The sequence below is a fragment of the Rana temporaria genome, chromosome 8 (assembly GCF_905171775.1).
Source record: "Rana temporaria chromosome 8, aRanTem1.1, whole genome shotgun sequence".
Classification (NCBI taxonomy): domain Eukaryota; kingdom Metazoa; phylum Chordata; class Amphibia; order Anura; family Ranidae; genus Rana; species Rana temporaria.
In genome coordinates this window covers 60585414-60657502 of record NC_053496.1, presented here as the reverse complement: position 1 = coordinate 60657502, position 72089 = coordinate 60585414, and the positions used below count along the sequence as shown (strand labels likewise).

General features: G+C 44.4%; 1 protein-coding gene across 1 annotated transcript; it reads left to right on the top strand.

The window, feature by feature from the left end:
- The first annotated feature begins 37427 nt into the window (after window positions 1-37427).
- On the top strand, window positions 37428-71269 carry PCGF6 (polycomb group ring finger 6). Its single transcript, XM_040361878.1, has 10 exons — window positions 37428-37699; window positions 41449-41548; window positions 43658-43754; window positions 48443-48498; window positions 50308-50367; window positions 54970-55078; window positions 57720-57747; window positions 63891-63989; window positions 66020-66106; window positions 70634-71269. Exons 1-10 carry the CDS (start codon window positions 37577-37579, stop codon window positions 70688-70690), a joined length of 816 nt encoding a protein of 271 aa, XP_040217812.1. The 5' UTR covers window positions 37428-37576; the 3' UTR covers window positions 70691-71269.
- The last annotated feature ends 820 nt before the right edge of the window (window positions 71270-72089 follow it).

Below are 72089 nucleotides of genomic sequence, written 5' to 3'. Positions count from 1 at the left end.
CAGTGTCTACCCAGCAGGAGGCTGTGCTAGACTCCATAGATAGGTTCCTGTGTGGAAGGTAGACGCCCAAAGTGGCCAGGGTTTATTTTATGTTTGATTTTGTTTATGCTGTTTGGATGCTTGCACTTGTTTCCAGCAAGATGGACGAATAAACCAAAATCTTTGTTTTCAACCGTCTTCGACTGCCTGTCTGTATAAATTCAGTGTGTAGTGAACCCATCCAGGGGGCCACACACCCCGCTACCGAGCGAACCCCTTACAATATATATGTGTGTGTGATGAAAGGGGCTTTAATATTCGAACCCATGGTGTGCAGCCCACACAACTGGGGTTGATTCCCCATAAATACTGGTTTATTATTGTGTCTTCCCTTTCCTTTTCTTTATTTTTAAATGCTTCTAGTGGAAGATTTATTATATTTTAGTATATTTTGTATATTAGCCTCCTGTAATCTCCTTTACAATAGCCTTAAAGAAGATATATCACTTTTAAAGTGGCTTTAAAGGCTTAAAGTAAAAAAAAAAAAAAAAAAAAATCATTCTTTGTCCAGCAGCCTCCCTAATACTTACTCTTAGGTAAATTAAAAGTGTCACACCCCTATATATTGGATAAATCGATGCTACAGTGTAAAGGATGGATTTTTGAAGCACAGTTGTCTTATATAACAAGCATATAAAACGCAGTGCAATCCGCGGTTTGCATTCTAAAATCCAGGAAATGACATCACCGGAAGTCTCCGTACCTTAGGATTAATTTCCTGGATTTTAAAACGCAAACTGCGGATTGCACAGTGTTTTATGTGCTTGTCATGAAAGACCAAAATGTGAGTGGATAATATTTTATAATAAAACCTTTTTAAACGATATCACGCCATGTATGCTCTATTTCTTATCCTATGAGTACGTCTAACTATTGGGGACGTGTGGAAGAGAATAAAGATATATTTCACCAGTACAGGCAATCTTTACATGGATAACTGGTGAGTAAGGGACACGAGGAAGGGAAGCAAAGCACTTACATCACTTTTGCCATACATTTCTGCATTTATGGTTTCTCTTACTTACAATTACGGTATCCCAGGACAGGTAAGTGTCCTTATATTAAAAGTCAGCAGCTACAGTATTGTTTATTTTTATTTTTAAACTGGAGCTCCTTTTTTAAAGTATCAAAATGATCTAGGTAAAACAAATTGCCAGCTTTCCAACAAGAAAGTTTTATTCACCGCATCCTATGGCATCCTCCAGTATGTACTAGAACAGAGACTTCAGTCTTCCAACGATTAGGTCTTCTCCCAGCTGGATGTAAACTTTTTTGTGTTAACTGCAACAAGTCCATAAAAATTACAATGCAGTGTTGGGTAGTGGTAAATCCCTACATTTTTTTCCTCAGATTAGGCCAATACGTATTCTCCTACGTTTATCGATTGGTTTGCGCAAAATCTATAGCGTTTACAAAATAGGGGATAGTTTTATTGCATTTTTATTAATATTTTTTTTTTTACTACTAATGGCGGCGATCAGCGATTTTTTTTTTTTTCCCGTGACGGCGACATTATGGCGGACACATCGGACAATTTTGACACATTTTTGGGACCATTGTCATTTTCACAGCAAGAAGTGCTATAAAAATGCATTGTTTACTGTGAAAATGACAATTGCAGTTTAGGAGTTAACCACTAGGGGGCACTGTATGGGTTAAGTGTGACCTTATATGTGTTTCTAACTGTAGGGGGGCGGGGCTGGACGTGTGACGTCATTGATCGTCTTTCCCTATATCGGGGAACAGACAATCAAAACCAGGGCTGGGCTTAAAGAGACGCGTACGTGATTGTGCCCAGCCGTGCCATTCTGCCGACGTATATCGGCGTGAAGGGGTCCTTAAGTGGTTAAAGTTAAGCTTTGCACACACGCTTATATTTTCGGACAACCAAACGTCCGTTTTTTTGTGGCATGCTAGTCTCATGTCGAAAGCGGAGAGGTTACTCACAATGCGAAAATTTTCGTATGACAAATGATAAAAATGGAGAGCGCAAAATCTGGTGCAGCTGTGCATGGTAGCCAATCGGCTTCTAACATCAGCTTGTTTATTTAAGGTTGGGACAAAAAAATCTGGAAGCTGATTGGTTTCTATGCAGAGCTGCACCAGATTTTGCACTCTCCAGTTTTAGTAAATCAACCCCAATGTGTTGAATAGTTTTGGATGTATTCTTTTGTTTCTGAGCATGTGTAGTCTTGCTCTTACGATTTTTTTTTCGTACGAAAACCATACTAATGAAACAAAAATGTAACTAAGTTCACATCTGACAAAAATGTTATAGTCTGAACATCCAGCTGATGAAAAAGCTAAATCGGCTGTCAAAAGCACCGTACTAACGATCTGAAAATCAGCTCATTGTACAAATTTTTAAATCCGATTTTCGTATCATGTACACAGGCCTTTTCAACAGGGTTGTAGTGATGAAATGGAAACAAAATCTTGATGAATGTTGAAGCCTTTCTTCATCAAGAGAACTAAGGAGGATATATTATATCACAATGCTCACCCCCAAGATAACAGCATTTTCCTGCATATGTAAAGAGAGTCCACCTGGGATACCAAAAGGTCGATATGTCCACTTTTGCAGGTTGCCTGTTGAGCTTCTGCTTTGAAGTGTTTATTTTTGGGGTAAGCACTGTCATATCAATTCTCATTTGTTGTCCTCGGGAAGCAAGGCTGTGCAACCTGCCGAGATTGTGTTCTCCGTTAACCACTACAATGCGATACGACTATAAACATGGAATTCTGAAATTAATTGGTATCTATATCCAAAAAAAAAAAAAAAGCCTACAATGGGCATGTGAGCATCAGACCCAGACCAATGAAGAAATAGAAGTTGACTCAATCTGATTAATTTAAATATGATTTGTGGAACACAACACCACAAACTAGGTGTATAACTGCCCTCCAAGTTCTCCAGATTTCAATCCAGTCGAGCATCTGTGGGATGTGCTGGAAAAACAAATCTGATCTATGGAGGCCACACCTTGCAATTTAATAACTTAAAGAGGAAGTAAAATGACGGGTTTACTTCCTCTTTGTTTCCCTGCAAAGGTAAAGCATAATGGGCTACTATGCATCGCATAGTAGCCCATTATGTGTCACCTGAAACCAAAGCCTGCAATGTCCCGGATTTCCTTGCCTCTATGAAGAATCCATCTTTCACCCTCCTCCTTCCGGGTATCGCTGCTCCGGCGCTGTGACTGGCCGGAGCAGTGATGACGTCGCTCCCGTGCGGGAGCCGACACTTACGGCATGATGCTATTCAGCAACGGCACGCTCAGTGTGCCTGCGCCATAGACATCGTGCATTATTTATTGCAAATGTCTCCTAAACCGTGTAGGTCTAGGAGATATTGCAAGCACCTACAGATAAGCCTTAATCTAAGCTTACTTGTAGGTGAAAGTTCTCAGAGAGGGTTTACAACCACTTTAAAGGATCTGCTACTGATTGCTTGGTGCCAGGATACCACAGCATACCTTCAGATGTCTAGTGGAATCTATGTCTTGATGGGTGATCATAAAATTATGGCTGATGGGTGTATATATTTATTCATGGACGTTCCAGTCTCCGCTTTACAAGTACAGAAAACCTTGAAGATTTTGAATGTTTTGTTCTTGCTCGTTGATTTGTCTAGCTCGCCAACACCCAGCTGCAGTTTTCAAGGTCTTCAGACACACGATGTCAAGGTACTGCCACCATGATACAAGGTACAGATACATACTGCATTCAGCATCTGGCTATACACATTTAATACTGGGATGTTTTTCAAAGCCAAATGGCAATAGACAAAATTATGTGATTCTTGGCAGCCATTTAAAAGTCATCTGTCATTGTTTTGACTAATCTAAGCTGTTGAAGGATGAAATGTAATTTTCAGAGAGGCTCATATATTTCACCACTACTCCCAGTCTTGAGATCTACAGTACTTATGAACTACATGATGACATTCGTATACACTAGTATTCAGTACATTTATATATTGCATGTCATATTACTGTGCTGACTTGTATCTTTCATAAAGGTGACTTTCAGTGTTGCCAAATAACCATAAATGAATGGACAGTTTGTAAAAACAGAACATTTTTCTCCTGTCCATACATTTCCCTTAACAGTAGAAAAGCTTCTGGAAATGTGCTGGCTTCCAGCAGCTCTGTACTGCGCATGTGCAGTTTCAGGCTGGGTTCACACTACTACACTACTTTCATCCTACTTTGCTCTGTGTTCAATGTTTCCCTATGAGAGCGTCTTGTAGCGTCCTACACAAGTCAGTCCGACTTTGAAAATGCTCCCTGTACTACTTTTGGTCCTACATTGATCCTACTTCAGGCCCATTGAATATCATTGAAGTCGGACCAAAGTAGTATCCTGTTCATGAAAGTAGGATGGATGTAGGACCAATGTAGGATAAATGTAGGACCAATGTAGCAGAGCAAAGTAGGATGAAAGTAGTGTAGTAGTGTGAACCCAGCCTCAGAGCTGGCCAATTATTAGCCAGCTGTGGTGGCAGAGTGGATCTGGAAGGGTGGACAGTGACATCATGGTGCTTGCTTATTTCTTTAGGAAATAGTGGATAGGGTCTAGTTGGCCTAGATTACAATTTTTACACAGTAACGCACCTCATCCCGAAAATACCGTTTGTAATATAGACAGCAGACTATGGAAGAGGATCACAACTCAGATGGTAATACCCAATATATTTCGCCTTTTTCGGCTTCCTCAGGGGTATAGTTGAGATCAAAAATCAGCCAACTCTATTGGTAATAAAGAGATACATATTACACATAATCATACAAAAAATGACATAATCATTAAATAAATACAGTTCATGTTGCCAATGTGTGTGAGAGGTATGCTGACCTGCTATCCCAGGACGGGGGGAGGGAAGGAGATGAGAGGAGAAGCGAGAGGACAAATCCCCGATCCTGCCATAGTTGGCTAAACCGCATGAAACCACAGCCACACGATGGAGAGTGGTGCAGGGCTCTAAACCAATCCGCGCTGCGTGTAGAGGCCAAAAGCCCATCCACAGGTTTTCATGCGGTTTAGCCAACATTGGCAGGATCAGGGATTTCTCCTCTTGCTTCTCCTCTCATCTCCTCCCCTCCCCCCCCCGTCCTCGTCAGCATACCTCTCACACACATTGGCAAAATGAACTGTATTTATTTAATGATTATGTCATTTTTTGTATGATTATGTTTAATATGTATCTCTATTACCAATAGAGTTGGCTGATTTTTGATCTCAACTATACCCCTGAGGAAGCCGAAAAAGGCGAAATATATTGGGTATTACCATCTGAGTTGTGATCCTCTTCCATAGTCTGCTTTCTATATTACAAACGGGATTTTTTAACAACAAACCATTTGGTTCTACAGTGTATTATGTATTTTGATATACTTTTAATAAATTATTAAAAATATCTTTGTTATATTGTTCTATATATTGCACCGTTACCGTCCCACTGTTGTCCATATCTTTTCATCCATTGCTTATTTCTTTAGTTTGAAGAAGACCATAAGTAGGATGAAAGACAACCAATGGCCTGCCTGAGCCTAAACCCTACAGCCCACCTGAGCCTGAACCCTACAGCCCACCCGAGGCTGCCCATAGTACCTTACAGCCTGCATTGAATGGACACAGATGTAAGAGGGGAGTGCGACTGGGGACCCTAAGGTAAGGGGGGTGTGAGGAGGACACTGATATAAAGGGGGAGCTCTGCAGATTCTGTTGTGAACGGGAAATCTGATGTAAGGGGGGAGTCTCTGGTCATCAGTGTAAGGGGGGACTCTGCGGATTCACATGTAAGGGCTCATTCAAACAAGTGCCGAGTCCCATCCTCTGTGCAGAGCCACTGTTGTGTGTACATCTATCTCACTACTACGTACACGTGGATGCAGATGCTGGAGTGAAAGCAATAGTTTTAGGCTCATTATTTGAAGTTAAAGTGGTATTAAACCCAAAAGCAAACATTTTATTTATATTGCAGCTTACCAATTCTTAGATGTGATGGTTGCATTAGTTACATTTTGTGTTCATCATTTTATTAAAGTGTCCCAAACCAGACAAGCTGAAGCAGAGGGGGTATTAATTTCCAGGAAGTTTGTGAGGCAGCCCACTAAGGTATCAGAATTTTTTTTTAAGTAACATCCCTTTGATAGCATGGGTCATGACAGGTCCTCTTTATGGAGAGATTTGGGATCTATTAGACCCCAAAGCTCTCCTTTTGGCCTCCAAAAGCATTTAATCAAAGCAAGATCGGTTTGAACCGATGCTTTCACAAGCCAGTAATGGTTTACATGAGATGGGAGGGAGATTTGGGACTTTCCCTTCTCCCCTTGCTGAGACCAGAGGGGAGAAGGGAAAGTCCCAAATCTCCCTCCAGTCGTCCTCATCCGACCCCGGTATATCCCCCACCCATTTCCTGCGGAGGGAGGACAGCCCGGGGCTGGCAGCAACCAACAGGGATTCATAGAGCTGAGAGATGTGGGCTTCTCCAAGTCTCTCACCCTGAGGGTGGATTCGAGTTCAGAGTATACCAATTCAACTGGTTGGCCCAAAAATTGACTAGGCATGAGCAATTTGAAGATACCTATAATGGGCCTGTGCAGGTACATTAAATTTGGTGCGTAAAATGTGGAAGGGAGTGAGCTCTCTGTTTGTGATAACATGTTCAAGGGTTAGTATTTTGTATTTGGGATGGTATAGAACTGCGATAGGTTAGGATTTAGCCACAGGGGGGTGTGAGGAGACCAAGAGTTCGGCTGGGGTGTCCTCAGTGCCTCACCCACCTTCCATGCCTGCAGAGTGGTACGCATCGAAGGGGTGAGCTGGTGAGGCGTTTTAGGCCCCCTGAATAGCAATCCCCTCAATGCCTCCAGAGAACCCACTATGGCCGCCTCCAACACCGTCGCCGAGTTGGTCAGGTCCGGCTGCAGCCACCAATGGGCGGTCACAAGCTGATTGGCCAAGTAATACTTGTGGCAATCGGGAAGAGCCAAGCCCCCTCTGTCCACAGGCCTGGTCAAAGTGGTATATTTGAATCTGGGTGGCCTGGACCCCCAAATAAAGGAGAGGAAGAGTTGCCTGAGAGAATTAAAGAAAACTTTAGGATTAAAACGGAAAAAAGGAACGCCAATTGCTAAACTGGAGTGGATCTGAATAGGATCTTGTCCCTTGGAGCTCTTTATGCTGGTGATTAGTAGCAGTGTCCGGAATAGTCTTTTCAAGGAAGACTTTAAACATCCTTATACCATATGAGACCGTTGAAAGCCCGGTCTTTTTCTCTGGTAAGGAGATTTCATTTCCCACACATTGGGTGTCTTTCCACTTCATCTCTGGTGGAGGATCTTTTCACGAGTAGTTATTGTTGATCACTTTAATTGGACTCAATTTCACTGATTTTTTTATGGACTATTTTTTTCACTTTATTCATTCATTTGGATGGATCTGTTAAATTGATTATTATATTGTCAATTCACCTATTGTGTTTACTCATAATATTCTTTGGCCATATATTTCACATATATTTCTCACAGGTCAAGTTATTAGCGCTGTATTATCTTGTTTTTTGTTTCTTTGTTTACTATGGTATTTAGTAATTAATACTGGCAGCTTTTTTTATATTTATTTTTAATTTAATTTTACACGGTTATTTAACTGATTTCACACGTTAGCGCAGTGTTTTTTTCTGTTTACACAGAGAAATCCCCTTCCATAAATAAAACTTTAGTCAGCCATTGTGGGGAGTTCCGAAAAATGTATGTAAATTTTGGGAGTACTTTCATCTTGAGAAGATTAATGCGCCCAATGAGGGAAAGCGGGAGATTACTCCATGCTTTCAATTTGTTTTTAATAACTACCAAGACAGGGTCAAGATTGAGCTCCAACCTCCCTTTTTAGTTGATCTAACACATGCCTAGAAAATAATGGCCTCCAACCTCCCCTATAGCCAGTCCAACACACGCCTGAACAAATACCAGCCTCCAACCTCCCTTTTTTTTTTTTACTTGGAAACACCAACTTTATTAATTTAAAGCACAGATTACAAGACAGTCAAGCACATTCATCAATAAAAGTACAGTTTCATATGTTGAAATGCGTGATAATTTTGTTTACCTAGATACCGCTGTTCATACATTCACATGTCTACAAGGACAAAGGAGCAGTGTAATGTAGAACAACCTCCAGGTAAGAATCAGACACCTGTTTCTCCATCCTCTAGCCATCTGTCCCATAGGAATACTTTTGTGCTGAACCCCTGTGTGTGTAAATCAGCTTTTTAAATGTCAAAGTGTCATTGACAGCCTTTTTCCACATCTGTAGAGTTGGGGGCAAATCCTACATCCATCTCTGGGCGATCACTTTACGTGCTAAAAATAAAGTTTCAAATTAGGAAAATTGTGTGATATTTATCTACCTCTACGTTAGGCAATAGCCTCAGAATACTCAACTTGGGGTCAAGTACCACAGGGGGATTCCATATTATCATGCAGAAAGCGGACAACCTGCGTCCAGTAAATCTGAATATTTGGACAGCTCCAAATGAGATGATAAAATGTGCCAAGCGTAGACTGACACAGACGACAGGTCGGATTGGATGTGTGCTAAAATTTGGCCATTGTCAGTGGTGCTGGGTAGGCTCTGTGAACAATGTAAAGTTGCGTCAGTCTATCTAACAGTTTAGGGTACGCGGTCTTGGTTCCCTCAAGTATTTTACCCCAGTCTGTGTCTGCTATTGGGCCTACGTCCTGTTCCCAAGCCGTTGTAGCCTTCTGAGTAATGGCTACTGTACCCTGATGTCTGATGGCGCAGGTCCAAAATAAGCTTGGAGGGGTCACTTCCCAAAACAATATCTAGCACCGGTGGGGGTTTCGTCTCTACCTCCAGAGATGGCAGCTGGGTTCGGAGTGCATGCCGGAGCTGCAGGTATTTGAAAGCCAAGTGCTGTGGGAGAGAAAATTCCTCTCTAAGTGCCTGAAACTGTTTAAGCCCAGGGTTTGCTAGGACTTGGTGTAAGTATATTATTCTGTGTCTGGCCCAAATCGTTGCGTCGGGAATCCCCGCTAGTTCTGGCATATGGCTGTTAATCCACAATGGAGTATAAGAATAAAATTTCCCAACATTCAGTTTTTTTTAACTGCTTAACGACCGCCGCATGTATATGTAGGTCCACAGAATGGCACGTACAGGCATATGGGCGTACATGTACATCCCCGCCCAGGGCCGGCCTTTGGGGTGTGCGAGCTGTGCGGCCGCACAGGGCGCCATGGGCAACAGGGGCGCCGTGCAGCCATCACAGCTTGCAGAATGTGAGTCGCAGTCAGTTACTCACATGATCATCACAGGAGTCTGACTCCTATGAGTCACAGCAGCAGGCGCTGCCAGGTCTCCCTGCGCGCTGCCAGGTCCCCCTGCCTTGGGACTGGGTAAAGAGCAATGCATCAGTTGTGGCACCTGAAAAAAATGGCTGCTGCCGGCATGCGTTGCCGCTGCACGGGAAAGCCAGAAAAGGCTCGGCTATTTTCGGGCAGACGGCGCATGCGCAGTGGCGTCTAAGCGCCGGGCGGCGCCATTTTTAAATGCAAATCCGCACCGTCCACCGAAAGGTAAGACAGTTTAGGTGACCAGGGGGCGAGGGGTGAAGATGGGGGGCGCCACAGGATTAGCTCGCACAGGGCGCCTGAACACCTAAGGCCGGCCCTGTCCCCGCCTTTCCGCGGGTCGAGGGTCCGATCGGGACCCCCCCCCCCCGCGCTACATGCGGCGGTCGGAAACCTGCGGGGAGCGATCCGGGACGAGGGCGCGGCTATTCGTTTCTAGCCGCCCCCTCGCGATCGCTCCCCAGAGCTGAAGAACGGGGAGAGCCGTATGTAAACACGGCTTCCCCGTGCTTCACTGTGGCGGCTGCATCGATCGAGTAATCCCTTTTTATAGGGAGACTCGATCGATGACGTCAGACCTACAGCCACACCCCCCTACAGTTGTAAACACACACTAGGTGAACCCTAACTTCTTCAGCGCCCCCTGTGGTTAACTCCCAAACTGCAACTGTAATTTTCACAATAAACAATAAACAATGCAATTTAAATGCATTTTTTGCTGTGAAAAGGACAAAAAATTGTTGATCGCCGCCATTATTAGTCAAAAAAAAACTATCCCCTATTTTGTAAACGCTATAAATTTTGCGCAAACCAATCGATTTTTTTACCAAAAATAGGTAGAAGAATATGTATCGGCCTAAACTGAGGAAAATTTTTTTTTCTTTTCCGTACATCACGGGACACAGAGCGGCATATTCATTACTATGTGGGTTATATGGAGTACCTTCAGGTGATGGACACTGGCAATCTCAAACAGGAAGTCCCCTCCCTATATAACCCCCTCCCATAGGAGGAGTCCCTCAGTTTTTTTTCGCCAGTGTCTTAGGTGTTGGTCACAAGAAGTTTGCCTCCAGGTCCTTGAGACTAGGCAGACTATACCGGATCTGTCCAAAGTGCCTCAGAGCCAAAGTGGACAGTACCCGGGCCCCAAGTCGTGGGGTTTCGCCTATAATGCCTCCTTTTAAGGGGCTGGATCCTGGGCCCAGAACTTTGAACTTTCTAAAGTCCAAAAGGTACTGTTGCCAGGATGCTGTATAGGTCCAGGGCAGTGGTGTTCCAGCAGGACCCGGGTCCCTGAAGGTCTAGTACAGAACCCACGGAGATGGGGGAAGATTGGGCCTCTTGCTTTCTGCAATACCCTGCAGCGTGGAGCAGGTAAGAGGGGGGCCTGCGGAACTTGGTTCGTCGACAGGTCTCTCAGGGGGAAGTCTAGTTGGGTTAGCCTGGGATGCTCTGCATTGGCAAACTTTACCACTATGTCTGCTAGACAGGATGGTCACCTCCCATTACTAGCATACTCCCCCTCCCCCACGGACTGTGTTGCTGGTGGCTGCCCCGCATGGTTGTTGGGGGGTAGAGGCTTTTGCCTGGTTCTAGGACAAGTAGGGCAAGCCCACCCCCCGTTATCTCTCGGCTTAAGGCCAGGGACTTACCTGTATTTAGGTGCGTTTTTCCCCTACAGCTCTGGTCCCCGGACGCCGCCGGCGTGCTGCTCCTCTCCTTCATGCTTCCCTCTGGGACGCGCGTGCGCGCGCATGATGTAGATGCGCACGGAGGGGGCGGGGAGCGTCGTGACGTCGGCAGGGAGAGAGGGGCGTTCCCCCCTCGCTGTTATCTTGAGCAGCTCTGTCCTCCGGTCAGTGTAGGATTCGTCTGCTGACTGGAGGAACTCAGAGCGGGACACAGAGCGGAGCAGGGTGACACCTAGTGGCGGTAAAAGAGACCTGTTTAGGTCTGGAGCTAAGCTCCTCACTGACTGAAGGGAGAAGATAGGAGATGTTCCCCTGATTTTCTCTATTAAGCCTAAGGTTTTTTTGACAGCAGTCTGGCATTCACACAGTACCTTTAAAGTGCAAAAAATTTAAATATTTAAAAAAAAAAAAAAAAAAAAAAGGGGAAGAAAACACACAAAAAAAAAACCAAAAAAACAAAGACAAAACGAAAAAAAAAAAAAAAAGTTTTTCTTTCAGGGAAAGGTCTGCACTACCTTCCCATTGGCTTATAAGGTTTTCTACCTTAAGCTACCCATATATTTTTTTGTTCTCCTTGCTACAACAGTCAGTTGTTAGTAGCGGAGTCCCTCAGTGTTGTGTCATGGGCCCTAAAGGTTCGGGGACTAAAGGTGCTAAAAATGCAAAAAAACAGAAGGGTTCCCCCTCTAGCTCGGAGGATCTTAATCAAGTTCTGTCCTCTCCTAAAAAGCTAGAAGATGCCGCCTTTGAGGAGCCATTAGGTGTGGTGGGTGCTGTGGCTGGCCCCATTCTGCCCGACCCAGTGTTTGTCACGCAGGATATGTTATCTGTCTCCCTGCAGGGGTTAGAACAGAGGCTGACTACTTTTCTTACTAATTCTCTGGCAGCCAAAAAGCGGACTAGATCTCCGTCCCCTAAGTTGGTGTCCTCTGATGCTGAGATTCTCTCCCCAGAGGATTTAGAATCCCAGGAGGACCAAACGGAGCAGGGCCTAGAAGGTTCAGACATTGAGGAGTCCACTATTGAGGAACCCTTTTCGGTCTCTCAAGCTGAGAATCTGTGGGTACAGTCTTTAACAGACATGGTCCGCTCGGCTTTTAAGCTGCCCTCGCCAGGGCCTCAGATTCCTGCCGTATCTTCTTTGGGCTCCTTAAAGGCTCCATTAAGTAACGCAGTATTTCCGGTTCACCCATTGTTGGAAGACCTGATCTTTCAAGATTGGGCCCGGCCCGATAAAATTTTTGTTCCTCCTAAAAGGTTTTCTGTTTTGTACCCTATGGAGGAAAAATTTTCAAAGAAATGGGTGCTTCCCGCTGTGGATGCAGCGGTTTCCTGCGTAAACAAATCTTTAACTTGCCCAGTAGAAAACATACAGATGTTCAAGGATCCGGTTGATAAGCGGTTAGAAACCCTTTTGAAGGCATCCTTTTCTACTGCAGGGGCAGTGGTGCAACCGGCCGTGGCTGCAATTGGCGTTTGTCAGGCGTTAAAAGACCAGACTAAGCAGATGCTAAAAGAGCTCCCGGCTCAGCAGGCACAGGATCTGGCCGACCTTCCCAGGGCTCTATGTTTCGCGGTGGATGCCATAAAGGACTCCATCCAACAAGCTTCCCGTCTGTCGCTATTCTTGGTGCATATGCGAAGGCTCCTGTGGCTAAAGAATTGGTCGGCAGAGACTCCGTGTAAAAAACTGTTGGCGGGTTTTCCCTTCCACGGAGGGAGGCTCTTTGGGGAAGATCTGGATAAGTACATACAGACGATATCTAGTGGCAAGAGTACTCTTTTACCGGTCAAAAGGAGATTTAGGGGTCCAGCATTTAAGCGGCAGCAATCCCCAGGGCCCTCGGCCCCCAGGCAGTATCGACGGCCTCCCGCACGGTCAAACTTTGGTAATAAATCGCAAGGGCAGGCCGCGGGTGGCAAGCGACCATGGGTCCGCAAGCCAGTTAAACCTGCTCCAAAGTCAGCGTTATGAAGGGGCGCCCCCACTCAATCAGGTGGGTGGCAGGCTTCGATTCTTTGCAAGAGTTTGGGAAGCCAAGATCCCCGACAAATGGGTTCTTTCCCTGGTGGCGACTGGTTACAAAATAGAATTTCGGGAGTTTCCCCCTCCGCATTTTCAGGAATCAAGAATTCCAAGCGATCCGGAAAAGAGGGCTGCCTTGCTAACAGCCTTGGATCGTCTTCTAAACCAAGGGGTAATCGTAGAGGTACCAGTTCAGGAGCACAAGCTAGGCTTTTACTCCAATCTGTTCATCGTGCCAAAGCCCAGCGGCGATGTAAGGCCCATCCTGGATCTAAAGATTCTAAACTCTTACCTGAGGATTCGGTCCTTTCGGATGGAATCCATACGGTCTGCCGCCGCAGCCTTGCAGCGAAACGATTTCTTGGCCTCAATAGACATAAGAGACGCGTATCTTCATGTTCCAATTTTTCAGGGTCATCAAAAATTCCTACGCTTTGCTATCGCAGGGCGCCACTATCAATTTGTGGCTCTTCCTTTTGGGTTGGCTACTGCCCCCCGTGTGTTTACGAAGGTCCTGGCCCCCATCTTGGCCAATCTAAGGACCCAGGGAATCTTGATCCTGGCCTATTTGGACGACCTCCTGATCATAGATCACTCTGCTCCGGGCCTGTGTCGAGCGGTAGCCCTTTCAGTTCAGTACCTCGAGATATTCGGTTGGGTTTTAAACCAAGAAAAGTCGGCTTTACAACCCACAAAACGATTGGAATACCTCGGCATGCTGCTAGACACGGAGCAGCAAAGAGTGTTTCTTCCTTTAGAGAAGTTCAAAGGGATCAAAAAATTGATCCAGTTGGTGTTAAGCAAAAGGCAGCCAACTATACGATTGTGCATGAAATTACTGGGAAAATGGTGGCCACCTTCGAGGCAGTACCATACGCTCAGGCACACACTCGAATCCTGCAGGCAACCATCCTGTCTGCATGGAACAAAGATCCGCAACGCCTGGATCTTCCATTGATCCTTCCATCAAGGGTCCGGCAAAGCCTCTACTGGTGGCTAAAGCCTCAGAACCTCCTAAAGGGGAAGTCATTCAGTCCCATCATCTGGAAACTGGTAACCACAGATGCCAGCCTGAAGGGCTGGGGAGCAGTCCTGGATGGGCAAGTCCAGCAGGGAGTTTGGACAGAGTCGGAAAGAGGGCTGCCAATCAATGTCCTGGAGATCAGGGCGGCCCGTTTAGCCTTAAAGGCCTGGACGTCCAAACTTCTAGGGTTTCCAGTGAGAGTGCAGTCCGACAATGCCACAGCAGTGGCATATATAAATCACCAAGGGGGCACGAAGAGTCGAGCCGCCCAAAGGGAAGTGAGCTTAATTTTCCTGTGGGCAGAGTCGCATGTACCATGCATCTCGGCAATCTTTATCCCAGGGGTGGACAATTTACAGGCGGACTTCTTAAGTCGCCAGCAGCTAGTTTCAGGGGAGTGGTCCCTCCATCCCCAAGTCTTTCAGGAGATCTGCCAGAAGTGGGGATCTCCGGATGTGGACATCATGGCATCAAGGTTCAACAGGAAACTGAGCAAGTTCATGTCCCGATCAAGGGACCCTCTGGCCTGTGGAACCGATGCGTTGGTTTGCCCTTGGCATCCGTTCAATCTGCTGTACGCCTTCCCCCCGTTACAGATGCTGCCCCGCCTGCTGCGCAGGATCAGGGTGGAGTGCAAACCAGTCATTCTGATAGCCCCCGCATGGCCCCGGAGGTCGTGGTACTCACTGATCGTGAGAATGTCAGTGGGCGAACCATGGACCCTTCCACTTCGGCCAGACCTACTCTCTCAAGGCCCGATACTCCACCCTGCCTTACGGCATCTAAATTTGACGGCCTGGCGGCTGAATCCCTGATCCTCAGGGGTAGGGGCCTATCTAGCCAAGTTATTTCTACTCTGATTAAGGCTAGAAAATCAGTCTCCAGAGTAATTTATTACAGGGTCTGGAGGGCCTACGTAAGCTGGTGTGAGTCCCAGAGATGGCTTCCACGCAAATACTCCATTGACAGGGTTTTGCGTTTCCTCCAGATAGGAGTAGATAAAGGTTTGGCCTTAAGTACTATTAAAGGACAGATTTCTGCCTTATCTGTATGGTTTCAGAGGCCGTTAGCCACGCACTCGTTGGTTAAAACCTTTTTACAGGGGGTCTTACGCATTAATCCCCCCATCAAGTCTCCGGTTTGTCCGTGGGATTTGAACCTTGTGTTGTCAGCACTGCAAAAACAGCCATTTGAGCCTCTGGCAGAGGTTCCGTTAGTTTTACTGACTCGGAAGTTGGTATTTTTGGTCGCTATGGCTTCCGCTAGAAGAGTTTCAGAGCTGGCAGCCTTGTCTTGTAGAGAACCTTACCTCATTCTACATAAAGATAGGGTGGTTCTCCGTCCACATCCGTCTTTTCTGCCCAAGGTGGTGTCCAGTTTTCACTTGAACCAGGATTTGGTCCTACCATCCTTTTTTCCAAAGCCCTCTTCTAGAAAGGAAGGGTTACTGCACACCTTGGATGTTGTCAGAGCCATGAAGGCCTATCTCAAAGCTACAGAGGAGGTTCGAGAAACAGATACATTGTTCATTCTGCCGGAAGGGCCTAAGAGAGGTCAGGCAGCAGCTAAAGCTACCATCTCTAGATGGATTAAGCAAGTAATCGGTCAGGCCTATGGCTTGAAGGGGTTGCCCCCTCCTTTATCAGTTAAGGCCCATTCTACTAGGGCCATGAGCGCCTCCTGGGCAGCACACCACCAGATCTCTATGGCTCAGGTTTGCAAGGCGGCAACCTGGTCGTCGGTCCACACGTTCACAAAATTTTACCAATTGGACGTGAGACGAAGGGCCGATGCAGCCTTTGGACAGGCAGTGCTGCAGGCTGCGATTTGAGATCCTCTAGACTCGGGGCACCCTTGATTGATTAATGGATTAATTAAATTAATCAGAATAATTATTTTTTGTTGGATTTAATTTGGATTTATTATGATTTAAAGAATACTTTCTGAATTAAATCTCCTGGCTGAGATGTCTCCCTCCCCTCATTGGAAGCATTGCTTTCGGACATCCCACATAGTAATGAATATGCCGCTCTGTGTCCCATGATGTACGGAAAAGAAAAGGGGATTTTTAATACAGCTTACCTGTAAAATCCTTTTCTTGGAGTACATCACGGGACACAGAGCTCCCACCCCTCTTATGGGGAACATTTTGGGTGGCATACTGCTTGCTACAAAACTGAGGGACTCCTCCTATGGGAGGGGGTTATATAGGGAGGGGACTTCCTGTTTGAGATTGCCAGTGTCCATCACCTGAAGGTACTCCATATAACCCACATAGTAATGAATATGCCGCTCTGTGTCCCGTGATGTACTCCAAGAAAAGGATTTTACAGGTAAGCTGTATTAAAAATCCCCTTTTTTTATATATATATGTTTTTGGGGGATATTTATTATAGCAAAAAGTTAAAAATATAGCATTTTTTTCAAAATTGTCGCTCTATTTTTGTTTATAGCGCAAAAAATAAAAACCGCAGAGGTGATCAAATACCACCAAAAGAAAGCTCTATTTGTGGGAAAAAAAGGACATCAATTTTGTTTGGGAGCCACGTCGCACGACCGCGCAATTGTCTGTTAAAGCGACGCAGTGCCGAATTGTAAAAACGCCTTTGGGCATTTAGCAGCATATTGGTCCGGGGCTTAAGTGGTTAAAGTGGAAGTTCCACTTTTGGGTGGAACTCCGCTTTAAAGGCATTATTACAAACATGTCATACTTGCCTGCTCTGCGCAGTGCTTTTGCACAGAGCAGCCCCAATCCTCCTCTTCTTGTCCCCCCCGCGCTCTTGGCCCTTCCCCCTGCCGAATTCCTCCAGAGAAAACAGCTGGCTATGGGGGTACCTAAGCAGGCTCGCTCTTGAGCTGCTGCTCTGTGTGTCCATTCACACACAGAGCCAGGTCTCAGCCCTGCCCCCTCTCTCTCCTCATTGGCTCACTGGCCGTGATTGGAAGCAGTGGGAATCAATGACTCCCACTGCTGTCTCAGACAATTAGGAGGGAGAGCCGAGGCTCTCTTGCACATTGCTGGATAAGGATGGGGCTCAGGTATTGGGCTCCGTTTACACCTGAGCGTATTGTTTTCAGGCAGAAAGTCGCATGATTTTTGCCACGATTTACCACAATTTTGTACAGGTCAAAAGTTCACCAATGTAAAAGAATGAAAAACATCTGTAATCTGCCCAAAAAAAAAGCTCCTGTACTTTTTGGAGCGACTAGTCTTTTGCTTTAGGTGACAAAACACTCAGATGTAAACAGGGGCCATTGAAATGAATAGGATTTGTTTGTCTAGTTGGGTCATTTTTGAGCTGAGGCTTTGAGCAGAAAAACGCCTAGGTGTGAACAGAGCCTTAGGGGAAGCTGCTGCACAAAGAAGGTGTTTTACCTTCATGCATAGACAGGGCCGATCCGCCCTATAGGCTCACTATGCAAGCCGCTTAGGGCCCCACAAAGCTGCGGAGGGCCCCCCAAATTACTAAAGGCCCCGCTCCCTCCCCTCACCATGCTTCTCAACTCGCTGGATGCATGGGAAAAGAGGAAAGATGTCGGCACCCCCCCCCCTTCTCACTTTAATGTGACATGTCATTTTCTGCAGCCCCCGCTTCTCAACTTTAATGTGACATTTTGCTTAGAGCCCCAGGGAGGTCAGGATCGGCACTGTGCATAGAATACATGAAGGCAAAAACCTTGAGATCCACTTCAAGTCCTTCATACTCAAAATTACATTTTGACTCTAGATATGCTTCAAAAATTCATACAAAATAACAGTTGCAAGGCTAATGAACTTTAAAAACATTGCAATAACCTATAACTTTATCCTTTCCCTTTAAACCATTAAAGAACTATACTATACTAAAAGCAGGCCAAATTGGCTGTTTTATGATCTCACATTGCTCTCTCTTCAGATACTGGTCTAATAATAAACGCGTGTATAATGTGGTTAATCCACGCTATCCCCAAAGGTGCAATGGTGCAACAAGAATAAAGTGCAACAGTGCAAAATAATATATATGATAGTAATTGTCCACACAAGGACAATATCCTATGTGTGACTTGAAACAGGGGATGGTGCTGCAATTATAGAATTAGCTTGAATAGTAAACTAAAATAAATGTGATAAAATAAAAATAATGCGCAACCTGAAAATCGCATTAAAAGGAGGCTCGTCCTTTCCTAGTGGACGCCTTGTACGGAGAAAACGCAGCGTCGGGTGGAGCTAAGGACTCTGACGTCACCACACTCCAGCTGGCTGGCGTGAGCCATGGCTGGTAGATTTTTTTGCATTCGCTTTATTTTGGATGTCAGTAACCTGGTATTTTAATAAAGGGTGTTCTTGTGAATTTTCTGCACCATGAAGCCCTCTCTTTCTCATTTCCAATACGCCTAATCTTGCCCTATAAATGGCTTTACCTACTATAATCCCTGGAAGAGATAGTGTGCATTCCTTGGAGAGAGATCCAGCTGATTCTGAAGATCGTTCATATCCCTTGGAGAGGTAAAGGACCGATAAGAGTGCACGATTTCTGCTGTGGATTAACCCAATATGTTGAGCCTATCTGATCTCCATAATAGAGATCCAGCTGATTCGGTAAGCGGACAATTTATATACCTTTTATCTGATGGAAGCTTAAGACGAAGATTTATACCTCCTGTTTTCAAGTGAATCTTTGCAGCTATTGTTTTTGGACTCTATAGTGACAATATAAGTTTTTATGTTGCTGAGTGTGTTTTTACACCTAATTGCTTTGTATTAGTCACTATTTCACCACAAATATATATATATATATATATATATATATATATATATATATATATATATATATATATATATATATATATATATATATATATATATATATATATATATATATATATATATATATATATATATATATATTTTCAGGTTACGCATTATTTTTATTTTAATAATAAACGGGCCTTATAGCAGCATTGTTCTATGCTGAGCGTTCTTAGATTTTTTATACATTTGCCAGTGTAATCTTTCTAGTTGCTTTCAACCGAACACAAAGGGAAGAGTCTACAGTTTTTTTTCTGTGTTTTTTATACAGGATAATGCATTAGAGGTGCGCTCTGCTGGGAAGAAATTTAACAGATTGCGGAAGAAATTGGTTTCAGCCTCCCACCTTCAGTTATATCACCGTTAATAACAAGGACCTGGAATAAATTACTGGTGGGTCTGTTATGTTTAATATTTTACCTTAACATTGTGTAACTAATTTTAACATGTGCATGGTGTGTATTGTTTTCCAAAATGTATTATGATTGCCCTTATATACCTTCCTATGATTGCTTAGTGCTAATCACCAGATTGCCCCAGATATCTGTTTCGGTTGGTATCTTTGGGTTGAATCAGCTGCCAGTTTATTGTTTTCTTCATAGAGCTAGTCAATACTCTGAGCCATAGGCCCCTTCCACACAGGTGTACTCTGTCGCTACGGAGTCCACCTGCTCCCGCCGGCTCAGCGGGAGTTCTCTCCGCTGATCTCCACTGAGCCGGCGGATGACAAGTCCCTCTCTGCTCACTCTCTGCTCACTGAGCGGGGAGGGACTTGTCGATCGCCGCTGTCTCCTATGGGGAGATCTGATGAAAACGGACAGCATGTCCATTTTCTTCAGATCTCCCCCGATCTGATCCGCCATGGACGGATGGGGACGTATCGCCATCCGTTCGATTTTGGCGGATCGGGTCGGATGTCAGCGGACATGTCTCCACTGACATCCGACGCTCCATAGGACTGCATAGAGCGGCCGTTAAAGTCTGCCGTCAAAACTGACAGGCGCACCTGAACGGTCCGATCGTGTGAAAGGGGCCATAACAGTATTACTATCAGCTTGACCTTCCAGCCATCTGATTATTTTACATTATAAAAGGCCCTCACCATCATCTGATTTTGTAAAGGCAATGGCAGTTGGATAGAGGTAACATTTTTGGTGGAGATATGTTACTAATGGTTAAACACTTGAATAATGATGGCTTCGGCTTAGAAGTGTTATTGGGGTAATTGACTCATGAAGATTAGGTACACTTCTCATCCCAGTAATGGTTTGTTAGAGTCCTTTTGAAATATCCATATACCACTATGTTCCAAATACTAACCTTATACATTTTCAGTTTTAGCCCAGTGCGACACCAATTTTGCGGCACCGCACCAATTTCCAAATAGTAGTTCTTGCACTACTTTTGCCAATTTCAGGTGTGACTTCCATAGACATCTGTGCATGAAGCCACACAGATGTCTATCAAGTAGCACCTGAAATCGCAATGACCTTGCTACTTTGAAATCACACTACTTCAAGTGAAGTAGCACAATTTAAAAGTAGCAGCAATGTGCGGGACACTGCATGTAATTTGCAAAGGAATTGCTGTGTGTCTGGGGTGCGATTTGAGCCATGAATTTATGTAGCGCCCTCTTACTTTCAGTATGGGCGCTATGCTAAAGTTAGTGGGGAATGGGAGAGTTATTTTGCTCCCATTCACAATTTGTTAAAATTATGGGCTGCTGTCATTCCTGAACTGTCTTGTAGGTCAGTCTGCGCTCCAGGGGTGCCGTTTCCACCCCTGGGCGACAGGTGGCGCTAGAGGGGTTCTGGCAGAGCCACTTTTCCCCAGCAGCCAATTAGAGGAGTTTTCCCTCGCGGAGCATGCTGGGGGAGAGTATATCTGTGGCAGACGCCATTTTTCTGGGTTCTTCGCGGGTTCCAGTTGCGGCACCCACCTTTAGGGTGTGCGCATCCAACGGACCTCGGCGATGGCCTACCAGGCCGGGGTCGCATTCTACGCGGAGTTCCATGTTCCTGTGAGGGGCCCCAGTGACTGGCTGGGTCCTCAGTTCTATTGAAAGGATCCCAGGCTGGATGCCGTTCGATTGGGGGGGTCGGCTTGAGGAGAACCCGGAGGCAGGTTGTCCAACAGGGCTTGAACGAACCAATCGGGGATCTGGTGACCGGAATGCTGACAGGTACTCTTTGCTGTCATCCGGTGACCTATGCTAAAACCTACTGGGAGGATTCGCTCAATTCGTCCATTTGGCTCACTCAAATTAATAGGCTTGTGGCAGAGGCCCTAGAGCCAGGTCTGTGAGAGAGATCTGTTCCTCCCAGCAATCTGAAGTGACACTTCGGCTTCCAGGCTCGTGACAGGAGTCTGTCCGGGGGCGCTTCACCCACTCTGGCTAGAGTGGCGACGAACTGCAATTGATACTACTGAGAGCAGGATTGCTCGGTTCATATGCAGGCCTGATACTGCAAAGTTCTCTCTCTTGCTTCATCAACCTTTTCTTCCCATTTGATGTTGATGTTGGCCTGGAAATAAAGCATTGGAAAACCTTTATTCATTGTCTGGTCATTCGCTCACTACTCTACTCATCAAATACACCCCTAGACAACACTGAGGTAACTTAATATGCCGATCCCAACAACAAACCAGCGGCTCCTGAGGGGGTAGCGCTACATTTATATGGCTCAAATCACACCACATACACACAACTTATGCATGACCCTTTTTTTTTTGTCTGCACCAGAATCGGATCGCATGGGTGTTCACACCCACGCGATCCCATTCTGCAAATCACACTGCGTTTTGCAAACCTATTTCAGGTTGTCATTAACATACACTCCGCAATCAGTTCAGTTGCGATTTTTATGTGTGAAATCCGCAGTGAATTTTCACCGCAAAGTGTGAATCAAGGTTTAATGATTAACTAAAGTTTTGAATGATTTGATCTTGTTTATTTAATTGTTTTGCTGGAATCTTCCAGCTTGCTCTACAGCCAGAGACGTTTATGTGTTATCTGACTTAGGCGGTGGGAGGAAAAAAAAGTGATTGCTTTCTAGAAAGAAACAAGTCTCCAGCCTTGAAATGGTGAATTGTTACATAATTACCGTAAGTAACTGTTTTATTGAAGACTTTGGCCAGAGAAATAATTTCTATTCCAAATATTTGTGTTTTTTATCATGCAAGGTCATGCACATAATGAGGTTAATTTAATAAAACTGGAGAGTGCAAAATCTGGTGCAGCTGTGCATGGTAGCCAATCAGTTTTTAACTTCAGCTTGTTCAATTAAAGAGGTTGTAAAAGTAAAACATTTTTTTCCTAAATAGCTTCCTTTACCTTAGTGCAGTCCTCCTTCACTTACCTCATCCTTTGATTTTGCTTTTAAATCTCATTATTTATTCTGAGAAATCCTCACTTCCTGTTCTTCTGTCTGTAACCCCACACAGTAATGCAAGGCTTTCTCCCTGGTGTGGAGTGTCGTGCTCAACCGCTCTCCTCTGGAATACAGGAGAGTCAGGACGCTCTCTACCTTGCAGATAGAGAAAGAAGCTGTGTGTTAGTGGGTGTCCTGACTCTCCTGTAGTCCAAGAGAGGGGGCGAGCACGACACTCCACACCAGGGAGAAAGCCTTGCATTACTGTGTGTAGTTACAGACAGAAGAACAGGAAGTGAGGATTTCTCAGAAGAAATAAGGACATTTAAAAGCAAAATCGAAGGATGAGGTAAGTGAAGGAGGACTGCACTCTGGTAAAGAAAGCTATTTAGGAAAAACATTTTTTACCTTTACAACCCCTTTAAACTTTGACAAAACTTTGAGCGCATCGAGGCCCTTGGGTAATGACTGCGCTCTCAATAAGCATTTTTATAAATAAATAAATAATAATAATAAAAAAAAAAAACGAAAGCTGGTTTCTATGCAGAGCTGCACAATTTTGCACCCTTTGGTTTGAATAAATCAAATCCAATGCTGGTATGGGCAGCAACAGACTGGCTTGGGTGGCTGAGAAGCTTACTGATTGTAAGTATAGCGGGATGACACCACAGCTGTCAATCGATATACTTGCTGACACCCGCCGGCATCTGATCCTGTCTGCCGAAAAGATGGATGGTGGATCTGCTCCCTATCTGTTCGGCGCATCGGATTGGGTGACAATTGGGTGGAAACATACAGATGACCCATTTCCAGCTGACTGCCCCATAGAGAACGGCAAGGCCGTGTTCACTCTGCATAGCGGAGCTGACGCAGACTTGTCATCAGCCGGCTCAGCAGGGATTAGCAGAGAGATCCCCTGCTAAGCAGGCATATGCGCTTTACAGAGTTTGACCCATGTGAATGGGACTTTAAAGGGTCTACAAGGCTGGGTTTGCTTTAGAACCACTCTTTTCCAGTATCACCACAAAACCGGCAATACTGATCAGGTGGAATAGGCTAGCCTGAAAATGACAAGCAGTGAGATCTCTGCACATCAACTGTAGTGCTGCAGCCAGTTGTTGTTTCTGTGTGACTAGACCAACAGACCATTGTACAGTGGTCATCACTTTCCTTCCCTCAGCTACTTGAGAAGAATGAAGGTTTGTCTATGTCTGCATTTCTGGCTTCCCGCATCTGCAGCCAACTTACTGCAACCAAACACTAGGAACCCAACATTTTGTATGATATGAAAAAAAATTGAGAATTTTACATTTTAAATTTTTTAAATTCTGTCTTATTTCTATGTATTAGTTAAAGTGATTGTAAAGTCTCTTGGGTAGATTCACGTAGGGGCGCCTAAAATTAGGACGGCCTAGCCTACTCTTTTTAGGCTACACCGCCGTAAATTATTTAGGTTAGAAGTGATTCTCAAACCACTTACCTTCAAATTTTCGGCGGCGTAGCCTAAAACGAGCGGGCGTAAGCGCGCCTAATTCAAATGACTGGGAGAGGGGCGTGTAGTATTGAAATGAGGCTTGACCTCGCTTTTTTTGACGTTTTTTACACTGCGCATGCGCCGGGCGACTACATTTTCCAGTTCGCATTGCGGCTAATTAGGCCGTACGGGCCTATTGATTTCGAAGCGTACGTAAACTACGTAAATCCCGATTCGCGGACGACTTGCGCAAACGACGTAAAAAATTCGAACCTCCCGGCGGGAACGGCGGCCATACTTAACATTGTTATTCCACCTCATAGGTGGAATAACTTTAGGCGGCCTAACGCGTACGGAAACAACGTAACTCAACGGTGTAGGCCCGGCGTACGCTCGTAAATCGTCGGGAATCGGCGTATCCCCTCATTTACATAATCTGGAAGCGCCATCTAGCGGCCAAAATAAACATTGCAACCTAAGATAGAATGGCGCACCTAACTCTTAGATTCAGAGTTAGGTCGGCTTATCTGTAGATAAGCCGACCAAACTCTTTGTATCTACCTATCTGTTTTTTTCTTCTTAAAATAACAAACATGTTCTACTTACCTTCTCTGTGCAAGGGATTTGCACAGAGAGGCCCCGATCCTCCTCTGCTGGGTTCCCCTGGCAGCGCTCCTGGCTCCTCCTCTTCATCGAGTGCCCCCACGGAGAGCCACTTTCCATAGGGGCACTTGTGCGGGCACACTCCTGAGTCTTGTCGGGGTTTTTTTTTACCAAAAATATGTAGAAGAATACGTATCGGCCTAAACTGAGGGAAAAAAAATGTTTTATATATATTTTTGGGGGATATTTATGATAGAAAAAAGTAAAAAATATTGTTTTTTTTTTCAAAATTGTTGCTCTATTTTTGTTTATAGCACAAAAAATAAAAAAACGCAGAGGTGATCAAATACCACCAAAAGAAAGCTCTATTTGTGGGAAATAAAGGATGCAAATTTTGTTTCGGGAAAAACATTGCATGACCGCGCAATTACCAGTTAAAGCAGCGCAGTGCCAAATTGTAAAAACACCTCTGGGCATTTAGCTGCATATTGGTCCAGGGCTTAAGTGGTTAATATAGGCTTACCTATAAGTAAAAATTAACCAAGAGTTTAAGCCCAGTTTAAAAAATATTAAAGAAAAGTTTAAAAAAAGTAAATATATTCTACCTTCCTATCTATTTACTAATGCTAGCAGCATAACAATCACAGATTGTTAAAGCAGTTGTATACCCGCGATGATTTTTTATTATTTTTTCCCACCTGAAAGGCAAAAGACATAATGAGCTAGTATGCACCGCATATTAGCTCATTATGAAATACTTACCTCGGAACAAGGTAAAAAGAACTTACCTGGTCCACGCCGAGCGAGATGTCATCTTGCTTCGGCGTGTCTTCCGGGTATCGCCGCTCCAGCGCTGTGATTGGCTGGAGCGGCGATGTCGTCACTCCCGCGCATGCGCGGGAGACTTCAATCCGGCAAGGTCCGGCGGCTGCCGGCCCTTTAGCCGAGGATCCCCGCTGCGCATGCGCCGCATTGCGAGCGGAATATCTCCTAAACCGTACAGGTTTAGGAGATATTCTTTATACCTACAGGTAAGCCCTATTATAGGCTTACCTGTAGGTAAAAGTAAAAAAAAAACGCCTATAAAACCACTTTAATGTTGTTTGGGAGAGTTTTTAGTTTTTAAAGCAGGTGTGCCATGAAAAAAAAAATATTAAAAGCCAGCAGCTACAAATACTGCAGCTGCTGACTTTTAATATTAGGACACTTACCTGTCATGGAGTCCAGCGCCGTCCGCAGCAGAGGACGAGCGATCGCTCATCACTCTGCTGCTCCCCCCGCCATCCTCAGTGAGGGAACCAGGAAGTGAAGCGCTCCGGCTTCATTCACTACCCGGTTCCCTACGGCGCATGCGCGAGCCGAGTGTTCCCAGAGCACAACGGGGGGAGGACGAGAGGTGACGCTCTGCCCGCAGTTTACCCGAAACTGTGTGGCCAGAAGTGGGTGCAAATACCTGTCTTTAGACAGGTATCTGCACCCCCCTCCTCCCTGAAAGGTGTCAAATGTGACACCGGAGGGGGGGAGGGTTCCGATCAGCGTGAGTTCCACTTTAGGGTGGAGCTCCGCTTTAAAGTGCCCTAAAAATGCTAAATAGATTGCCTATAAATGTAAATTTGAAATTTCTATCGAAGACCAAAATAGAAATGCAAAGTCCAGATGTGTAATTATGTTATCTTTAAAGTTAGGGCAATGATAAAACTCTCGAGGATGATATACAGAACTTGTTGTACAAAGCATGTTAGAAGGGAATGTTCCTTGTACAAATGCAGTTCTGTTCTTTTGTTAATCTGACCTTGCTTGATGATAAAGGCTGGTCCACCGAAGGACGAACTGTCTTTGTTTTATATAAAAAATGAAAAATTCTAGAATTGTATTTAAAGGTATAAACAAGGCAAAACAAAGTCCCCTTCACGCTGTCTTATTATCTTGTGTGTTAATAGGAAAATGCATTAAAGAGACCATGTTTGTTACCTTGAGCAAAGTGACAATGTCTCTTTAAAGCGGGGGTTCACCCTTAGAGGGCACTTTTCCCCCTTCGCTTCCTGCTCGTTATTACTAGGGGAATCGGCTATTTATTTTAAAATATGTGCAGTACTTACCCGTTTACGAGACGCATCCTCTCCGTCGCTTCCGGGTATGGGCTTCGGGAATGGGCGTTCCTTCTTGATTGACAGGTTTCCGAGAGGCTTCCGACGGTCGCATCCATCGCGTCACGATTTTCCGAAAGAAGCCGAACGTCGGTGCGCAGGCGCAGTATAGAGCCGCACCGACGTTCGGCTTCTTTCGGCTACGAGTGACGCGATGGATGCGACCGTCGGAAGCCTCTCGGAAGAATGTCAATCAAGAAGGAACGCCCGCTCCCGAAGACCATACCCGGAAGCGACGGAAGAAGATGCAGCTCGAAAACGGGTAAGTACTGCACCTATTTTAATACAAATAGCCGATTCCCCTAGACCGAACGAGCAGGAATCTAGGGGAAGAAAAAAAAAAAATTTAGAAATGGGTGAACTCCCGCTTTAAAGGGGTTGTAAAGGTACAATTTCCTTTCCTAAATAGCTTCCTTTACCTTAGTGCAGTCCTCCTTCACTTACCTCATCCTTCCCTTTTGCTTTTATGTGTCCTTATTTCTTCTGAGAAATCCTCACTTCCTGTTCTTCTGTCTGTAACTCCACACAGTAATGCGAGGCTTTCTCCCTGGTGTGGAGTGTCGTGCTCGACCCCTCCCTTGGACTACAGGAGAGTCAGGATGCTCTCTACGTTGCAGATAGAGAAAGGAGCTGTGTGTTAGTGGGCGTCCTGACTCTCCTGTAGTCCAAGGGAGGGGGCCAGCAATCCCTCCTGGGCACAAGGGGGGCGGAAGAGTGGTGACAGTGCTTTGGGAGAAGTAACCCGTTTTTGGGCCCAGCCATTAAAAGGGTTAGTTTATCTTTACCATAAAAAATGCTTATGCATGTAGGGGGTACCTGTAAAAAAAAACAATAACTGTGCAGCTTTTACGAGAGTTGGATGATGCCCTTGCTATAGGTGTAGGCCATTTATGTACCTCCTGAAGCCTGCCCAAAAAGAAATTCCAGAGATGGAATCCCCCTGTTCTACCTTGTTGCTAGAACATTAAATCACTCTAAGCTGTCATTGCTCACCCACACAATCACAGCAGCAAGCTCTTTCTCCGATTTAAATCCCTGCATGGGAACTTTCTCTTTGTTGCAGTAGCTCTGAGCTCAGCAATTCTGCAATGAAGGACATGGTGAACCAAGCATGTGCAGAAGTTTGGGAGCTCAATCCTGTGATGTGGTGGTCAGCAGTAACAGTTGGGAATGTCTTAGCATTGTTCTAGAAAATATTGGCATTCCATCTCTGGGAGTTTTTTCAGCTAGACTTCAGGAGGTACATAGATTGCTTACACTTCGAGTAAGGGCATTATCCATCTTTAGTCAAAGCTGCACAGATTGGCCTGGATTCACATACCTGTGCACATCTTAATACCGGCGTAGTGCATCTCATATGCGCTACGCCGACGTAACACAGAGAGGCAAGCACAGTATTCACAAAGCACTTGCTCCCAACGTTGCGCCGGCGTAACGTAAATTCCTAGGCGTAAGCCAGCCTAATTCAAAGTAGGTGGAAGTGGGCGTGATACATTTAAATGAACCGTGACCCCATGCAAATGATGGGCCGAACTAACGGCGCATGCGCCGTCCCGTAGACGCTTCGCAGTGCGCATGCTCAGAATCACGTCGGAACGAACGCCTAAGATACGTCGAATCACTGAACGTAACCTACGCCCAGCCCTATTCACGTAGTACTACGTAAACGACGTAAAATACGACGGCTGTTCCTTGGTCCATACCTTTGCATGGAATGCGCCTCCTATATGTGGAATAACTTTACGCCTGACGTACGCCTTACGTAAACGGCGTATATTACTGCGACGGGCGCAAGTACGTTCGTGAATCGGCGTATCTCAGTCATTTACATATTCAACGCGTAAATCAATGGGAGCGCCCCTTGCGGCCAGCGTAAATATGCGCCGAAGATATGACGGCGTAGGAAACTTACGTCGGTCGGATGAAGCTTAAGTTCAGGCGTATCTAGTTCTATGGGTACGGCGCATAGATACGACGGCGCACATTGACACTTACACGGTGTATCTCGAGATACGTCAGCGTAAGTGTTACGTGAATCCAGGCCATTGTTTTTATCTACAGACATCTCTTATCTGCATAAATAGTTATTTAGTAAATGTAAAAGGAAGGTAGGTGGAAGAAAAACTGTCCTCAACTGTGATGTGGGGGTAAAAGCAAAGCTAAACTCCCCAATACTAATTTCAACAGTTCCAAGTCCTTTTCTGGTATCGGCAACTTCTACCTGGCTTCTTGCAGTCTTCAATGGCCATCGCGGGATTACGTCACTCCTGCGCACGTGCAGGAATGCAGTCACCCCGACATATAGGTACTGTTTCTAAATGTAAAAACTGAGCGCTTGTGCAGCTCATTGTAAATTCCAAAGCAGGCAAGTAGATTTATTTTATTGGAGACGAGACACTGCAATGAAGAGCCTGCCTGCATGCATTTTCTGTCGATGGGCCTTTAGGTCCTGTAACGACACCCCAAGTATGAAAGGGGTTAAAGTCGTTTAGGACATTCCATTCCCGAACACAAAGGCAGCTACTGAACACTCCAACCAGCCGAACAAGAAAACAGGAATGAGAGTTTATTCAAGCACATCAAAACACTCCCCCCACCCTTGGGAAACAGGGTGGGTAAAACTGTCCAATGACAATGGTGATACAGGTCAGGTGTGTTCCAACTTCTCATCAGTAAATAGTCTTAGTAGGGGGGCTGCTGGAGGAATCCCCCCCCCCCCCTCTTCTTTCTTCACACCAAGACACTTGCACATCCCATAATAGTTGAGGCAGCCAGCCACAATAGACAATAGAATACAGTCATACCCCACCCCATCACAGTAAATAGTACACAACAGCCAACACCAGTGTTGCTCATCTTCCTTTAAAAAAGTAATTAGTTACAGTTACAAGTTACTTGTCTGAAAAAGTAATTGAGTTAGTGACTCAGTTACTTAATAGAAGTTACTCGGCAAAGTAACTGAGATTTTTTTTTTTTTATATTCTACAATGCAATTACGGTTAATCATATGCCTTTTTTTTCTTTGTGTGACTTTTCTACTGCAGGGCATGTTTTTTTTTTAATCTATACCAAACCTAGAAATCTAGAAAGGATTTTAAAGGTGGACCACATTCCAAAAAATAAAAATTAAAAAAAGAATACCGATACTTTTTTTTTTAAATGTGTCCCCAAATACAGCCGTGTCCCCAAATACAGCCATGACCCCCACATGATATGCAGCCATGACCCCCACATGATATGCAGCCATGTCCCCCACATGATATGCAGCCATGTCCCCCACATGATATGCAGCCATGTCTCCCACATATGCAGCCATGTCTCCCCATACCTAGATGCTGCCGCCGCCGTCTAGTTAATCAGCGTTCGGGGAACATTACAGCTTTCATTTGAATAGCTGTCTGTCCCCCGCCGCGCCGCGTATAGACACTCCCCCTTGCTCGGGATTGGACGGGTGATTTGCACCTTGATAGACAGATCACCCGTCCAATCCCGAGCAAGGGGGAGTGTCTATACGTGGCGGGGAACAGACAGCTATTCAAATGAAAGCTGTAATGTTCCCCGCACGCTGATTAACTAGGCGGTGGCGGCGTTGCGGTATGCGGCAGCGGGGGGGGGGGGGGGGTAGTATCGGATCTGGCATCGGGGGCATTTGCGGGAGTACAAGTACTCCCGCAAATGCTCAGTATCGGTAATCTCGGTAACGCCGCCCATGTAGTGGGAACGGCGTTGCCGAGAGGGTAAAAGTAATCAGGTAGATTACTAGTTACCCGCAGGAGGCCAATCATTACGTAACAGCGTTTATTTAAACGCAGTTACTTGCAACACTGGCCAACACACAATATATACAATGTATACAGCATTGAGTCTGACTAGCACAGATCAGACTGGGGTTCTCATTCATCCTGTGCCCCTATTAAAGACACAGGGTGATCTACACATAAGAGGCATCAGGGAAGCTGGACAAGGAGTCTCCAGGGCAAGCTGAGCCACACAAACCCCCCTACCCAAAGTCACTCCTGTCACAGGTCCCAATCCCCCTTGACTTGGATACATCATCAGACTGCTAAGTGCATGCTTCTCAAAGCTACCTGTTTTTTTTTTATTATCTCACACAACCAAAGTGCTGCTATTCCTGTCATACCTCACCAATAACACAGCGAGCAGCGGCGCCGGGCTCCTCACAGGCAGCGGCGCCGCTCACTCGCTGACTGCTTCCCCCCTGCGAGTGTCAGTGTCTTCTCAGGCAGCGGAACGGGCTGGCGGGCGTCAGTATGCCGCCCCCCTAAAAGTGCCGCCTGGTACCCATGGTACCACCCGGTCCCATCATAGGGCCGGCCCTGCCTTTGGACATACTAAGGATGCCTATTAAAAAAGAAGATTGCTGCCACAGTTGTGGAAAGCCTGCATACACAGTAGGTAACTGCCCCTAGTGTTCCCAAGTGTTCACTAAACCCCAATGCTCCCTGTCGCTTTGTTGAAGCTCTTAGGCCCTTTTCACATGGGGCGGATCAGTAATGATCCGCCCCCTGAACCTCCCTATGCTCAGCAGGGATCACTCCGTTGATCCCCGCTGTGCCGGTGGATGACGGGGCGGTCCCTGCACATTATGTCTTTTTTCCGCTCTCCCCTATGGGGGGATCGGATGAACATGGACTGTCTGTCCGTGTTCATCCGATCCGATCCGCAGACGGATGGAAAAATAGGGGATTTCTCTGTCTGCAGAATCGGAGGAGTGTAGAGGCAGGCGAGATCGGGTGTCAGCGGATGTTTATCCGCTGACACCCGCAATCTCATAGGGACCGATGCATGTCCCTTTTTCATCCGCACACGGATGAATGAAAAAGCGGCCTTATGGTCTGCAGGTGTGAAAGGGGCCTTAGGGTTCTGCATGTGTTGACTGCTGATGAGGAGGAGTAGGAAGACAATTTGGCTGAGGTCTACATGAGAGAAATCCTAGGCACTGGAGCTACCAATGCTTATGATGCAGACCAGGGAGGTAAATCCTCCGTGCAAACTGCAGGCTCTGTAGGACAAAAGCCGCCAGGCAGCTCTGTGTAGTGGGAGTCAGTGAAGGAACAGGTGGCTCTGATCGGGAGAACATTGAACAAAGCATTGTCACAATTCCCAGCTGGAGGACTCTGAGCGATTGTGCTGTTGCAATGCCATAGAGGATCCTCAAGGCTGCAGGCAGCATAATCAAGGAGCCTGGATCTGGTGTCCTGTATGTGCCGGACACTGCAAAACCGAAGCTCACTGGCTGGCCGATATGTGGATTGAGCAATGCCTAAGCACACTGGCCCAGATTCAGGTAGCCTTGCGCTTTTTTTACGTAGGCGCAGGGCACCGTTTTTGCCCTGCGCCCCGCAAATTTTCTGCGCTACCCGCAATTCACGGAGCAGTAGCTTTAAATGATCCTGTAGGGGGCGGGAATCATTTAAATTAGGCGCGTTCCCGCGCCGAGCGTGGGGCGCATGCTCCGTCAGGAAACTTTCCCGACGTGCATTGCGGTAAATGACGTTACAAGGACGTCATTTGCTTCAAAGTGAACGTGAATGGCGTCCAGCGCCATTCACGATTCACTTACGCAAACAACGTAAATTTCAAATTTCGCGATGCGGGAACGACGGGTATACTTTAGCATTGGCTGCCCCTGCTATTAGAAGGGGCAGCCTTACGCAAAACCCGACGTACGCAAACGACGTAAACTGCGTACGCAGGGCTCGCGTAGGGTAGTGAATCGGCGTTAGTATGCAATTTGCATACTATACGCTGACCACTACCGGAACGCCCCCCTAGCGGCCATCGCAAGAATGCAGCCTAAGATATGCGGGCATAAGAGCCTTATGCCACGCATATCTTAGGCTGCAGTCGGTGTAACAAGCTTTCTGAATACAGAACACTCGTTACGCCCGGGCAAGTAAGCAATTGCGCTGCGTAACTATGGTTACGCAGGCGCAATTGCTCTCTGAATCCGGGCCACTGATACTGACTCCAGTTTAGCTTCTGAAACCTCCAAGGAGGAGGATGAGTACCAGGGTTGCCAACTTTCAGTAAATTTACGAACAGTTTGTAAAATCCGTACTTTTTGCATTTGTCCTTGAATGTCCGTTGCGGACATATAGGGGCAGATCCACGTACATCGGCGCATTGTTGCGGCCGGCGTAGCGTATCTCTGATACACTACGCCGCCGTAACTTACAGCGTAATTTCCTTCTCCTCAAAGAAGTTGCGCCGTAAGTTACGGCGGCGTAGTGTAATTTTGGCGGCGTAAGGGCGCGGAATTCAAATCAATGTGATGGGGGCGTGTTTTATGTAAATACGTCGTGACCCGACGTAAATTACGTTTTTTTTTTAACTGCGCATGCGCCGTCCGTGGGGGTATCCCAGTGCGCATGCTCGAAATTAATCCGGAACAAGCCAATGTTTACGACGGTGACGTCATTCTACGCAAATCCCTATTCGCGAACGACTTACGCAAACGACGTAAAAAATTCAAAACTGGAGGCGGGAACGACGGCCATACTTAACATTGAGTACGCCTCATACAGTATAGCAGGGGTAACTATACGACGGAAAAAGCCGAACGCAAACGACGTAAAAAAATGCGCCGGCCAGACGTACGTTCTAGCTACGTATCTAGCTAATTTGCATACTCGACGCGGAATTCGGCGGAAACGCCACCTAGCGGCCGCCGGAAAAATGCACCTAAGATCCGACGGCGTACAAGACGTACGCCTGTCGGATCGAGCCCAGATGCAGTCGTATCTTGTTTTGTAGATACAAAACAAAGATACGACGCGGGAACTTTGAAATTACGCGGCGTATCAATAGATACGCCGGCGTAATTCTTCTGTGGATCTGCCCCATAGGCTGCATGTCTGTAACTGACATTCATGGACAAATGCAACAATTATGGATTTTACAAACTGTTTGTAAATTTACTGAAAGTTTGCAACCCTGATGAGTAACATGGATAGCAGTTTGATGGATAATATGGAGTTAATTTATTAAAGGCAAATAGACTGTTCATTTTGCAAAGGAAGTTGCACTTTACAAAGGAATTATCACCAGAACGTAGTGAGTAAGGTGCAGCTCTACTAACTTCCATCATCCAATCATGTGCAAGAAAAAATGCTTTTTTTTCCATGTACATGATTGGGTATTCTTTACAAAGTTAAAGGGGTTGTAAAGACAGAAGGTTTTTTAATCCTAATGCATTCTATGCATTAAGATAAAAAGCGTTCTGTGTGCAGCAGCCCCCCTAATACTTACCTGAGCCCCATCTCTATCCAGCAATGTCCACGAGTCTCTCGGCCCTCCTGATTGGCTGAGACACAACAGTGGTGCCACTGGCTCCCACTGCTTTGAATCAAAGTTGGTTAGCCAATCAGGAAAGAGAGAGAGGGGGCAGGGCCGAACCACAGCTCCACGTCTCAAATGGAAACATAAAGCAGCAGCTAGATGTGATGGACACTCTACAGGAGGGAGGGGCTAGGAGCAGCAAAGAGGGACGCGAGAAGAGAAGGATCCGGGCTTAAGATAAGGGATAAGATGTTTGTTCTAAAAAAAACGAGACTTTACAATCACTTTAAATCTCACCACATTAGCTAAGTTCTGGGAAATCAATAAAAGTTTTCCAGTCTGTCCCTTTGATGGAGGTAATTTAAATGACTTCTGTCGAGCAGTGATGGCCTCACACTGATTGTTATTTGATCAGTGTATATCCAGCTTTACTGTTTGAAATGAATTTGTCTGTTAACCTCTTGACCACTGGGCACTTAAACCCCCTTCCTCACCAGACCAATTTTCAGCTTTGGGCGCTCTCACAATTTGAATGACAATTACTCAGTCATACAACATTGTGCCCATCTGAAATTTTTGTCCTTTTTTTCCCACAAATAGCTTTCTTTTGGTGGTATTTGATCACCTCTGCGATTTTTATTTTTTGCGCTATAAAAGAAAAAACACTTAAAATTTTGTAAAAAATAAATAAAAATATCTTGTTTCTGTCATATTAGCAGGTATTGAGGAGTATTGGGTGGTATTGCAGAGTATGGGGGGGGGGGTTATTGCAGAGTATGGGGGGGTTGTTGCAGAGTATGGGGGGGGGGTTGTTGCAGAGTATGGGGGGTTAAATGCAGAGTATGGGGGGTTAAATGCAGAGTATGGGGGGTTAAATGCAGAGTATGGGGGGTTAAATGCAGAGTATGGGGGGTATGGGGGTATTGCAGAGTATGAGGGGTTAATTGCAGAGTATTGCACAGGGAGGGAGGGATGGATCTGTGACTGCATTTGTCACAGATCCATCCCACAGCAGCTGCTGCTGCTGCCGTTCTCCCCCCTCTCCTCTCACACTGTACCGATCGGTACAGAGAGGAGAGGGAGGAACCGGCGTCATGTCATGACGCCGGTTTGTTTACAAGTGATCGCTCCGTCATTTGACGGAGCGATCACGTGGTAAACCGCCGCTGTCAGCGGCGATTTACCGCGATCTGTGATGCGCCGGGTCTTCTAGACCTGGCGCTCACAGATGATTCCGGGAGCGCGCCCCAGCGGCCGCGCGAGTGAAGGATTCTGGGAGGACGTCCCAGGGACATCGTCCCGGAATAACTCCACCGCGCTGTAGCAGTATTTTCGCTATGGCGCGGTGGGGTAGTGGTTATACTGTATTTGGTAATGTTAGGAGCATTGGCTCCACCATCAGAAAATCTGTGGTATTGCATGAATTACAAGCTTGGAAAGCTTTTTCATTTGTCTGACACGCCATTGAGGCCTTGCAGCTTCAAAGCCGGTTCCCTACTGCGCGTGCGCAAAGCATGCTGCACTCTGTGAAAGGCTAAAGTCAGGCTTCTTAAAGTGGTTGTAAACCCACTTTGACAACTTGCACCTACAGGTAAGCCTAGATTAAGGCGTACCTGTAAGTGCAAGAAATATCTCCTTAACCTACACGGTTAGTGAGATATTTGCAGAAAACACTGCACCGATGTCTATGGCGCATGCGTGCCGTAAACAACGCAGGCGCACTGAGCATCCCGGCTTTGTGAATGGGATCATGCCGTCCTGCACGCATGCGCGGGAGTGACGTCTTTGCCGCTCCGGCCAGTCACAGCGCCGGAGCGGCCATACCTGGAAGAAGCTCCGAGGGGACATGGCGGCGGGGAACAGGGAGCACTTCGGGGGCTTCGATTTCAGGTAAGTGCCACATAATGAGCTGGTATGGTATGCATACCAGCTCATTGTGCCTTTCTCTTGCAGGGTTTTCTTTTTTTGTGTTTTTTCTGGGGGGGGGGGGGGGGTTACTTCCTCTTTAATGTTTATGCTTCTGTAGATAAAAAAAGAGTAAATAGTGTGGCCAGAAGTAATATCAACATATCTAGCTGGAAAGCTGCACACAATCATTTCTGGAGACTTTTGTTTTTTAAATCAGATCATTTTTATTGTGAACAAAAACAACATTTTCGTTTTTACAACAAACGAGTCCTATAATTGGGAGGACATAGAGTTAGGCCCCTTTCACACGGGGTGGATCAGTAATGATCCGCCTCCGTATGTCCGTGAGCTCAGCGGGGATCGCTCCGTTGATCCCCGCTGAGCCGTCGGATGACAGGGCGGTCCCCGCTCACTGTGCAGGGACCGCCCTATGGGGGAGCGGATGAACACGGACCGTCTGTCCGTGTTCACCCGATCCGCTCTGCAGACGGAAGAAAAAATAGGATTTTCTTCCGTCTGCAAAATCGGATCTTTGCGGAGGCGGACGATTACGGGGGTCAGCGTATGTTCATCCGCTGACACCCGCAATCACATAGCGACCAATGTATGTCCCTTTTTCATCCGCAAACGGATGGATGAAAAAGCGGACATACGGTCCGCACGTGTGAAAGGGGCCTTATCCATTTTTGGTGGCCATCTGGCCACATATAGCATACATTTAAACAGCACCAAGTGTAGCGGTATATACAAAATAAAGGAGCATTATCTATAAAATGTACCTGAGTCTGTTGTTCTTGCTACATTTATATATATTTTATTATACACCAAAGAATGCGGAGGAGGAAAGGTTTAGTCTTGTAGACGTGAAGCGATGTCTTCTGCTTTATAGAGAAATCCAGTGGTTTTTGAAGTTCCTCCCAACTGTTGGTTTTGTTCAGTGGCCCCAAGAAGGGGTCCAAAGCATCTAAAAGTTCTATTGCTAGGTGGGTTAGGGGAGCCATTTGTGAAGCGTACAAAGCATCAGGTCGTAGTCCTCCTTCTAGAATTAGGGCTCATTTAACGAGATCCGTGGCTACGTCATGGGCAGAAAGAGCGGGGGACATCATGGGAAGAAATTTCTAAAGCTGCTGTCTGGTCCTCCTCTCATGCCTTTGTCAAACATAGACTTGGAGGATGTTAAAAAAAGAGCCAGGAGGCCGAGCGAGCCGTCCGACTGGCCACTTTCCTCTAAATCCACGTCGCCCTGAATGCCGGGTTCGCTGGTGTGTACTGTCGAAAATCCATTGGAACGCATCGCACTTGCGTTTGGAACGCATCGTGCATGCACAGTTGGCCGCCACGTGACTTCCGCAGCATTCTAGGATAGGCAACAAACTGTGACACTAGACCCTTGCTTTGGAGGAGTTTCTTCTCACTTCCTGTTTTGGCTATGAGACAGGAAGTGAAGGAATTCTCCACCATAAGACACACACATTGCAAAAAATAGAAAAGCTCAGGGTTTATTAACCTCCTTTATTGTAACCAAACTGAAAAAAAAAATCTATTTATAATGGATACGTTTTATTTACAACAAAGTGTAGTTATGTACAGACTTTGAAGGGAAATATCTATAATTGAACAGGTCCCGTGCTTGCAGTAGACTTCTGTTACTGAGACGCTTCACGAGCCCTCTATGTTCCACTTCCCTCCCTTCAGGACTACACTTCCCGGCATCCCTCAGCATCAGGAGAAGCGCAAGGCATGCCGGGATCCCGTTCCTCAGCCCCGTCTTCTCTGTACAGAGTCCCGCACTTCCCGGTGTTCGGTCAGCTCAGGACGGAGCATGCGTACTACAGGACCGAAAAGAAAGTACCGTCGCCGTGTACCGGCGTTCATGGTGAAATGTGAGAAGGAGGAAGAGCCGGTGACAGCCCCGAGTCCGCGGTATATGGCGGCGGGGACTGAGGTGAGGCGGGGGGACACCTGTCTGGGCTGTACGGGCGGCGCTCCCTGTGCTGCTCCGGTCACTTGGAGTGTCCAGCGACCGCATGGAGTGTACTTTGAGCACATTAAGTGTGCAGCGGTCGCATGGAGTGTGCACCAATCACTTGGAGTGTGCAGCGGTTGCATGGAGTGTGCACTGAGCACATAAGGTGTGCAGGGGTCACATGGTGTGAACACCGAGCACATGAAGTGTGCACCGGTCACTTGGAGTGTGCACCGGTCACTTGGAGTGTGCACCGGTCACTTGGAGTATGCTCTGAACGCACAAAGTGTGCACCAGTCACTTGGAGTGTACACTGAGCTCATGGGGTGTTGGTGGCGGTCGCATGAAGTGTGCACTGAGTGCATGGGGTGTGCAGCGTTCACGTAGAGTGAACACTGAATGCATGGAGTGTACTATGAGCGCATGAAGTGTGAATCGGTCACATGGAGTGAACACAGAATGTATGGAGTGTGCAGCAGTCACTTGGAGTGTGCACTGAGCTCATGGGGTGTACGGCGGTCGCATGAAGTGTGCACTGAGTGCATGGTGTGTGCTCTGAGCGTATGATGTGTGAACATCAAATGCATGGAGTGTGCAGCTGTTGCATGAAGTGTCCAGCAGTCACATGGAGTGTGTTCTGAGCACATAAAGTGTGAATCGGTCGCATGGAGTGTCCAGCGGTCACATTGTGCACCAGTCACTTGGAGTGTGCACCGACCACATGAAGTGTCCAGCAGTCACATGGAGTGTGCTATGAGCGCATGAAGTGAGAATCGCCGTATGGAGTGTGCTCTGAGCGCATGAAGAGTAAATTGGTTGCATGGAGTGAATGCATGAAATGTGCACAGGCCGCTTCTGAGTGCATGAGGTGTGCAGCAGCCACTTCTGAGCACATGGAGTGTGCACAGGTCACTTGGAGTGTGTGCTTTGAGCGCATGGGGTGTGCGCTCTGTGCATGGAGCCTGCACCATTTGCATGGAGTGTGCACCATTACTGTGTCAATGTGAAAGGCTCATACAGGGACATGTGTTTCCTCCTCCATCCCCCGTGTAGGATTGGTCTATAGATGTATAGCCACACAGTGTACTTCTACCAGGTTTTCAGTTAGGTGAAGACTTGCCCTTGTCTGGTGTATTTCTGTCTAGAACTCTGTTCACCACTGACAGAGAAGTGCTTTGCTTTGCCATCATTCTATGTATTGTCTGTAACCGCATCAATGTATTGTTTTAGTTCAGCACTTGAACCTTCTGTTTTTAAGACCCCTTTCACATTGAGGCGTTTTTCATGCGGTACAGCGCTAAAAATAGCACTGCTATACCGCATGAAAAAATCATGCCCTGCAGGCTTCAATGTGAAAGCCCGAAGGCTTTCACACTGAAGCGGTGCGGTAGCAGGACCGCTCCAAAAGTGCGGCAATGCGGGCGGTATTAACCATTTTTCGGCTGCTAGCGGGGGTTAAAACCTCACCGCTAGCGCCCGAATATCGCGGTAAATACGACGGTATATCGGCGCTAAAAATAGCGCGGCTATACCGTCACTGCACCTCCGCTGCCCAATGTGAAAGCAGCCTAACTTTTACTAATAAAAACCTTTTTGACTTTTTATGAATAATCCTATTTTCTGGAGTTCATGCCCTAAAATATCCCATTAGAGCAGTGGTTCTCAACCTTCTAGTGCTGTGACCCCTTGATAACATTTCCCAAGTTGTGGGGACCCCTGACAGTAAAATTCTTTTCATAGTGTGGGTTGTCACCACCTAAACAAGTAATTTGCGCCCCTAACCCACGGACATTTAGCGCTTCCTGAGTGACTTCCACTCGTACAGTATTAAAACCCTTTATAGTACATTTTAGCATGTACCACTTTCTCTTGGTTCTCCTTTCTTTCCTTTTCATCTCTCTCTATCCTAATTCCTTGTTTTTTCCCCCATCCCTCTAACTGTCTTTCTTGCTCTCTTTTTTCCCTTTTTTCTTTGTTCCTCCCCCTTTTATCATCTCCCTTCCTGGGAGAACAGTGCAGGCTTCAGGAACAGCCCAGGATTTGGTGACCCCTGGCAAATCATAGTTCGACCCCCAGGTTGAGAACCACTGCATTAGAGGGTCTCTTTGAGGAGGGATTTGCGGTGGAATGCTTATCGGAGAGGGCGGTACAGGTGCAGCTGACAGGGGTTCATCTCTAAATGCCTTATTTTGGGGGGGGAGGATTGTGACCTGAATAGGTAGTGCCATTCAGCGGTAGTTCTGCCTACCATACACAACCGTGTGATTTTGTTGCAGTGCACCGCAGAACATCGCATCTGCACCTCTGTGTATCCAGGGCTGTCTGGTCACAATTAAGCTATGTGAGAGGTGCAGCTGTGGGTGGTAAGAGAACTTTAAGGCCTCTTTCACACGGGGCGGGTCAGTGATGATCCGCCCTGTGAACCTCCGCTTGCTCAGCGGGGATCGCTCCGCTGAGCCGGCGGGTGACAGGGCGGTCCCCACACACTGTGCAGGGACCGCCCTGTCTTTTCTCCACTCTCCCCTATGGGGGATCGGATGAAATGATCCACAGACGGATGAAAAAATAGGGTTTTCCTCCATCTGCAAAATTGGAGGATTGCAGAACCGGGTGAGATCGGGTGTCAGCGGATGTTCATCTCTGCTGACACCCACGATCTCATAGGGACCAATGTATGTCCCTTTTTCATCCGTACACGGATAGATGAAAAAGCGGACATGCAGTCCGCCCGTGTGAAAGAGCCACGCTATTTCAATCGGTGTCATCTCAGTCTAAGGTCCCGTTCATATCTCGCATAGTTGAAATGAGAATTCTCACTCACAATTTGTCAGATTTGTACACATTTCTGTGTCGCACATAGGGCAGCCGATTCACGTCAATGGGTTGCCCTATGTGTGTTTGTCTTTCACAAGAAGATCTTGCTCCTTTTTGGGTTACAAGCTTCTCACATTTTACTGATTTCAGCGTGACAGTCACCTCAAAATTATATGTAAATTGAAGCTAGTATCTTTTATGCCAGAGGTATTGCATATAAATCATAAGCAAAGCAGGTAGGATACAAAAATAAGAGCCTAGATAGCATATCGCAGGGATATGCAATTAGCGGACCTCCAGATGTTGCAAAACTACAATTCCCATCATGCCTCTGCCTCTTGGTGTCATGCTTGTGGCTGTCAGTCTTGCTTTGCCTCATGGGACTTGTAGTTCTGCAACAGCTGGAGGTCTGCTAATTGCATATCCCTGCCATATCGGTTTATAACCACATTCAACAGCTAAGCATCTGGCGAGGGGAACACCAAAAAAGGGGGGAACTGACGGAGGAGGACCAGGAGAGGGGGAAAAAAAGGGGGGGGGGGAGTTGGGGCTAGAGGGAGAAGGACTGGGAAAGGGGGGGGAAAAAGTAGATGGGGGAGGGGGGGGGGCATAAAGGTAAGTCCAAAAACTTAGGGTTAGGATTATGAATATATATAAAAGGAACAAATATGTCAGATAGTTATGCCTTGTGCATCAATCGAGCTGTTCCAAATTTTACCAAATTTCGAGGGGCAGTTCCTACTTACATAAGTCATTTTGTAGAAAGGTAGAGATTTGGCAACAGCTGCCTTCCATCCAGATGCTGTGGGAGGAGCCGACGGTTTCCATCTAAGTCAAAGTTCTCATCTAGCATAATATGAGGAGGGAAGTTAATTAGTATCCTTAACTTTTTCTTTATGTCTGTCACTTTTCAGTGCCTGGTTAACCTGGCTGACCTGAATCCCTACATTCTCTGCTCAATCTGCAAAGGTTATTTCGTCGATGCCACAACCATAACGGAATGTCTTCATACATGTGAGTACACGCATGCAAGAAATCCAGAGAATTTTTTTCTTATTAAAGTGAAACTTAAGGGAGGAATACTCACCATTCCTCCAACGGTCCCTGTTCCTCGCCGACATCATCTTCTGTGTGCCAGTTTACGGCCATCTTCATTGGCTGGCACAGGATGACGTCACTCCTGCCCATCATCCCAGCACATAAGGGACAGGAATGGCAGCTGTAAGCTGAGCTGCACAGGCTGGGGAGCAGGTAGGTAGGTGTGTTTTTTTGCTGAAGAGACATTGAATAAAAAGCCTGCCTCCTCACCGTGGATAATAGTGGAACTTTGGTTCTGCTTTAACCCCTTGCCAATGGGCACATGCCAATTTGTGGCCGCTCAGCGGGTGGGCCTTTGGCACCAAGCGGTTGCATATTTGCGTTCATTAGTGTCAATACAGCTGTGCCGAGAGCGCACTCCTGGCACAGTTACTGGCAGCTATTGGAAAGCTCCCTGATCATTACTTGTGATCGGGAGCTTTCTGATCATGTGACAGCCAATCGCTGCAGTCACATGATCATAAGGGGTCTCCAAGGGGTTAAAGTTAACCACAAAAGTGCTTTTAGAAGGTTGAGCCAAACCGAATACCATTGACAGGGGTGCTTACAATGGTCATCTTTTATGTAAACTTGTTGCTGTAACTAGGGGTGCAACGGATCAAAAAACTCACGGTTCGGATTGTTCCTCGGATCAGAGCCAAGGATCGGATAATTTTTCAGATCGCCACCATATATAGTCCTTACTGTAGTGTCCACGTTCTCTCCCCCCCATCTCCCCCACTGTAATGTCTACATCTCCCCAGTCAGCGCCGCTCTGGGAAGCTCACCTAGGATGCCGCCGGGTGTACCAAGATGGCCGCCGATCCAGACCTAGACCGAAGCCGCGGCCTTTCCTATGGGCTCAATCCGCTGATCGCGTGGTGTGCCGATCCGCGGACGTTGACCCGTTCGGATCACGGATCGATGACGAGCCGTTGCACCTCTAGCTGTAACTGTTTATAAAGATTGTTATCTGGAGTTCAGCATTAATTTGTTAGATCCATAAATCTGCTAGTTTTAGCCTACAAGTTAAATGAAAGAAAATGACTTGATGTGGATGGGGGAATCCCTCCCACTGAGCCTTTGTAGTCTGACAGCAGGGAGACTTCCCGGAAATCAGAATACACTGATCATTGCTGATCGAGAGAGAATTTTCCACCATGCTGGTTGTAAACAAGCCGATCAATGGATTGATTTGTGTGCAACCAGCCTGCCCATACTGTACGTGGATTGAAACCGGCAGGTCCCTGCAGCCACCATATTTAGCGTTTGATAAGTTACAATATACAACATTTTTGTTTATGGGTTCATACCTGCTTTAACTCTACCTCCTCCAATTTTTTATTTTTTTTTGCTTTACGGCTGTGATCCAACTTTCTGTTAGAGGGTGGCTATGCTCGTTCTCTATTTTCACACTGTATGTTGGAACGTAGCCACCTTCTCTTGCTGAATCCTAAGATGAAAAAATAATTATGGACTGTGGGATATGTAGTGTGAAACAGGGCAATGCAGAGACCGCAACAAACATGCATGACTTGTTTCAAACAAACAGAAGTGAGGTGGGAAAAGGAGAGTTTCTGGAGCTCACAGTGGATGTTATAAGTAAGAGAGGATTTCATGGCAAATGGATTACAGGTCCATTACAGTGTTACTCCAGAGTGAAAGTTTTTGTGTATGTGTCCATTTTCCTGTAAAGATGTTTGGAAACGTACCATGTTCTGTTTTTTATTTCTCTGTTTGCCTGGGGATCTTGACAGTCCCCCTGTCTTTTTGCAATCTGACCATGCTAAGCACCGAAGCTGATCCCTGCTAGCATGTTCAGTTTGGGTAGCTGGGTTTTCTACAGGATTCCATGCCCAAATCTCCTGTATTCAATATAGCTGGTCACGCCAATTACCAAGTGCTGGTGTGTTGAGTTGCAGCAGCTCCCAGCAGGAGGAGGCAGGCTTCACTTTAATTATAAAACTACACTTCTCTTTTATTGTACACAACTGTTAGAACAATAGACATTGTAATTTATTTACTTTTTATTTTTATTTTTTTCAGTTTGCAAAAGCTGCATAGTAAAGCATTTTTACTACAGCAACAGGTGTCCAAAGTGTAATGTTGTGGTCCATCAAACGCAGCCTCTGTATAATATCAGGTATGTAGTAATGTTGTAAATAGAATCTTTTGCCCAAATATTCCTTCTTTTTACCATCTGCCTTGCATGTTTGTTTCACTCTCTGCTCTCAGGATAAGGATACATGCACACAGAACTGATGTTTGCACATCCGTGTTTCTGGCTGAAATTTCAGGCATTTATTTTGTATTTCAATGTATTTTTTATTAACCCCTTCCCTACCGACGCATTGTTAAATGACGTCGGCAGGAACCCTCCCTCGATCCGGGTGGATGTCATATGACGTCCTGTATTCCCGGCGTTCTAGGGTGCGCGCCAGCGGCACCGCTCATGACCCGGCGTGCATGCCCGGCGGCCTCGATTTCCGCAGTGCACCGACGATTGCCGGTGATCACGGCAGGAGTGTGGATCTGTGTGTGTAAACACACAGATCCACCTCCTGTCAGAGATGAGGAGACCAATGCTGTGTTCCCAGTACAGAGGAACACACATCGGTCTCCACACATCGGTCTCCACACATCGGTCTCCACACATCGGTCTCCACACATCGGTCTCCACACATCGGTCTCCACACATCGGTCTCCACACATCGGTCTCCACACATCGGTCTCCACACATCGGTCTCCACACATCGGTCTCCACACATCGGTCTCCACACATCGGTCTCCACACATCGGTCTCCACACATCGGTCTCCACACATCGGTCTCCATCCACTATAGGGAACATTTTAACCCCTTCAGCGCCCCCTAGTGGATAACCCCCTTCCCTGCCAATCACATTTACACAGTAATCCGTGCATATTTATTGCACTAATCACTGTATAAATGTGAATGGACCCAAAAACGTGTCCAAAGTGTTTGATGTGTTCGCCGCAATGTCATGGTCACAATAAAAAATCGCAGATCGTCGCCATTACTAGTAAAAAAATTATAAAATAAAATGCCATAAATCTATCACCTATTTTGTAGAGGCTATAACTTTTGCGCAAACCAATCAATATACGATTATTGCTATTTTTTTTTTTTTTTACCAAAAATATGAATACGTATCGGCCTAAACTGAGGAAATTTTTTTTTTTTTTTTTTAAATAATTGTGATATTTATTAAAAGTAAAAAATTGTGTTTTTTTTAAAAAAAAAATCGCTCTTTTGTTTATAGCGCAAAAAATAAAAACCGCAGAGATGATCAAATACCACCAAACGAAAGCTCTATTTGTGGGGGGAAAAAAACATAAAGATTTAGTTTGGGTACAGTGTTGCATGACCACGCAATTGTCATTCAAAGTGCAACAGCACTGAAAACTAAAAATTGGTCTGGGCAGGAAGGGGGTGAAAATGCCCTCTATGGAAGGGGTTAAAGAAAAACAAGTTTCAAAATAGACAGACACATTGGCTGAACGAAGTAAAAAAAATAAAAAAAAATTTCAGGCCATCAACATAGCAATACAAAGATATAGAAAATATGGCCATAACACACATCCTCCAGTTATCACAACAGCAAAACATGAAGTATACAAAAGGCCTCAAATACAAACATCTGTATTGCAGAGAAAAGAAGTAACAGAAAAAAAAGGGAAGAAAAGAGTGAAAGAAAAAAAAAAATAGAAGGGGAGAGGGTCATCCCGGAGTTCCCTAGGGAGTCGAAATATAGTCGATCCATGGATCCCATATTTTATTAAAGCTGAGTTCCGGCCACAATTTCACTTTTTAAATATAAATACCCCTGTAATACACAAACTTAATGTATTCTAGTAAAGTTAGTCTGTAAACTAAGGTCCGTTTTGTTGTTGTTGTTGTTACAGCATTTAGACACTTTATAAAATAGAAATTGACTGGGGCCATCTTAAGTGTGGGTATGACTTCCTGGATTTCAGCCTTGCAGATCTCGCACATGCTCCGTGCTGCACAAGCAGTGTAATAGGTTTCAGATCAGGTTTCAGCACCTGTGCTGTCCAAGTCACATGTCACATGATTCTTTGAGACTGGGGAGTGCACAGACTCCTGGAAAGTAACACCCACTACATTCCCAGGAGTCTGTGTGGTGTAGGTTAGGAAGCTTAAGCACTTAGGTGCAGGAAGAGGGAAGATTAACTATTCTGCCTAGCAACAACACTTTGAAGGCATCTAAAAAAAAAAAGTTTTTTCTTAAAGGACTAATGACATTTTTTTAAAACTACTAATGTAATGTTATATTTATGGGTGGAACTCCACTTTACATTTCTATGTATTATTACAAAGCATATGGGAGAGTTTATCATTAATCATAATCCAGTTAAGTTTACTTTTAACTTGGTCAAGAGGAATTGCCGACTGCTTCCAGTGCCTAGCAATCGTGATTCTTGCCGCCAGCAACATATAGTTAATCAATTTTTCAGGCATTTATTTTGCGTGTATCTAAGCATGCATACACAAATAAAGTAAATTCTTCTAATTGGCATTTTATGCGCATATTTTGTGTATTTCTGCGTACGCTTGTAAAATACTGTGCAGCAAGTCCGATTTCTACTTCTCTATACACAGCACATTTATACATGCCTGTTTGAAACCAATGGGCTAAATTTAGATCAGTAAAAAAAAATGCCTGTAAACACTATTTTAGCAGATAGCCTATTAGGCAGATCCCTTAAGAATGTGCATGCGCGCGAAACACATCGGGGGGCCTACACACTGACGTCATTGCCGCTGACGTACTGGCAGGGAAGGGGTTAACACTAGGGGGCGATCAAGGGGTTAAATGTCCTAGGAAGTGATTCTAACTGTGGGGGGAGGGGACTGACTGGGGGAGGTGACCGATCGGTGTCCCTATGTACAAGGAACACACCATCGGTCTCCTCTCTCCCTGACAGGACCTGGTTCTGTGTGTTTACACACACAGATCCACATCCTTGGCTGTGTAACTGCCGATCACGGGTGCCTGGCAGACATCGCGGCCGCCAGGCACACGCATTGGCACCCGAGTGACACGGCGGGCACGTGCCCCCTAGCGGCGGGAGATCCGAGGACGTCATATGACGGCCGCCCAGGATGGCAGAGCCACCTTGCGGCCATCATTTTAATATACGCGGGTAATGAAGTAGAAGTCCAGAATTTGCACAGCTTTTCTGAGATTGCAGAAGTAGGGGGTGGTATCTGACGTTGCTCAGGTAGGAGAGCTGAGTGTAATCTGACCCCCCCCCCCCCTTCACTATCTCGTAGGGAAACGTGCACAGCTGAGGCTGACAATCACCTTCCATGTGCTGGAGCTCCTTTCTCCGTCAATATCCTGGAGTCTGCACAGACTGTCAGAAATGACTCGTGCTGATAGCAGAGGAACCCAACTGCAGACAGAAATCACACTTGACGCTTTGTATTGAGGCAGGTACATACTATAGAAGGATTTGCTGTGTTCATTTTTCATGTCTGAGGTTTACAACCCCTTTGAAGAACTAATGCTTACCTAGGGCACAAAGTACATATAGCACTTCGTCCCATCTTTCTAGAAGCTGAGATCCAGTAGGTGATAATGTCTCTCAAGCCCTGCCCACCAGTTTCCTGTGTAACATGCATACATACACGTACTAGGGCCAATTTAGACAGGATCCAATTAACTTCCTGGGATGTCTTCGGAGTGTGATAGGAATCTGTAGTCAACCCATGCAAACTCCATGCAGATAGCATCCTGACTAGAATTTAAATTGGGAGCCTGGCACTGCAGAAGTGCTAATCATAAAGCCACCGTGCTTCCACACAGTATACATTATTTTCTGTAAGGGTCCTTTCACACAGATACGTTTTTTTTCTTCTAAATTTTTACCTTGCAAGAGAAATGTTTCCCTTTTTTTTTTTTTTTTTCCCCACATCACCGCATTAGAGGTGCAGTGCATTTTGAAAGGTCCTGCATGCTGCATCAAAAACACAACTTCCTATTGAAATGAATAGAGATTGCGTTAAAAACGCACCCTGATTTGTGCTTTTGGTGTGTTTTTGAGTCGCATGTCTATTTTTCACAGATGCAGGCACCCCAAAAACTCATAGGAAACATCTGAAATACAGAAAAATTGAGGTATAAACGCATAGGCGTTTTTTTTATTATGATTTTGCTATAGAGCAGAGTAAAAAGGGCCCTTAAGGTCAGTTTATGAAATCTAAAGTGAGAGTCCAGAGCAATTTTGATTGATTGCAGGAGACAGAGGGGGGCATCATGTACAGGAAGCTTCCATCGTGTTGTCATGAAAACTTTCTCATGAGAGACCAGAGAGTTATGGGAAACCTGCAAACAGTACAGTGATAGGTTGGAGAAGCAGAAACTCTGGCAGGATGTTTAGTGTTCTAACCCCAAATTTGCTAAGTGTATGGGTGTACGTAATTTGATATAAGCTGTATTTTTTTTTTATTTATTTTTTTTATCCATATTTTGCTGTCTGTCTTTTCATGACTGCACAGATGACATCTGTCTAAAATAGGTGTTGGTAACAAAGTGAAATCGGGATCACAGGAGCAAAAAAAAAGAGGCTTTTCTGGCCAATATAGGGGCCAGTGGAGTCTTAAGATTTAAAAATGTAAAAAAAAAAAAATTCTAAAAATTATATAGCAGTTTGGTGGCTTATTAAACCCTTTAACGTTGTTCTATGTTTATACTGTATATGTATAATGTGTATGTTCTAATGTGATTTAAATTACTTAGTTTAAGTAATAGGAGTTGATTGATTGCACTTTTTATTTTTTTCAGATTGGACAGACAGTTACAAGACATAGTCTACAAATTAGTTGTTAATTTGGAAGAACGTAAGTGATTTCACTATATGCAGTCCACATCAGCTTCTGATGTACACAGATACTTTCTGACCAATGAGAAAGTGGACCAAAGTTTCTTAAAATTACAGAACACCCATGACTAAAATATAAGTTTTAGTCCAGGGTCTCGCTCCCCATCATTTGTGTAAAATATACTGTAAAGTGCTCATATGGCAAACCAGTTCTGTGATAACAAACTATTTAAACTGCTACTTCTTATACATATGTGTGAATCTTCCCTCCTGAATCGGTTCGATTTGCCACAGAACTCCCAAACATGTAAAAAGTTCAGACGTGAACCCTATTTAACTCGAAAAATCAAAAGTCCCCATTTTGAAGGCTTGCAGTATATGTTATTGGCCATAAAAAAAAAAGGTATGGGGGCCCGGGTACAACCCTATCAATGCAAAATATATTTTTTTTAAATGGAGCAGTGATTTTAATGATGCTTAAAGTGAAACAAAAAAAAGGAACAGGACATTGCCGGCAATACAAAAACATGTGAAAAAAAGGGTCTGGTATGGATTTTGAGGTGAACCCCCACGCCAAAAGCTGGCTTAGGGTCCCCCCAAAATCTATGCAGCCTGGCAGGCCAGGAAAGTGGGGAGGGGGGGGGGGGTTGATGTAGTTTTGTTACTAATGTAGTCAGTTTTAAAGAAGTCCAGTTTTGGTGGAGTTTTCTAAACACGCCAGGGCTATAAACTCGTCACTGTGTTGGTTTTTCTCAGTCTGCCTGCATCATTCCTTCTGCTTTCGGCATTCGGTGCATTCTGATGGACACTCGGTGCCTGTACATCAGATGTATGGTCAACGGCTGCTTAAGGCGTGTGTAAGCTCTAACAATACATTTCTCTTATTTGCACCCTTTATGGTCTGTTATATCATTAAAAGCATTTTTTTTATATATTGAAAGTGCAAAAAACTAAATTTTGATCCAGCCAGAAATATTTTAATCTGATAACTGTACACAGAGGAAATTGTATGGGAAGTTTAACAGTTGGCATTGTTTCCATCTTATTCTGATTACAAAAGACCTCCCACCTTTATCTAGGGTGACGATACTGCTTCTCCTAGATCCGTTACCCTGGGACAGAAGGTGTGCTCCGGGCAGGTTTACCAGGTGAAACTTAAGAAGAAACAGTGTGAAAAAAGAGTGAATTCAGCCATTACAGCTAAGGAAAGGTAGGCTGCCATACAAGCAGCTTATATGCCTCCCAATCCATATACATATGCTAAAGTCTAATTTATAAAAATGAAATAAAAAGGAGGTTATACATGCATTGCACAGAAAGAACCATCTTCTGCTGTTCTAATACTGCTCCACCGGCGCTGTCACCTTCTCCCTGCTGCTGGTGCTTCCTTGGCAAGCTAGGTGCTTGCTCGCTCCCAAGCCAAGCTGTGTGCATCTATAGACACGGTGCCAGTAAGCCACGCCTCACTTCATCCTAATAGGAGTTTGACTGACAGCAGCTAGAGTCCATGGCTCCCGCTACCCACTGTGTGTCCTGTGAAAGCAGGAAGTTAGGGGAGTGGTGCTGCAGCCAAGACAGACCTGGGGCCAGATAAGTGTTTAGGGACAGGGGGTTAGGAAAGAGGTAAAAAAAAAAAAATGTAGACTTTAGAACCACTTTAAGTTCAGAGTTATCTGTTCAGTAGACAGAACACCAGATGCATTGCTGTTGGCTTAGGTAAGTACACACGCAGTAGGCCTGTTTAAATGCAGCCCTGGCCTTGTTATTGCAGGAAATGTCCTGTAAAAGTTTGTATTGGGATTGATGGTTTGTATTACTTTTTTTGCAGGTGAAAAAAAACAAATGTGTGACTTTTACAGCGAAAGAGGCCTTGAAGTTCCAAAGCCAAGTAAGTTAAAAAATGTTTTGCTGTTGCTAGAAGTGTGTAACCTTTTACTTCTTTGGCAACCCTAATGTCAAATTCCAGCATAGAGTTCCTCTGGTGATTCCTGGAGGATCTTAAAGTGGATCCATAAGAAAAAATAGTTGTTTTTCCCTAAAATAAAAAACTTGTTATAATTGCCTGCTCTGTGCAATAGCATTGCACAGAGCGACTCCTTACTTGCTTTTCTTGTGTCCCCCACCGGCCTACTTCACTTCTCCTCTTATGAGAGTGCTCCCTCTGCAAACTGTGTGCTGAGAGGGGATTTGTGCAGGCGCTCTCCCAAGCCTGTCTGTGGGTGTCGATAGACGCACACAGTGCGGCTTCTTCCGCTGCTATCAAAGCCTTGTGTGAGAAGAGGAAGAGAGGACCAATGCTGCTGTAGATGGACATGGCGCTAGATTGAGAGAGGACTCCGGTAAGGGTTTAGGAAGGCAAGGGGGGGGGACAAGTAGTGGGACGTGAAAAAATGTGGAAATACTGCGCTGTCTGGTGGATAAACGAAAAACAAATATGCATGCAGCTTTAAATGTGAGACACACACAAATTGGACCAATGTAAAGAAAAATAAGCTGCGCAAATGGCGTATAAACAAAAAATCAACTAGCATAAATAATTATGATCATTGTGCTGTTAATAAATTGAAAAACATTTGAAACGAATAGGTCGCCCTATTCATAACACATATCAATGAGTCCCAGTGAAAAAAAGAGATTGAAAAAAAATATTTGGCAAAAATCAATGTCCTATTTTCAAGGGAAGGACACATCAGATGGTGGTTTGGTGGTTGAAAGTACCCTGCTCTCCTTCAAATAGAATGGTGACATCAAACCAAAGAAACCATAGAAGAGTGACAAGATAGAAAGGAAATCCTCCACCTTCCAAACAAACTGCCTCTTTCCGAAAGGGAAGATCCCAACCAGAGATCTTCTGTTGGCGTGTGACTTTCTACCCAGCCTAGGGTTTCATGCAGCAGGATATCCGGTATCCGATAACTCTCCCACCGCTCACAGATGGTCAATAGTGATTATAGCCAAGGTGAGGAAGGGAAAAGGGCTGACATGGCGTAATCCAGTTAAACAACTTAATAAAAAATATTTAAAATCGCACTTACATTAATTAAAAAAAAACTTGCATGTGAAAATATGTAGCCGGCCGGCTAACACAGCCCGTTCACTCCGGGACACTGTATGTAATGATGACGTCAGCACGTAGTGGGACATCTTTTACCTAAATGCAGGGAACAAATTAATGTAAAAAGTCTTTAAGTGGGAAACATATTAAAGAAGACTTGTGCAGGAACTTTGAAGTGACAAAAAAAAAAATGCAAGCAGAGGTAAACACAAGTGAAAAAGATCAGTGAATGAGGAGATAAAGGAAGCTGAAGTTATATAATAAGATCTACTTGTCCTGTAGAAGTTTAAGCTGGCCATAACATGTCTTTGAGCTTTGGGCCCTGTTAGCACCACTTGTCTTGACAAACTTCAATGAAAAATCAAAGGAGACGGTGGTAAATGTTTTGGCCGAAGAGTAAATCACAGTTTGGGTATTCAGAAAGCCACAGCTGTTTGAATACAGTAGCCAGTAGGGCAGATTTTTCTATCCACTCTATTTAGCATGGATAGAGGAATTGTTTTTAGGGCTCTCCTGTTCGATCAAAGTCTATGGCTTTTCTCAATGTGTCTCTGCCCCTGAGCTTTGATTGTTCAGACTGTGTAAACCCAGGCACTAATAACTCGTGGTTCTGTCATTAAAGGGGTTGTAAAGGTTCATGTTTTTTCACCTTAATGCATACTATGCATTAAGGTGAAAAACATCTCACAGTTACGGCCTCCCTGGTTTAATTACCTAAACCCGTTCAACTGCTGCGCTCGCCCCCGATGTCCTCTTCTCCGCTCAATCTGGCCGTTAATTGGCTAGAGTGGATGGATTGATGGCAGCGCAGCCATTGGCTCGCGCTGCTGTCAATCGCATCCAATGATGTGGCACGCCGGGGGGCAGGCCCAAGTGATACAGTGAGCGGCTATGGCTGCCAGCTGTATCACGGGAGAGCGCCCGCAAGAACTAACCCCCATGGGAGAGAGCTCCCATGAAGGGGGGATAGTTCTTGCGGGGAGGAGCCGAGACAGCCGCAGAGGGGCCCCAGAAGACCAGGTTCGGGGCCACTCTGTGCAAAACTAGCTGCACCGTGGAGGTAAGTATAACCTGTTATTTAAAAAGAAAAAATCCTATAAGGTTCTTGATGAAGCACTTGGTTTTTAGTGTGACATTGCTCTATCCCTGTCCTCCAACTTTGCTCCTGCCTTGTCACCTTATCACATGGACCTCCAATAGAAACTACAAGTGCTCATTTCAGTACAACTTATGCAGGTATAGTCCTGTTGTCATTATCAGGGGACATGCCCTGAGATATGTCACACAGCCACTTCTGGAGTATGTAAACAGAAAGTGGCTGTAAAGAGGCTTCAGGGGGTCAGCAAAGAGGCTTCAGAAGGTCGGCAACAATGCATGTAAGAAAGAAAAAAAAAAGTTACTTTTTAGCACTTTGAATGTCATGTGTATATTATAGGTGTTTTGTTGGTGGCGCTGCCCGTCACCCGAAGAGTTATCCTCCACAGTGAATCACTCTTTCCTGGTGAGTGTGTAAAAAAAGGTGGGGTAATTCTCACATTCGTCACCCGAAAGTGAACCTCTATTTGGGTCACTTTTCCTAGGTAGAGGGTGAAGGATTTATCATGAGTAAGTGTTATAAAAGTGCTTACTGTGTTTTCTTTTCAAAAGAATCTTTGTGTTAATTTGTGCTCCTTTTGTTATGTGATATTATTATATCCTTGTCATTGCTTTGTGCTCTGAAATTAGATGTGCAAGTACGGAATTATGATATTTTTCTTATCTGGTCAACTTATACTTTCTGATTAAATCAGAGATATCATACATGATGACCCTTTACACTCGTGAATATTAATTCCTTATATGTGAAAGAATATAAGAATAAAACAATCCTAAAAAGTAACAAATGGTAGACATAAAAATTAAAATGGATATAAAAGATGATGCGAGTCCAAGGAAAGAATAATTTTCATTTTCATTTCTATGTCTGCCATTTGTTACTTTTTATGATTGTTTTCTTAGATTCTTTCACATATAAGGAATTCCATATTCATGTTTTTTAAGGGTCATCATGTATGATATCTCTGATTTAATCAGAAAGTATATGTTGACCAGATAAGAAAAATATCATAATTCTATACCTGTACTTGCACATCTAATTTCAAAGCAATGACAAGGATATCATATAACAAAGGAGCACAAATTAACACATAAAGATTATTTTGTAAAGAAAACACGGTAAGCACTTTTATAACACTTAGGCCTCGTACACACGACAGAGATTCTCGGCAGAATTCACCGAGAAACTCGGTCAAAACCCGGATTCTGCCGAGAATCTCTGTCGTCTGTACAGTTTTGGCTCGATGGAGCCGCCGAGGAACTCGACGAGAAAATAGAGAACATGTTCTCTATTTTCTCGTTGTCCTCGTTCTTCTATGGGAGAAGCCGGCCCGCCGAGCTCCTCGGCGGCTTCATCCCAAAACTCGACGAGGAACTCGACGTGCCAAGCACGTCGAGTTCCTCTGTCGTGTGTACGGGGCCTTACTCGAGATAAATCCTTCACCCTCTACCTGGGAAAAGTGACCCAAATAGAGGTTCACTTTTCAAGTGACAGATATGAGAATTACCCCTCCCTTTTTAATTTTTTTTTTTTTTTGCACACTCACGCGGAAAAAATCATTTACTGTGGAGGATCACTCTTCAGGTGATGCGCCACCAACCCTACACATATAATATACTTCTTCAAGAGGGTTCCAGTTCAAGGAAGGCAGCAGCCCAGCTATACATCTAAGCCGCGGAATATAACAAAACATACATGAAATGTCATGCGGTTAGTATCCGCCATCCACTTTAAAGGACTAATAAGGAGTTTCCAAAGGTGGGTGGGCAGCACCAAGCTTGATTTTTATTTTTTATTATTTGGGGAAAATTGGAGATTTCTTGTTTAGCTGCCTGGACCTTTTGGATCTGCTGATCATTGACATATGATTTTCACTGCAGGCAACCCCCCCCCCCCCCCATCCATGAAATCTACAAAAAAATACTTTTGTTTCTGCGTTCCGCGTGGATGCGTTGTTCCCCCTCATCCATTGTAGGAGGACGTGGTGTGGAGGGCTCTCGGATGTGAACACTGGCAGTGCTCATTACATCGATCACAAGGCACAGAGCAACTCTTTTTGGCAATTTGCATTATGCCTGTGACCTGCACTACCTAATGACAGATCAGTCAGATCATCAAAGGACACAATGACTGCCTGTGCATGTTTCTGCAGTACTGTTCAAAAGGGTCCACTTACCTGTGTGTCCTTTTTTTTTTTTTTATAAATAATTATACCGTAGTTGTAAGGTGAGTCATTTGGAAAACTACTTGGAGGATTTGTATATCAATATTGTTAACTACTATTTCTGCTGTGGTCCATGCATGCTGACATAGTAATACCTTTGTTTGTTTTTATGTAGCAGTCCCACAACCAAATATCACCAATCGAGGAAGGCCTAGGAAATTGGTGGGACCCGTCTTTCGTATGCCTCCAGAGTTGGATGTATCGCTGCTACTGGAGTTTATTGGGTCCGTAAATATCCTGCTCAAATCTAAGAGAATTATTGTGTTAATATCCTTCATGCCTGTCCTAACTTTTCACCAAAGTAAAATTTGGGAGAGCCTTAAGCCTAGTACGGGCCAATTAATACGGGCCAATACATTTTGGTACGTTTTCTATAGAAGTAATTTGTAAAATCTTACTCTTGTGCACTTGCACAGTCAGGAATTTTCTAGGATTAGAGTTGGGTGTATGATTAACCAATTTTACCAAGCAGGTGCCAATGATCATCAAGTTCATATGTAGGTTAAAACACAGTCATTACATGAAACGGAAACAGCTGTGTAAGAGTATTGAAAACTGGGTGAGGAACAGCCAAACTCTGCTACTAGGGTGAGGTTGTGGAAGATGGTTTCATGTCACGGGTCATACAGAATGACTGAGCACAGCAACAAGACATAGTTATACTGAATTAGCAAGGTCTCTCCCCGGCAAGGATTTCAAAGCAGACTGGGGTTTTAAGGTGTGCTGTTCAAGATCTTTTGAAGAACAATGGCTTGGCCACCACAGAGCCTAAATCTCAACATCGAGTTTGTCTGAAGTTACATGAAGAGACCGAAGGATCTGTGGTTAGTTCTTCAAGATGTTTGGAACAACTTACCTGTCGAGTTCCTTCAAAAACTGTGCAAGTGTACCTAGAAGAAATTATGCTGTTTTGAAGGCAAAGGGTGGTCACCCCAGATTGATTTGGATTTATCTTCTGTTCATTTACGTTCCATTTTGTTAATTTATAAATATAAATTATTATTCCTTTAATTTTTGAAAGCATTCTTAATTTACAGCATTTTTTTTTCACACCTGCCTAAAACTTTGCACAGTAGTATAAATGTAAAAAAGGGAATACCTGTGTGTAGGGGCTGTTTTGGAAAATTTAAAAGCATAAGCATTAAAGGAGAAGTTTAGCCAAATCTTGTTTGGCTGTACTTCTATGGATCACAGGAGTGCAATTAGTTTTCAGCAGAGAGCGGGATGAAGTCCGCTTTCTGCGGATGTCACTGAAGTCAGTCCAGGGAACCGCATCATTGCGACAAAGTCTGGATCTGCCAGGTGCCTGGACTGATATCCCGCTGAGAGACTGAGCCGGATGCTCTGGCCCCTCCACAGCCCAGCGCTCGAATGAGCGAGCAGGGGGGCAGAGCAGAGAGCTGTGGCTGACAGTCTGCAGCTCTCTGCTCGGGGTGCTGTCAGAACTGAGTGATCGGCGGTGTTCGATCGCTCAGTTGTCAGTGCACAGGGGACAGATGCAGCATTGGACCAATGCTGCATCCGCCTAGGTAAGTATGATTTGGGGGGGTGGGACAACCTTCTTATTTAAACTGTACTTTTCCTAAAGCACTTTCAATCTTCTGATCCCCCTCTACAATCTTAAAAGCCAAATTAGTCTGATTTGCGCCCCTTCCCCTCTCCAGCAGCCTCCTTAGATATCCATGTCAGCTTATAGAATGTATATGTAAAGCGCTGCGTAAATTGACGGTGCTATGTAAGTACCTAAAATATAATAGAGAGCAGCTAGAGTAGAGGGTGACCCGACAGCACGTCTTCAGGAGCCTGCAGCTAAAATCCTGAAGAGAATAGGAGCCGGGGAGGGGGATAGAGGAATGCTTTGGTGCATTGGGGGACGGGCTATGGTATGGTATCCCTACAGGGGTACACGAGGGGTATATTTTTCTGAAGAATTCCAGGGTACAAGAATGCCAACCGCTCCACTAGATCTTGACATGTTCCATTTCTGGTGTGACCAGAGGGGGTCGTCAGCATATTCCGCTACTGATATATGCAAGTGTACTTTTTTTATTTTTTTTATTCTCGTTCTTAATTGGCTTTCTTATGAGAAACAAATCTTGCATCAAACGCAGCTTCTTCTGAGCTTTGTAAACAGTTGGGAAGTTGTTCTGGGTTACAATATGTACTGGTATTGGAGATGTTGTTTCAGCCACAGCCACTAGATGGCAATGAAAGCCTTATTAGATGTATTCAGCGATGGTTTGGGTGGGTTCTTCTTCATTGCATATAATGTCTTTGGAAAGGCAATTTTATTTCTTGCATGTACATTTCATTTCCTTCACTTTAGGCATAAGCAAGGGTGAGTTTAGTTAACGCTTCTAGAGTGAAAACCTCCCATTCCTTGTGTGCAGGAGAACTACACAAAAGCTGTACTCCAGGAAAGCCACTTCCATATATTATTGATAGATCTGATATATACTGTACATGCTTTATTATCATAAGGAAATATAGGATAAAATTCCATGTGTCAGTTAGTATGGATTCCGTTACCCTGATGTATTGACGTTGACATTAAGAACTCCCAGGGATGTAATTGCATTGCCTTGATATGTATCTTGTGATATCCTACCCTGTTCTGTCTTTGGAAATGAAAGCTTCAATTCACTAGACTGTAGTGGAGCTTGAAGTGTTTTGTGTCCGCATAACCCTCTAGCTCCTGCATTATTTATTGCAGTGTAATGGTTATTAAAATGCATTAGGATGATAATGAAAAGGCACATCCCACATCAATAAAAGTTCAGAATGTATTCATTGCAGGCTATGTTGTATGCATTGTATGGCTCTAGTTTCATTTTAGATTTTAATATTTATATTTATTTTTTGCAGGGCTCAGGAGGGCACAGGAAGTTATAAGGTAATTAAGCATTATGTTGATTTACTGGCAGGCAATCTGGTATATTTTGACCGCCTGTGGTCAGATGCTAAAGAGTTTCTTTTCCCCAGTGGTCAATATCATTGGTGGGCAATTCATTTGACAGTACATAGCAAACACAAATCTCCTGCGCCTGAAAGTGGCCCCAAAATTGGGTTGTTTAAATCCTCCTCCTGGCTTGGCTGGATATGCCTCACCTTTCTGCCCTCAGAAAGATTGGGGAAGTCTATATTATCCTCGATATTGGTCTTTAATTAAAGAAGTTAAAAAAAGGGCCATATAAAAAAACAGGACTGTTTTGCAGGGCCGAACTTAAAGGGTAACTCCACTTCTGTGGAGAAAAAAATATTTTAGCATGTACAATTGGGATACAAGTCATATTGTAATTGATTTATATTAAAAATTACCTTTTCTTTTCAGTCTGCAGCCGCTATATATTACTATAAAATCAATATGGCTACATGGAGTTATTCTGTACACAGAATGTGTACTGACCACTCCCCAGAAACATAATATCCTGCATGTATGATTGACTCGCCAATTTCCCCCAAAGTCTCCCTAAGATACAAGTCTGATTTCAGGCATCCCTTGCAATCTTTTTGTGAGATATTTCCAATAGTAACATGTCTAAAGGGATGTAGGCACAGCAGCTTTATTAGTACTCTACAGCTGCCACAGCTAGCTGATAATTATGAAACCACTCCCATCAGAGGCACAGACAAACAGAGGGGAATGTTTTTTTTTCTCAACAAAAGTGGAGTTAAGCTTTAATTTTGGAACTGAAGCCTGTAGCGATGTTAAACATCTAGAAAACAAACACCTGGCTCAAGGAATAATGGGTCTCTTTCAGTTGGGTGGTAAAAACGGGTAACTGTGCCATGGTTTTAGCGCCTCACGGCTGCCCACCCGAGCTGTAAGATAACAGCCAGGCGGGGATGTTCATATGCCATGGCCGCTGCGTTTTTAACTTGGGTTCCAGAGTTTGACAGACTTGCCCATTTGAGTACAGTGGGGCCCGCCGCAACCACCTGCAATGTGCATGTCTGTAGCGTGGTAGTCCAGCATTATGAGGTTAAACCAGATGCTGAGGAGGCGTTGTAACACCACTTCATTGCCTGTGAAATGCCCTCTAAAAATAACTGTTAGGAGAGACCCTGAGATTGGTCCAGCAGGGTTATTTGCAGATCCTGATCTGGAGTGAAGAATAGGTGCACGGGTTCTAGGGTATGCAGTGTGTGTGGGCGCTGACGCAGGAAGAACTTGGCTGTGTAGCAGAGTTTGTGGTAGAGCATTGGAACATCTCGTAGGCAACTATCTCCTATTAGAACTGAGCCTCCCCTCTATACTGATCAGCTCCTCGGGCTCTCTTTACAGTTCTTCCAGCTCTCTACATGAACACCTGTTTTGATACCTCTCTGAGCCTGTTGGCTTCCTCAGTGACAGGCTCAAAGAGGTATAAACCTAGTACAGGCGATCAGAAAATCATACAAAAAATATCACCTTCTAAGCGATTGTACGATGATCTGATTGTTTATTCACTCATTGGCTGGGGTTTCTGGGAGCAATGATGTCACTCATAGGCTCCCATGTCCCAACTGTTTTCGGTGCTCCCTCCTCTCCCCTGTAGCCGCCATTGATTGACTATGCATCATGTGACTGGAGCAGACTAAAAATAGATAAATATACATACCTTTTTACACAGGTTAGGCAGTATAGGTAGCAGGAGGAGGAGGGGGGAACATTTTTCAAACTTCTACTTTCGGCAAAAAATTTGCATTTAAGGGTCAAATATCGGCTCTGAGTCTTTTTTCAAAGACCGCTGGCATCTCATTCCCTAGTTCGGGCTGTCATTCATGGGGTACTGTGGATAAATCCACCAGTCAAGTCTCCCTTGTGCCCATGGGATTTGAATTTGGATTTGTCAGTATTGCAAAAGCAACCTTTTGAAACAATTTGCCAGATTCCGCTGATCCTTTTAAACAGGAAATTGGCCTTTTTGATTGCTATCTCTTCGGCTAGAAGAGTATCTGAATTAGCAGCTATTGCAAACAGCCTTATTTAATTTGTCACAAAGATAAAATTGTACTACGACCCCATCCTGCTTTTTTTACCTAAGGTGGTGTCGGCTTTTCATTTAAATCGGGACATTATTCTGCCTTCTTTTTTTCCGTATCCACGGACAGCGGAGGAAAGATTATTGCACTCCCCAGATCTAGTGAGAGCAGTAAAGGTGTATCTGCAGGCAACCGCTCAGATACGCAAAACGGATGTTTTTGTTTATTTTGCCAGATGGTCCCAAGAAGGGACAAGCGGCATATAAATCCACTATCTCCGGGTGGATTCGACAAACAATTATCCAAGCCTATGGTTTAAAGAACAGGACTCCTCCTTTTTCTGTTAGGGTGCACTCTACCAGGGCAATGAGTGCTTCATGGGCACCACCAGACTTAATTGGCTCAGATCTGTAAAGCTGCAACTTGGTCTTCAGGCTGACATGAAAGCACATAAGGATATTGCCTTTGGGCAAAGAGTGCTGCAGGCAGCAGTAAAGGGCTTCTTGTCCGTAGCGGCCTGCTTGATCTGTCTCCCACCCTTCATTGAGCATTGCTCTGGGACGTCCCATTTTGTAATGAATGGCTCTGTGTCCCGTGGTGTACGATAAAGAAAACAGGGTTTTTAAAATGGCTTACCTGTAAAATCCTTTTCTTGGAGTACACCACGGAACACAGAGATCCCCCCCCCCCCCCTTCTTATGGGAACCTTATTGCTTGCTACAAAACTACTTCACTGATGGGAGGGGTTATATGGAGGGGAACTGTATTTTAATTGGTTGTACCAGTGTCCAATCACCGCTAGTGACTCTTAACCCATTATGTAATGAATGTGCTCTGTGTCCCGTGGTGTACCCCAAGAAAAGGATTTTACAGGTAAGCTGTTTTAAAAATCCTGTTTTCTTAAGGACCATCATTGGACATGGAAACCATACTTGTTTTAAATCCAGGGGCTTTAATGCCTGAAGCTTATTTGTAGGGCAAAACCTCTCCTACCTGCCGTTGAGTCTGGACCAACATTTGATTCTCTCTTGGTGTTCTCAAAGGTCTTCACTTCACTTTCTAGGCTTCAGAAACAACTGTTTAACCCTATCGGGTGTATTGTCGGGCGTATAGCCTTACAATGTAAAATATAAAATTGGCCTGTATTTGTGGCACCCAGCGGCCACATCTGTTGCAAAATTCTGCCCATAGAAATGTAGTACAGAATATGCTACATGTGTGTATTTACATGTAAACGCACTGGTATTCCAGAATACATTGCTGTGGCACATTTGGTTTCTGGGTTCTGCAAATACAGCTTATTTTGTGTGCATGAGTCCTTAAAGACATAGCTTTAGAAGCTTTGTGGTCTTGCATAGGAAAACGGGGTTGAGGTACCTACCGTGTTTCCCCGAAAATAAGACCGGGTCTTATATTAATTCTGGCTACAAAAAACACACTAGGGCTTATTTTCAGGGGATGTCTTATTTATTTATGGTATGTACAAAAAAGTTTCCCCCCATGTCAGCATTAGGAAATTCTGTAATCCCAAAAATAAACCTTTGTTTAACCTCTTGACCACCGCCCCATGTCAAAAAGACGTCCTCTTTTTAAAGTTGAATATCTCGATAACGGCAGCAGCTGCTGCCACAACCGAGTTATTCATCTTTTCAGGGGGCGGTGGTGTACACGATAACGGCGGTCTCCGCGGCGGATTCGCCGCGAGATCGCCGTTATCGGTGGCGGGAGAGGGCCCCGCCGCTCTCCCGCGCCCTCCGTCGCTTACCGGAGCCGTCGGTAGCGGCGGAGGGGATCGGGGATCGGATGTGTCCGGCAGCTGAGCGGGGACGGGGCTGAAGGAGAAATCTCCTTCACCCGTCCTCATAGCTCTGCTGGGCGGAAGTGACGTCAAAACGTCAGTCCCGCCCAGCCTCTTAAAGAAACATTTTTTTTTTTTGTCACTTGAAAAAATGACTTTTTTTTTTTTTGCATTTAAGTCTAATTATGAGATCTGAGGTCTTTTTGACCCCAGATCTCATATTTAAGAGGACCTGTCATGCTTTTTTCTATTACAAGGGATGTTTACATTCCTTGTAATAGGAATAAAAGTGATCAATTTTTTTTTTTTTTTTTTTTATTTCAGTGTAAAAAATTATAAAACTAAATAAAAATAAATAAGAAAACCAAAAAATAATTTTTTAAAGCGCCCCGTCCCGACGAGCTCGCGCGCAGAAGCATACGCGAGTAGCGCCCGCATATCACGTGAGTGTCCAGCAGTGCTGTAAATAAGGTATTTTCCACAATAAAGTTACAAAAGGGAGACACACTGCACATTATATAATCTTTTTACAGAACGGATTACATGTTTTTACAAGGACTTTAACTAGGGCTTATTTTTGGGGTAGGGCTTATATTGCAGCCATCCCAGAAACTCACGCTAGGTCTTATTTTCGGGGTAGGGCTTATTTTCGGAGAAACAGGGTAGTGCTCTGCCTTTTACATTAACCAGGGCATTGGTCTCCTGTCCCTTTGTCTGCTTCTGGATGTGCTTCTGGCTGTGCAAATCTTTCAGCTATAGCTTCGCTCAGAAGATCCAATTTCCCCCTTTTCCTGTTTATGAGAATTTTAGGGTTGCCACTTAGTCTAAATACATACTTCCAGGTGGATGTTTCTGCCTGATCTGATGCCAGCTTCAAGTGTAAGGTCTTTTTGAGCAGCGGACAGTTTTCAGTTTCTATTGGCTCTGTTAGTGATTGTTTGCCGTGTTTCTCACTTCTCAGTTGGACTGCTGTTAAAGTATTCATAGAATGAAGGTAAAACCCTTCAACCTTTAGAACCAAAGGTGTAAAAAACCTTCTGTATGCAGTGCCCCCGAGACAAGCGGCTTGCTATGGTGGTACCCAGAATGCAAGCGGGGGAACCCAGGATGAGGAGGATCAGGGCTGCTCTGTGCAAAATCATTGGTAAATATGACATGTTTTATATTTTTTTTTTATTGCCTTTACAAACATTTTAAGACATCAAGTCATACATAAGAGGCATGCACAGTGGGGTTCTGCTTTTTTTTATCTGCAGTCTGAGACAACCATTGACTCATCTCCTCAGTAGTCCAATAGCAAAGTGCTGAAAAAGAGAAATGTAAAGCCTGTGAGAAAGTGCGATCTCACTGTCTTTATTGGTGTTCCTTTTCTTTCCCCACTGCTGTGCTTGGAATAGATTCATGCATGTTTAATGTCTCTTTCATTATTCATATCCAAGTCCTGAAATGTCTGAAAAACAGTGCTAGAGGAAAACAGTTGTCGTGTACGTAATTAGTGAGACTGTGGCATTAAATGTGACAAGCGCTGCCTTTAAAGAATCTGTTATGTGCAAGATATCAAACGAGTAGCTTGCAGATTTTGTGTATAGTGAACTTTTCATGAACTCTGCTTTTTCTCCTCTTGTTTCAAAGTCTTAGGGAAAACCTGTCATGAGAGAAATACATTGACTGCCATTGCTGAAATTGGCTGTCGTGCTGATTTTCCTGGCTTAGCTATTTTTTTGAAACACTGATCAAGAAGTCTTAACCTCACTATGACTTTATTTTCTGCCTACTTTGTTTGAGGATAAGTGATTCGGAAAGGATGAAAGCTACTAGATCCAAATTACAAAGTTTTGAGGAGGTTGACGGTAGGTCCATGTATTTCTCCCATGGTATGTCTCCTCTGTTGGCCTACATGTATCCTAATAATTCTGTCTCTTTATGATATTTATAATTTGAATTACCAGTACTACCTTCAGTAAATGAAATCTTTGTTTTCTTGTTGAGGTTGCCAAAAGAAGCCTGTGTGTATATATGTACATATATATCCTCCTATAGAAAGTCTTCTTTAAAGGGACAGTGTTGTTGGTATACATGTATCCTAATGACGGTGCCTCTACCACCTCTGGACAATGGAATCCTTTTCTGTCTCATTTAAGGAAGCACTGAGAAAATCTTTAGCAACTGACACATCCGGTGATTGACACCAGCCAGTCACCATTGTGTCCCTTCAGCTCTAAAGGTAACACTGAATTTTATTAATAAAACAAGCCCACTGTCTGATATTTTAGCCTCTGGAGAAGAAGTTTGTACGTGTGTCTGGCGAAGCAACCATTGGACACGTGGAGAAATTCCTTCGACGAAAAATGGAGCTCACTGCAATGTGTCAAGTAAGTAATAGACTTAGTGCTGTTAAACAATGCATTGTAATTGTTTGCATTTATTGCAATGTTAGTGATCCATCAAATGATTTTTTTTTTTTTTAATGCAGTAAAATACATGGACTTGGTATTATAAACTCAATGATCTGTAAAACGAGGCTAAAAGGAGCTTCTCTGCAGATAATGTGTACATGCTTTTTAAAGCGGTTGTATACCCACACAGAATTTATTTAAAAAAAAAAAACTGTAAGGCAAGAGCATAATGAGCTAGTATGCAGCGTTCACCTTAGAACGAGGCGTCGCCGTCTGATCCCTTTCCACACCGAGGAAGCTTTTCCGGGTTCGCGGCTCCGTTGCTGTGAGTGGCCAGAGCCGCGAATACGTCACTCCCGTGCATGTGCACAGGAGTCTTCTTCCTGGCAAGGTCCGGCAGCATCTGGTGGTCGGGTCCTGCAGTCACGGAGCTTCGGACCAGGTCGCGACCCATGGCTGGGCTCTTAAAGGGGACATATATATACGTCCATGTGCCCAGCCTTGCCATTCTGCCGACGTATATCGTTGTGCGGAGGTCCTTAAGTGGTTAACCACTTCCTGACCACTATATAGCAAAATGACAGGTACAAAGTGGTTGTATTATCCTGACTGGACGTCCAGCAGTTTAAGCCGCTAACGCGTGTCCGAGGGTGCGTGGCGAACGGTAGTGTGGTGGTGTCAGTCTGACACCCTGCATCTCCGATCTAGGTAAAGTCTATGATGTAGGCTCTTTACCATGTGATCAGCTGTGTTCAATCACAGCTCCTCACATGGTAATCTCAAAGTGCCGTTTTATCGTTTATGACAGACGCGAGTAGAGGAGAGCCGATCGGCTGTTCACTTGACAGGGGTCTGTGCTGATAATCAGCACAGACCCATCGAGGATGCCTGCTTGAGACCACCAGGGATGCCAATCCGTGCCTATTGGGTATGGCACTCTGTGCCCATCAGTGATGCCTGCCATTGCCTCCTGATCAGTGATGCCTATCAGTGTCATATATCAGTACCGCACATCAATGAGTGCCCATCGGTGCTGCATATAGGTGCTTCATCTGTGCCAATCAGTACTGCCTCATCGGTGCCCGTCAGTGCAGCCTAATCAGTGCTCATCAGTGAAGGAGAAAACGTACTTCTTTGGTATTGTAACAGAAACGAATAAAAATGTTTTATTGTTTTTTTTTTTTATTGTAGCACAAAAAATAGAAAAACACAGTGGTGATCAACTATCACCAGAGAAAGTTCTATTTGTGAGAAAGAAATTATAATTTTGTTTGGGTACAGTGTCACATAACTGCGCAATTGTCATTTAAAACGCAACAGCACTGAAAGCTGAAAATTGGCCTGCGCAGGAAGGGGGTGTGTTCTGTCTCTAGGACAGAGAGCTAAACCCTTTTCCTCCATAAACTCCAGATACCATATTTCTTTGATCTTAGATTTATTGCAACAAGCCATGGGAAACTACAATTGATAAAATAAACATCGTTACAATTTTGCATATAATAAAGGAACAATGCGCTATAACACAGAATGAGATAATTGGAACTCGTTTTTTAAGCTCGCTGAGGGGTAATGTCGAGAGATTGAAGAAAAACATGCCTTCCTGTCCCTGTAGATTCTTAAAATGGATGCCGAGTCCCTTCCTCTAGAGAATTCTCCCAAAATGCACTCATTCCTAACAACTTTAACACATTTTAAGAAAATACAATATGTAACTACTACAAACGGCAAAGCTATACCAGAAAGGGAACAGGATGGTGCCGCCTGTGCTCTGTATATAACTAGCTTGGTGTAAATCAGGAAAACCAACATGTTATTTTAAGCACATAGACATAAGTTAACTGAATAGAAGCGCGGTGGGCAGAACAGGGTTTCAAGTGCCCTGTAATCAAGTGGTTAATGTTGGGGGTGTTTTAAAGGACGTTTAGGATTCTTGAAAATTTTCTAGTACTACATGAAGGACATAAACCATGATAAAGCTTGTGTTTTAAAGTATAATTGCCTTCTAGGTGGATATCATATGTGGAGACCATATACTGGAACACTATCAGACACTGAGGGATATACTTTCTGCCATTGGAAAAAAAGCAGTTCAGGTATTATCTAGTTCTTGCACAAAATGAAAAATTATTGATGCCAATGAATGTTAAATTGTTAATTTCTTGCTTTGTTTTGTATGTCTTGAGAATTTGGAATTAATTCATGGAGACATATTAGAACAGACTATAAATGTATTAAAATACAACTAGCACAGGTGCCCGTTGTCACCCCTACTGTTTGCAATAGCTATAGAGTCACTTGCAGCTCTGTTGAGGATGGAACCTGCTGTCAAGCCGGTTGACATGCTTTTTGTTTTTTAATTAAGTAGACGTAGCGGAATCCTTAACTGTAGCCTTAGATCTCATACCCCAATTTGGGGAATTTTCAGGATTCAAGGTAAATTGGAGTAAATCCCTTTAATATGATGCATACCCCTGTGATGTCCTTGACTGTCCCCCTACGGGTGGTTTCTAAAGTTAGGTACCTGGGGGTTTATGTACAACTGCCACTGATGTCCTATGTGCCCAAAAACCTTCCCTAAGCTGCACTTGAACCTCCTGGGGAGAATCTCCCCTGAGAGATGCCTTCTGGGAGATTTTGCCGAAGAAGATCTGAGTAACTCGCAGAAAACTCCCTTGCGACTGGTGATTATTTTTATGCTAAAATTGCCTTGGCCCTTAAGTGGAAGGACCCCTCCCCTAGTCTTTTTCTTGGACATTTCTGGGTAGATGTAATCAATTGTGCACTACCATTAAATAAATTGACGTACTCTTCTAGGGGTTGCCCCAAAAGGTTCGAAAAGATTTGGGCCGGCTGGCTTACCGTTTGCTGAAATAGAAGTCTGATCAGTAATTACATTACTATGGTAATATGGAACAATTGCTGTGAGTCAAGCCATTCAGGTAAATTTATGGTGTGGATTGCACTAGTATCCCGTTGGTGTGGTAATAATTTACCAGGTGTTTTTGTTTTGGGTTTTTCAATGGCCCTAAGTGTACACGGTGCGCTCCGGAAGCGGTTAAAGGGAGTTCTCTTAATCTCGGCTTGTTACCTGTACAAAAGACACTTGTCCACAGAAGCAATCAATCACTCAGATTCCAATCTCTCTACCATGGCCAAGACCAAAGAGCTTTCTAAGGATGTCAGGGACAAGATTGTAGACCTACACAAGGCTGGAATGGGCTACAAGACCATCGCCTAGCAACTTGGTGAGAGGGTGACAACAGTTGGTACAATTTTTCGCAAATGGAAGAAACTCGAAATAACTGTCAATCTCCTTTGGTCTGGGGCTCCATGCAAGATCTCACCTTGTGGCATTTTAATGATCATGGGAACGGTGGGCAATTAGCCCAGAACTACACAGGAGAATCTTGTCAATGATCTCAAGGCAGCTGGGACCATAGTCACCAAAAAAACAATTGGTAACGCACTACCCTGTGAAGGACTGAAATCCTGCAGTGCCCGCAAGGTCCTCCTTCTCAAGAAATCGCATGTACAGGCACGTCTGAGGTTTGCTAATGAACATCTGAATGATTGAGAGGAGAACTAGGTAAAAGTGTTGTGGTCAGATGAGACCAAAATCAGTGTTTGGAGGAGGAATGCTGCCTATGACCCCAAGAACACCACCCCCACCGTCAAACATTGAGGTGCAAACCTTATGCTTTGGGGGTGTTTTTCTGCTGAGGGGACAGGACAACTTCACCACATCAAACTGATGATCAGCGGGGCCATGTACTGTCTAGCTTGGGTGAGCACCTCCTTCCCCCATCCAGGGCATTGAAAATGGGTCGTGGATGGGTATTCCATTATGACAATGACCCAAAACACACAGCCAAGGCTACAAATGAATAGCTCAAGAAGAACATTAAGGTCCTAGAGTGGCCTAGCTAGTTTCCAGACCTTAATCCCATAGAAAATGTCACCCTCGAAACCTTATTGACTTGGAGAGGATCTGCAAAGAGCTATAAGAAAGCACTAGTAGTTACGGTGTGAAACATGTCAGCGATCTATTCCATCCTTTGCTGTATGGATTTTTACCAATAAAGAAATTGTTGAGGTGAGGCCACCTGAATAGAATTTTTCTTCATATGCTATCTGCAAAGAGGAGTGGGACAAAATCCCTCCCGAGATGTGTGCAAACCTGGTGGCCAACTACAAAAAATGCCTGACCTCTGTGATTGCCAACAAGGGTTTTGCCACCAAGTGCTAAGTCATTTTTGGCGAAGGGGTCAAAAACGTATTTCACTCATTAAAAAATAAATCAATTTATAACTTTTTTTAAATGTGTTTTTCTGTTTTATTAGTCTCTCACTGTTAAAATAAACCTAACATTAAAATTATAAACTGATCATTTCTTTGTCAGTGGGCAAATGTACAAAATCAGCAGAGGATCAGATACTTTTTTTTTTTCTCCCCTCATTGTATATATTCCACAGCGCTGTCACTTTAAGTTATCTGCTTGCTGTTTGGACTGCTGCTGTTCACCAAACTAGCCCTTGTGTAGTAACATGCTACATTTTTGGCTGGGGAAATGCTGCAGGAGGCAATACGAGCCAATACGAGCCCCTCCAGTGCTCACTGAGCTGTGGAGGGGTGTAGAAGCAGCTGGCTCAGGCTCCCAGCAACTCGCTGATTGGCTGAGCCTAGACCGGATTCTGTGACTCCATGCGACAGCAGATTTTAGCCTGCTGTGGGCTAACAACCAGTCACTGGAGTGAAGATCCTGTGATCCCTAGGAGAAATATAGTCAAAAGAACTTTGCCTGTACTTCTCCTTTTCTGTTTCAATCTTTTTATTAAATTTTCAGAATTACAGTAAAATATGATTATGTAATACAAAAGAGTGCAACATTGCTCTCTCAACATAAAGTGAACAAGAAGTCATCAATTGTTACATGTTTTAAGGGTAAGGAATTAAGACATAAATCCATGGCGATCCACCAATGGGTTTTAGGAACTGTGACAGAGTGGCCAACTATAAGAAGACTGGTATTGAGAAACATATTTTTTTTTATCGTCCACAACTAGGTCAAACAACCCATGGGCCTTACATCAGACCAACTTTGCACATTCGGCAGAGGGGTCAAGCAGGACAGCACCTACCCACCCAACCACTGAGGCAGGCTATAGTCAAAATAATGGCATTATAACAAACATAATGACCATTGTGTCATTTAACACTAGACTTCTTTATGCTGCTGTAAAAAAAGTAAAGAATATATATAGTGTCAAGTATCGCCGCAACATATGCTTTGAGGGATATCATTGCATACAAAACCTAGACGGAAACCTCAGTCGAGACAAAGGTTCTGACTAGAGGCCTTACCTTACCCCTGAGTAAAGAAATAGAAAGGAGCGAATTAGAGAGAGAAAAGGAAGCGAGTCAGAGAAGAGGGCAAAGAAGCCAAGACCACACCTGTCCAGGAGTCTGACCCAGCACTGATCCAATGTCAATCTCCTTTGTAATAACCTGAATGTGTTTTTATTTAACTTTTTTCCTAATTACTGAAGAAAGATAGTGCTCATAACTTTGACTGCTTTTGCATTGTCGACTCTAATCAAGCTTAAATATGTAAATTTATTTTTCTGCAGGGCACATCCAAGGTCGATACAAATTATTCTATTCTTACATTGCTGTTGCAACAAAGCTTTCTTAAGCAAGACAAATTCTATAATATAGTTATGTCATTAGCCAAAGCTTTTGCATTTTTTTTAAACAAGTTAAAAGGTTATAAAGAAAGTGAGATATTGGCTATACACAGTAAAAACCTGCATTAAAGAATTAATTTACATTTTAAGCCAGGCTATGGCCTGCAGAGGTTGCTAAGCATACGCATTTTTACATCTAGCTGAAGGCTGGAGGGAATGACCAAGAATGTTCTCAGAATGTTAAGCTACCCTGACAAAACTGCAGCTTTGGAGCTCATTCTGCTGCATAAAACGGTTATGTAACATGAAAAGCCCAATCCTGTAATCCTTAAATAGAGAGTTGGTTTAGGAATCAAACATTTTTTTTGTTTCAGCTTTGTAGACTGCTAGAAATGTAATTTCATTCAACTGTATGTAAACAGTTTGTGTTAATCTAAGCTACTTCTGTTTGGGTAGTTGCAGTTGCGCTAATAAAAAAAAAACGATACAGCGTGAAGCACAGTGCAGAAAATGAAAAACATACATGTTGTGTCAGCAGTCACCAAACAAACACAGGATCACCGGAAGGTATCAACGTAGAAAAGGCATATAATGGGATCATAACCTAACAATTGCAGTGTAACCAACGCATACCAACCTCATTTTATATATTTTCTCAGCTGTCTCCTGCTGGGGTATACTGGGAAAAGGAAGAGGCAACAAAGGCCTCAAACTAAGGATGGGGCAAGCGGTGTAATGGGATTCTGTAACCTAGATCAAGGGTAAATTTGAAAGAATAAATCCACCAAAATGTCTTCATTTATCAATGTGGACTGAAATGTGATTGTGGTTAACCAAATAAGCCCAACTATGTTCTTACTCTAACAAATATTGTATTTCTTGCATTTAAATCCAACCTATGACCTACAGCTTATTGCCTTCATTCTTATCCTACAGGATGGTTTACTTGTTCTTCACTTTGGCCTGGTCCTGTCTCCATTGTCCTTTACCTGAAGGTATTCATGCAAAATGATGGATATGGACATCTCTCTCAAGGTTGACTTCAGTCAGTCATGGTGCAAAGAAGGTGGATATTCTGTAAGGAAAGTCTCAGCTACCGGACGTGACTAAGCTCAATATGAGCTGGGTAAATTTGTATCACTGGCCTGAGCATACATCGGGAGTGTGTAGATGGCCATTCAGAAGGCTCATGCCTGAGAGCATCAAAAAGTTGCGATTGCTCTTTCTACTGAATTTTTACATACATATTACCAAAAGCTCATAATATAGAGCATATGAATTTTATAATCCAAAAACAAAAGATTTGCCTTAATATTGGACTATGTTGACCAAAATCTACCAAAAGCACTGGACAATGAAATGTAAATATGTATTTTCCTATGACCACATATTTTTCTTAAATGTAGCAACCAATGTCATGTAAATAATAAGTATGCTTTTGAAAGTTTTTTTTTTTTTTTTTTCCCCTGGAAACATGGGTTTGTTTATGGTAAAACGCTGTGGTCATGCTGCAATGTAGGAGAGGTTTACACTTCAGCACACTGTGTAACAATAAAGCCATTTTCTCAGCAATGGTGTTCTTAGTTTGTTTTCAATGAACATTTGCTGCATAAAGAAAAACTCCACAAAAATACAAAAAACATTCAATAATATAAACATGATATATATATATTTTTTTTTTTTATGTCTGTGGCATCAGTGCCTCCTAGTGCTCATTTACATGGGTGCTGTGGCCTGTACAGTGTGAAAGAGAACCTTGTTTATGTGGCTGGAGCTGCATGCAGGCTGCATACAGTACATTGGAAAAGTATTCATACCCCTTGAAATTTTCCACATTTTGTCATGTTACAACCAAAAGCCTAAATTTATTTTATGTGATAGACCAACACAAAGTGGCTCATAACTGTGAAGTGGGAGGAAAACGATAAATGTTTTTAATTTTTTTTTTTTTTTTTTTTTTTTACAAATAAATATCTGATGAGCGTGGCGTGCATTTGTATTTAGCCCCTCTGGAATCATTTTTCACTGCAATTACAGCTGCACGTCTTTTTGGGGATGTCTCTACCAGCTTTGCACATCTAGAGAGTGACATTTTTGCACATTCTTCTTTGAAAAATCATTCAAGCTCTGTCAGATTGGATGGAGAGCATCTGTGAACAGCTGTTTTTAAGTCTTGCCACAGATTCTCAAGCAGCCAATAGGCCCATGGTAACTTTGGAGGAGCTGCAGAGATTCACAGCTTAGGTAGGGGAATCTCTTCACAGGACAACTATTAGCCGTGCACTCCACAAATCTGGCCTTTATGGAAGAGGGACAAGAAGAAAGCCATTGTTGAAAGCCATAAGAAGTCCCGTTTCTAGTTTTCGAGAAGCCTTGTGGGGGGACACAGCAA

Excerpts from the sequence above, each read along its gene's own strand:
- PCGF6 (XM_040361878.1), top strand. The coding sequence starts at position 37,577 with ATGCGTACTACAGGACCGAAAAGAAAGTACCGTCGCCGTGTACCGGCG. Across the intron at positions 50,368-54,969 it reads CCTTGAAGTTCCAAAGCCAA|CAGTCCCACAACCAAATATC; the intron begins GTAAGTTAAAAA and ends GTTTTTATGTAG. Across the intron at positions 57,748-63,890 it reads AGGGCACAGGAAGTTATAAG|CCTCTGGAGAAGAAGTTTGT; the intron begins GTAATTAAGCAT and ends CTGATATTTTAG.